The sequence below is a fragment of the Paramisgurnus dabryanus genome, chromosome 4, assembly GCF_030506205.2.
Source record: "Paramisgurnus dabryanus chromosome 4, PD_genome_1.1, whole genome shotgun sequence".
Taxonomy (NCBI): Eukaryota; Metazoa; Chordata; class Actinopteri; order Cypriniformes; family Cobitidae; genus Paramisgurnus; species Paramisgurnus dabryanus.
Window position 1 is genome coordinate 16,511,602 of NC_133340.1, and position 60,948 is coordinate 16,572,549.

General features: G+C 37.5%; 4 protein-coding genes across 9 annotated transcripts in view; 1 reads left to right on the plus strand and 3 right to left on the minus strand.

The window, feature by feature from the left end:
- ctnnd1 (catenin (cadherin-associated protein), delta 1) overlaps positions 1-19,001 on the minus strand; it is a 34,612-nt gene extending 15,611 nt beyond the window's left edge. The window contains exons 1-8 of one of the 6 annotated variants that reach the window (XM_073814275.1): positions 18,761-19,001; positions 6,369-6,520; positions 4,527-4,598; positions 3,013-3,135; positions 2,536-2,801; positions 2,157-2,444; positions 1,807-2,062; positions 1,468-1,690 (exon numbers count right to left, since the gene is read on the minus strand). In XM_073814275.1, the coding sequence (XP_073670376.1) occupies positions 1,468-1,690; positions 1,807-2,062; positions 2,157-2,444; positions 2,536-2,801; positions 3,013-3,135; positions 4,527-4,598; positions 6,369-6,515 (1,375 nt within the window). In that variant the 5' untranslated portion in view covers positions 6,516-6,520; positions 18,761-19,001. Of the gene's footprint in view, positions 1-1,467; positions 1,691-1,806; positions 2,063-2,156; positions 2,445-2,535; positions 2,802-3,012; positions 3,136-4,526; positions 4,599-6,368; positions 6,521-18,481 lie in introns of all 6 variants that reach the window. The other 5 variants (XM_065295562.2, XM_065295564.2, XM_073814276.1 and 2 more) reach the window with 5 other exon arrangements.
- A 3,082-nt stretch (positions 19,002-22,083) lies between these two features.
- Positions 22,084-34,093, plus strand: slc43a3a (solute carrier family 43 member 3a). The gene is made up of 12 exons (XM_065295558.2): positions 22,084-23,069; positions 23,168-23,297; positions 25,192-25,238; positions 25,624-25,700; positions 25,785-25,877; positions 25,993-26,132; positions 26,608-26,750; positions 26,820-26,960; positions 31,416-31,523; positions 31,595-31,781; positions 31,885-32,005; positions 32,246-34,093. The coding sequence occupies exons 1-12, from the start codon at positions 22,892-22,894 to the stop codon at positions 32,378-32,380; spliced, it is 1,500 nt and encodes a 499-aa protein (XP_065151630.2). The 5' UTR covers positions 22,084-22,891; the 3' UTR covers positions 32,381-34,093.
- A 1,658-nt stretch (positions 34,094-35,751) lies between these two features.
- cabp2a (calcium binding protein 2a) lies at positions 35,752-44,102 on the minus strand. Its single transcript, XM_065265301.2, has 7 exons — positions 43,637-44,102; positions 42,991-43,209; positions 38,963-38,993; positions 38,448-38,582; positions 38,209-38,318; positions 37,050-37,197; positions 35,752-35,853 (listed from the first exon to the last, which is right to left on the minus strand). The coding sequence occupies exons 1-7, from the start codon at positions 43,676-43,678 to the stop codon at positions 35,828-35,830; spliced, it is 711 nt and encodes a 236-aa protein (XP_065121373.1). The 5' UTR covers positions 43,679-44,102; the 3' UTR covers positions 35,752-35,827.
- Positions 44,103-56,033: 11,931 nt separating this feature from the next.
- On the minus strand, positions 56,034-60,733 carry LOC135746783 (prostaglandin D2 receptor 2). The gene is made up of 2 exons (XM_065265480.2): positions 60,603-60,733; positions 56,034-57,831 (listed from the first exon to the last, which is right to left on the minus strand). Exon 2 carries the CDS (start codon positions 57,827-57,829, stop codon positions 56,534-56,536), a length of 1,296 nt encoding a protein of 431 aa, XP_065121552.1. The 5' UTR covers positions 57,830-57,831; positions 60,603-60,733; the 3' UTR covers positions 56,034-56,533.
- Positions 60,734-60,948: the final 215 nt, after the last annotated feature.

Consider the following 60,948-nt stretch of genomic DNA (forward strand, 5'->3'; position numbering starts at 1 on the left):
TCAACAAAGCGGTCTAACAGAAAGCTCATTGTTAATAAACGTTTTATTTCTAATTTAATACAAGCTTGTTTGTTATTGTAGGACTGGTAGTACTGGTTTTAGGAAATTTTTATTGCATAATGCTGCCGCTTTTAGTTGTTCTATGACATGAGATGAAAAGCTTTACAGGATTCCCACACCTTAGTTAACTTCAAATTCAAGGACCTTTCAAGGACTTTCCAGGTCCAATACCCTCAAATTCAAGGACTAAATGTGGGGACACATTTCAAGTGAGAGTAAGGTTACATCGTGTTACCTTTGAAAATACATTGTAACAGTTCCCTTTTGAGTGACACTTTGGGGACGCTTCCAGGGGTAAGTGCGTCTGAATATGTATATCAAATTCAACCAATGGTGAGGCTTAACGACAAAGAGAGGGTGACACGGGAGCCAGGAAGTATATCGCTATCTGAAATATTGCCAAAGAGGGCATTACAGGGATGCAGGAAGTATGGCAAGGGAGACGCAGTGTTCCCTTCTCAGGGAACAACAGTTACATCCGTAACCAGAGGCGTTTTATGTGTCAAACACAAATATGCAAAAAAGCATTTTGGTTTGAATCAACATTCACATACAGAAGATAAAAGCATTTAAAGCGAACAGTTTAGCATGTGTGCTTAAAAGTCTAGAAATGTTATGATATTATCCTACACTACACAAGGAATATGTATTTTTTATTTTTTTTAAGAAACTACTGGCATAAATTAGATTCAAGCACTTTCAATGACCTGCATCTATGCATGTATATTTCAAAAACTTCCCAGGGCCTTGAATTATTTCCCCCAGATTCACAAATTTTCAAGGATTTTATGGACCCGTGGGAACCCTGAGCTAAAGTCTCTCGTTCTCTGTACAAGTGGGTTCAGCAGACAAATACCCAGGATTGCCACCATGTCTTCCTCATACGATGCAGGATGTCTTGATTTTAAATGATAAATGAAACTTGTACTGCTGTATGTTTTTGCATCTTCTTGACCACTTTAAAATGCTTTTAACAACGTGTTTGCTGCATTTGCCCGTCTTTCACTCCGATGACGCGATCAAATGTAACTAGTGCAAAATTTATTCTGGCTTTTCAACTTGTTCGGCCGAACACCGAAAATGTTTTATTTTGATATTTTCGGCCAAATAATTTTGATTGCCGAACATTCAGTGCATCCCTAGTACAAATGCAATCATACATGGAAATTTCCTCAAATAATTACTTCAATTTTACAGATACTTTCTTGTGTGCATTTATAGCAGCAGTTAATGTGAAACTACGAATAATACGAATAATGATGATGATGATGATTATGATTATTATTATTATATTATATATTCATGGGTAAACAAGTTTTACTATATTCTTGAAAGCCATCACTATCTGCAATATGTCTGACTGTGGTCGATAGACAATAGTACATAGTGGATGTAACAATAAGGTACCTGTTATAGAATCGGTAAGGTCCTGATCTCGCGTCTTCCTCAGTAGCCGCACCAGAGCTGGGATCCCGTCACAGTTCTTGATGGCTATCTTGTTATCTGGATCTCGGCCATATGAGATGTTCTTGAGAGCTCCACATGCTGCATAATGCACCTCCTTCTTTGGGTTATCAAGCATGGATACCAGTGCCGGGATTCCCTTTAGCCGTCTTACTTCTGACTTTACCTGCACAGATGAAGAGCAAAAAAGAAGAGTAAGTGACAAAATGTCAATACAGCCATTCAGAACGGATGCCTAACATGCAACATTTTACTATGGGTGGTGCTGCCATGCACACCAACCTTATCGTTTTTAAAAGTGAGATGCTGCAGGTAGGCCGCAGCATTGCTTTTGACAGGGTCCAGGCGGTAGTTGAGCATAGCAATGACTTCAGGAAGTTCAGGCTGTCTCCATGTGGTGGGGGCGGGGCCCTTGCGGAGAGTACTGTCCAGTGATGCCATGCTGCCTCTTTCGCCCTGAGCCAACGGGGCTCCTCTATCCCACAAATACATATCACCAGCTCCAGACATATCACCGTCAAGAATGCCCTCATATGACCTGAGCAGAAAATGGCTCATGTTCATCAGTGACATTAACTCAAAATATATATTGATACGTAATATGGTAAATGTATAACAAAAAACACACTAACCCTGTCCTGCGTGGGGGAGGCGGATGGTGTCCATGTGGTAACCGGGGCATTGTGCTGGATATGTAATGCATGGATGGCGGCCCCATGCCGTAATCAGGTTCGTCATATCCCAGGCTCCTCTGGTCATCCTCAAGGCCGTAGGAATCTGGGACAAAACGCTGAAGGGCTCCGGAGATCTCGAGAGCACTGCCCAAACGGCCTACCTGTGGCTGGGCCATGTATGGGTCCAACTGGGGTCGGCTGTGAGTACGGAAGCCGGAGTCCAGCGTGCGGTACCCATCTACGGGCCTATGGATAAAGAAACAATTCGAGGGCGGTGAGAGTTTTAGATTGAAAATCCAAAACTAAATCTTTGTCAAAACATGCAAAATAAACTCACCTGTAGCGGTCATCCATACGAGTCCCTCGGCTGAGACTGGCGTAGGCTTCAGAAGGTGGTCCGCTCCGGTAATCATCATAGCCGCCTTGTGGGCCATAGTGGTAGTTACGTGGGACAGTAGCGGTCGGGTACTCCGGTGGCCTGTACACACGCTCCATTGGTGTATTATAACTCATCCCGGTAACTGAGCCACCGTCCAAAGAGAGGTTGTCGGAGATTGAGGGAATGACTGTTCGTGTAGTGGTCGTCTTTGTGATCTTCTTAACCTGTTATGACAAAAGTATTGTTTCTTTTTGGTGCTTTACAACACTGTTTTGTAGCAGAAGGTTTTGTCAGCATATTAAGGGTACATTGCAGCGACTCCAAGAGTACTCTTGTGAACCATAAAAGGAGAAAATTGACATCTTACGGTCTTGTATAGTTTATGATTTGGACCGCAAGTGCCATTCAGGAAGTGGAATCCGTGCACACACTTACTGTAGTCTCAGTGCGACGTGTGGATCCATCTTCATTCATTTCGACAGAAATAATCGGCATTGACTCATGAGGGTCCTCCTCCACTGTGACCGACTCCATATGACCAGGGTCCAACATCCTGTACTGTAGTGTGGACACGCAAACAAAGAACAATAGTGAGCAGCAGCCAAGAACAGGAAGTGCGTCCACTCACACAAACAAGCCATCTGGTTGCGGAGCATTCGCAGGTGGATGATGACAACAGAGGAATGAAATAAGTGTACAAGTATGCGCAAGACATGTGGACACACATAGTTCAACAACGGAGATGGCCTGGGGTCAGCATGAGATCATTCAGAGCACTTTATTTGCACATGTGTTTATTGTCCCACGTGTTGGATAAAAAAATAAGTATATTTTGCTTCACAATGTGTAATTGTTTTAACTATCTGTGATAACAACAATATCTGCGATTGATTATCGATAATCGAGTCTTCCTACAAGTCTCCCACAAAGTTAAAGGGAAAGTCCAAATTTTTTGAAAATATGCTCATTTTCCAGCTCCCCTAGAGTTTTACACATTTTATTTTAACCGTTTTGGAATCCATTCAGCTGATCTCCGAGTCTGGCGGTACCACTTTTAGCATAGCTTAGCATTATCCATTTAATCTGATTAGACCATTAGCATCGCGCTAAAAATGACCAAAGAGTTTCAATATTTTTCCCATTTAAAACTAGACTCTTCTGTAGTTACATCGTGTACTAAGACCGACGGAAAATTCAAAGTTGCGATTTTCTAGGCCGATATGGCTAGGAACTATACTCTAATTCTGGCGTAATAGTCGGTGACTTTGATGCCGTAAAATGACTGCAAGAGGTGTAGTGATAATACACACCGAAAATAGTCTCCTGCTATTGAAAGTTACTAAAAAGTTATTTTCGGGCGGTGTGTAATAATATTGTGCCTCCTGCAGCAATGTTACGGAAACAAAGTCCTTGATTATTACGCCAGAATGAAAGTATAGTTCCGAGCCATATCTGCCTAGAAAATCACAACTTTTAATTTTCGGTCTGTCTTAATACACAATGTAACTACAGAAGAGTCAAATTTTAATTTGGAAAAATAATCGAAACTCTTTGGTCATTTTTGAGCGTGATGCTAATGGTCTAATCAGATTCAATGGATTGTGTTAAGCTATGCTAAAAGTGGTACCACCAGACCCGGAGGTCAGCTGAATGGATTCCAAAACGATAAAAATCTAATGTTTAACTCTAGGGGAGCTGAAAAATTAGCATATTTTCAAAAATAGTGGAGTGTCCCTTTAATAAATCCCCTCAGAGGGGATGCCAGCTACTGACCAATCTGTGGGAAGCTCTGTAAAAGCTTTTAACACAACCAAACATTTTTTTTTATATTTGTGATGTCACAATACCTTAGTTTGATATTTTCCTATATAAAGGTCATAAGCTGACCTTGGTACAAAGAGCACTGCTGTATCACTATTATAGCATTGAGAGAAGAAAAATATACTAACCTGTGTCCCGTTTATATATCCCTCACTTAATTTAAGTCGTTCTAACTCCGCATCACCAGTGACACGCCCGTTCTACAGCAAGAGAGAAAGAGAAAGAGAGATTATAACAAAACCATGCACAACACAGATAATGAGGAAGGCGTTAAAGTGGACAATGGCTTAACAATGCCAAACATTCACAGTAATCATTGTGTACAACATTGTGAAACACTCTATAACAAAATCCTGAATCGAATTAAACAATTCATCCATGCAAAGGGTGCACATAGGCAACCCTTACTGAACAACAAGGGTGAAAAAAACAAGAGAAGTTAATGACACCATCGCAAGGAACGTGAGTGTTGCAAAAATGAATGACGACAAAAATGGCAGGAATGAAAGAAGGGGGTTGACTGATGGATACCTAAAGAATTTAACGCATGCATTTACACGACACTGGCATGCAGCAGCACTTACAACCTATAACACAAATTCTCTTCACGCATAACTTAAAGAACAGGGACTGCTGTACTGTTCCTCATCCGCAGAGGGAGCCCCGTCGGTAGACGGTAATCTTATCTGACAGGCGGGCTTGTGGGAACCTGTCAGCAGGTAGGATCTGAGCCTGCTCTGCATGTTAATATGCACAAAACTATGTCAACAGAGAACAGATACGACTGATCGTGGCATTCCGAACAACGCTGATCAGCTTATCTAGGCGTCCGAGTGGGCTTGTGCAACAAAATGAGACCTGAAGGGAACAGCGAAGAGAGTAGTGAAGGAACAGTTATCCCAAAAATTATATTGTGTATCCTCATGTGTATAAAACGCAAAATCCTTTCTTACGTGAACAACAAAGATTTAATGCAACCCGTCCGATTATTTCTACCCTACACCACAGTTTCTAAACAACATCTGTTTGGTTTAATTTCAAATAGCGTACATTTAAGTTTATTCTTTTGTGCGCCACACATGTTTGGAGTGACCTATGGGTGAGTAACAAAAAAGATTAAGTATTCCTAATAGTTTGGGAGATGAGTGTTATTTGAATAGATCAAAAGAAGTTTGTGTAAGCGATAACTTATTACAAACGACGTCACATGCAGTCAATGTCGTTTAATGTATCGGATTTGACCATATAACCAATGAGATCCATTTCTATACTCCATGCGTTCAACTTGAGCAACTTCCACAAAAAGATAGAGCCATCCGAAATCCTCCTCCAAACACAAGGGAGACTCAACTTACTGAACCGGTTTGTTATCTCTATTCACGGATATCAGCGGAAGGAGGTTTCAGTGTTGAGTAAGTTTCTGTGATAAGTGAGACATTGACCATGAGGCCAGTAAGGGATCAAAAAGTAAACAAAATTCCTCTTCATTAAAGACATTCATTCCACTTAATCCAACAAACAGTGGGTTAATAACACGTACAATGAACAAACATGCACTTGTGAGGAATGACCAAGACAAATAAACTAAATCATTTAAGGAAGAACAAATAACAATAGTGCTTGTGTGATGGCAGCACAAACTGGGGGAACGAAGGACCATGCAGGGAAACTTAACGCGGCTTTGTAGCACGTTCAGCAATCAGCCACAGACAAATAATGCAGATGGTTGCATTTCATCACAGAAAAAGGAATGCAAATGAAAACATAATGGTGGTCGTGAGGATGACAATGAACGCAACAATGAAGGATGAGTTAATCGTCATGCTCCTTGGAATGCAGACTATAACGGATGCAAGAGCTCGCAATGACGCGGCTGGGAGATAAGGACAGGATGATGAACATGGGGGAGACATTGCAGGGTGATGATGCGGGGTACCCTGCTGCTTGGTAAATGGCTTGGAGAGGGTTACCTGCAGGGTAGGGAGGGGGCGGGGTAGGGTACCGGAGGGCCCCACACTCCTCCTCTCCTCCTCCAGAGCTCGAGTCAGACGCTCAAACTGCATCTCCTGCTCTCGCACGGAGGCCAGGAGAGATGCGGCATTCTCACACTGCTCCATACACACTGAGAGAAAGAGGACAGGGTTACACTCACACACACACAAACGAACGGTGAGATCTAGTGCCTGTGCACTCCACACGCACCCTGAAAACAGAAAGAAACATGTCTGTGTGTGCTTCAAACAGTCCAATAGACATTTAGACAGAATTACAAATCTAACAGGGCTCAACAAAAAGGATGTAATAGAATTTGGGGTCAGACGAATTGATCGCGCCAGTGCTGCCTTCTCAATACTTGTTTTATTTGCAATTTACATTTTATGAAAACATGCTATTTTTGTTTTCCGTGATATTGTGAAAAATGTCACCAAAAGAAAGTTATTTACCAGGCTAGCTAGGGATGCACCTAAATTTCGTACACCGACAATTTTCGGCTGAATATGGCATTATCTGTGTCTTGTCAATTAAAATTGTGTATCTTAATTAAACACAGTATTAACAAGGCTTTTTTTAAAAGTTTGATTATTTTATTGGTTTGTAGTTCTACTCAGATTTATTAAATTAATCAAACTAAAGCCTAATATTAATTAGGGGTATAAATCCGACAGTTCATTGCTCTGCGATACAGTATCGATTATCTCTGCCAGCGATGCAATATTTGCGGGTACATTGAGCCTTTTTTCAATGCAATTACGATTTGATTAGATTAATTTATACTTTTATATTGCGAGCCTAGTTAAGCAGTAAAATTTTTAATAACTCATGAATGTAATCAAAACGTATAACATTAATGTTTAATCATAGTGTTTAAAAAAAAGGGCACAATTTGCGTCTTTATTGGGACATTTACAACACAAAGAATTTTTTTTTTTTATATAAAAATAAATGAGGGAAATAAGTCTTTAGTGTATCAGCTGGTGCTGGCAAAGGTTTTTTGCCAATCTATTTTTCCAAATACAAAATGATTTGCATCCGATAGCGGTCACAACGTCTTCTGCCTCTTTCGCTGTGTTTTTGCTGCTACAATCGCTTTGTTGCTGCATCGCATTCACTTGATGATGCTAGCAGATGAAAATAAACGAAAATGCATGCTTTGCAGGAAATGCATTGATGGATGTTATGTCAAGGAATTAGGAGTGTGTCAAAAAAAGGTACATCATATCGATATTTAATGCATGAAATCGATATATCGTATCATTAGAAATTTGATCAATGTATTGTTACACCCCTAATATTAATACAATTAAACAAAAACTTGATTTCACAGGAATAGAGACATTTTACGAGTTGGCTAAATCGCATTAAATCGTAGAAAGTGAATTGTAGAAGAAGTCGAAATAAATAAATATATAAATAAATATAAATATTTATTTCGACTTTTTCTACAATTCACTTTCTATGATTTAATGCGATTAGGGGTGTAACAATACATTGATTAAATTTCTAATGATACGATATATCGAATCCATGCATTAAATATTTATAAATAAATATATATATACACATCCATTTTGGTGTTTACTTTAAAAAAAAAGTTATTATATTGGTTTGTAATTCTATTGAGATTTATTTAATTAATCAAATTTAATAAATCTGTCATATGAATTAATGCGATTAAGTCACTTCATAAAATACCTACGAATTGCCATGAGATTGCATTGGATGCCAAGCCGCTATATTACAGCTGCATAATTTACAGCAATTACTTTAAATAAGTGGTTACCAAACGTTTAATTTCACGACTCACCTAAATGGGTATAATCTTTGCTGGGACCCTCCAACATAAACAGAACACTTTTAAATGGAAATTAAAAAATTCTCTTTTAAAATTGACTCCCTTTTAAAACTCATTTTTTTAATTGTCCTTATTTTATTGTTGAAATGTGAGATTAATTGCAATATCAAAATACCTTATGGTATATAATTGTCATTAGATGGACTTAAGTGTATTTGTGTCGTTACCTGCTACAGCCAAGCGACTTTGCAAGACCCACAAGTGGGTCCTTACCCATAGTTTAAAATGTAAATTAAATACAAGGGTTCACTTTATGTAAAGAAGGTGTCTGTTAACAAAAAAACATACAAATGCTGTTACGAAGTCATAGCCCATGCAAAGGCTGTCAGCGTGGTAAAAATCAAACCAATTTAAAATATCTTCTTGTTGAGCCCTGTGTAAGACAGTGCAGCAAGTTAAATCAAGCATCAGTAACAGACAGAAATGAAAAAGAAATGTGAGAGAGACGGAGAGAACATGACAGACAGAAAATAAAACCAGAGCTCCTGAGCTGCGAAAAGAGAGCGGGACGGGTGCTAACAAAGCTCTTCAGACACAGGCGTGATCACGCTGTCACTGCTGAGTGGCAGCACACGGAGGAAACCAGACCGGTTTTAAGCTTACAGAGAGAAAAAAAGTGTGCGTTTGTGTGAAGAGATCGTGTAGAGGCAGGAATAACAAGTGCAGACACAACAAGGAATGAGCCATGGTCTATTCAACCCAAGAGTGGCTCCACACAATCATATCACAGCTTAAGAAAAACCACAATCTGTCCTGTTCTCTCTGCTGGACTCTTTGAAGGCCATTTTACAGGAGTAATGAAACGCTTGATGTTTTCATGCTTGAAACAGACACCAAGTTCTATAGTACGCATGATTGTATCGGGTAATCCTATAGTATTTTTCTATTTACACTACAGCACTAAATGATTGCTATGTTCATATTTCATGTTATGTAGATACTTAATGTCCAATATCAAAACAACATGGTACACATGACCTCTCACTACACTTTTGCTTCATTAAAACACATCCGTTTACTCCCTTTTAATGCAGTGAAAGCTTTTGTGAAGAAGCCAGAAAAGCTTTTCTACTGAAATCTCGGAGGACGTATTATAATTCATTCTTAAACAGAGCTCTATTGTGCACCATATCGACATTTTAACTTAGTGTATCAGCGGCATAGTGTAAAAATAACCACTTTTTCGACTTCGAGCAGCATTTGCTCATTAGCACCAGTTATCTGGGTGGGATGCAAACGGAGCGTGTGAACAGCAGGTGAAAAAAAACCTGGATGCCTCGGAGGGCTGATCAGAGTGCAGTGAAACAAGCCTGACGTCATGCACGGGAAACTGAGTCAATCGAAGATTCAGGTTGAGAGGTTTTTGGAAGATCTGCTTGGCAAGACAGGGCATGATGATGATGTTAAGGAGCTACAAGGACTTACGATAACAGTAACAATAATGGAAACTAATTGAGAAATATTTCTAGCCATTTCCGGACGTGACAATCAACTGAACTTTATCCTCGGAAGGTTACGGCGGTCAATCTAAAGTGAAAGAAAAACAATTCCTCAGAGTAATGATTCATCAATCATTACTATGATTTGTTGCGGAAAAGATAATAACTAAAAAAAGTTAAAAAATAACTAACGCAATGCACGAAAGATAAAAACAAAATTCCATAAGTGCAACCAACTGCGACTGTTTTGCTAACCAAATTCCTCCTATTATCACCTGCATGCCATATAACGGTTTAAAGAAACAGTTTAACACAAAAAGAAAAAGCTCTATTAGCACTTAACTCATCCATGGAAACTTGAGTCTTAAAACTTAAAAAACACTATTCTTTAAATTTTGCAATGTACGAGGTTTAAAACTCAAAAGACCCAAACACTGAGATCCGCATACAAACTCCAAAACATTATTTATTTTGACAACAAAAGGTCCTGTTTATACCTGGTAATAAGATGCGTTTTGGTCAATTGTATCACAAGTGGATGAAAAAGACGCATTCCTGTTCACACACAGCGTTTTCATTCATTTCTTCTCTCAACTTTTGTCCTAATTACTTTGAGGGGATGGTCACTTTGCTTTTATTACAACACGAGCGAGAAAAATTTCATTTAAGTTGATGGGTTAGATTAGGGTAAACGTGCTGCACAAAGTTTTGTACATGTAAAGGGCTATTTATAGTCGTGCGTAGGTCCTACGGCGTAGCAGCGACGGCGTAGGTTCCGCGTCGGTTTTCATTTATACTTGTGCGTCGCCGTCCGCGTCGACGTGCAAACACACGCGAAACCGCTGGTTGCCAGTAATCACGCATGTAACCACAGTAGCAGCAGAAGTCGTCACAGAACAAGAAGCTAAGCAAGTTAACCCACAAACGAAGACGAAATAGCAACTTGTTGTGTATAATTTGAGAAGACCAGCAATGATGGAAGTAAATAAACAGCGACTTATGTTGCAGTTTGAGTTAAATCACTCCTCAACTTGGCTCATCTTTGTTTTCACCGTCTCAAATGGAAATACCTATGACGCAGTTTTTTTTACCTGACGGGAGGGGTTCTGGTGGACCAATCACAGAGCTTGCGGTCCGCGTAGAGCCGACGCGCTGTTAGAAATTTTGTGAGGTGCGCGTCAGGCTACGCAGAGCTACGCACAGGCTACGGATAGCCTACGCCGTAGCTACGCCGTAGGACCTACGCACGACTATAAATCGCCCTTAAGGACTTTCTCAGATATTTCAGAGCAATTGATAAAATAAGCTCACGCAACTTTCACACGCTCACAAAATGAAACAAAAATGAAGACGTGGAGAGGAGCCACATTCATTTTAGCAATGATAGCCTAAAAACAGTGCCAAACACTGTGGGTTCGCACTTGGGAACAAATGGAAAAACATTGTGCTCAGTACATAACAAATAAAACCAATAGGCGGAGATAATGCTAGGCAATAATTCGATAACAATAATTTGACCAATATAATTTTCCCGATAAAACGAAAATGTCCGTTTGATAAGTGAACGATAAAGTTTACGCACTGTGCAAGCACTTCCAGATGCTGCACGCAGTCTTGGTTTACAATCACAGTGCGGATAACTTCGGAATCACAGAATCCAAATTTTCCTTTTGTGTAATGTTGGATGTGCAAACAGGTTTCATCAAGCCTGGAACACAGCAGACAAAATAGGTTCAGTATACTGCACTTTTCTTCAGCATCCACCTTGCGCGCTCACACATTCGCACAGCTTTAATGTGGCATTCAGATGCGGAAGGGTGGGCAAGCACGGGTGATTTACATGTTAAGTCAATGTAAAGACGCGAATTGGCATTTAGCGTTGCCGCGGGAAATGTGCGAGTTGAAAATTGATGAAACCTTGGCGGATATTCACGCCACGTTAACCACTCAGGAGCTTGCTCTAGTAGTGACGTGATTACAGGGAGCAAGTGGCAGAAGTTCCTCCCATGACGCGAATATCTGCGTGAATGTCTCAAATGACTAAAATTTCACGTGCGAATGAAGCTAGTAAACTCAAAATGATCAAGCATCAAAATACGCGCAAATAGCGCGTTTTGCTGCTTCTACCGTGTATGGTGTGAATGCACAGGAAAAGTATATTTACAGGACATTCACAAATTCAGGAAAGCTGTGGAAAAACAGCGGTTCCACCACTGCAGTGAATATACTGTTAAGTGTGCGACTGTGGGTTTCCACAGCAATGCGACACTCTTGACATCCATTTATCAGCACGTATAGCTTATATATGTATAACACACGCATGATCAGTGAACTAAGTTTTATTTCTTCTTTAAGTGAACATAAACAGCTGGATGTTTATCAGTATACTGAAACTTGAAAGCTACATGTGTTATGTAATGTTTATTGAACATGCAAGAATAATAATTTAAAAAAGAAACCTGAAAGCAGTCCGTCTTGGGTCTTAAAGTGACAGTAGCCTGCTGCTTTGTCATTTTCTGAATACAGAGTAGTTTAAAACCATAATTGACTGTCTGGTAAGTTGTAAAAACCAAGAGCAAAAATCTGCCTTTAAATTTGACAGGAATAAAGATTTGTCATTTATCATGATAATTATTGATATCGACTGATATATAAAACATTTTGTTTGTGATATCACCCAGCCCTTGGCGGAGAGTATTAGGCCCCATAAAATCAGTTTTATTTTTCCCAAACTCCATTTTATTTATTCTTAAACTCTGTATTTTCCGTTTTCATTTTTCTGGATTCTGGTTTTCATGGTTAAGTTAAATTATCTTATTAACTAAAAACATTAAACGAATACAATTTAACTACAATTTATTGAAAGTTTTTAAATTAAAATTACAAATAGGTCGCTGTTACAGTAACCGCAATGTAGTACAACCATAAGCGTTTTGGAGACATGCGTGCAAGGCGGACACGGGGAAAAAGTATACTGTGCCTTTAGTCTGCTATGTTTCGGCCTTTGACGAAAAAGCCTCTGATGAGGCAACCCTTATTGTTTGCAATGCATAACGAGAAACGGAAGTATCTTTCTTTATGTCCAACATTACAAGGAAAATGTTTCTGCGTATTTCTGTAATTTGCTGATTAATAACACAAAAAAAACTAGCATTTGAAAATGAGTTAGAAATGGATTTTAAAAATGACAATGCAAAATTTGCCAAATTCCATGACATTCCGCATTGTACAGTAAATTCCATTTGTATGCATGGATTACGTGACTCTGTCCGCGTTTCCCACATCGCGGAAATCATAGGGCCCTAGAGTATGCAGATACACATTCGACCACATAAGCTGTGAATACCTCTGAATGTGGTTGAAAGTGAATGAGCCCAAAACAGTTTATCCCCCATTTACACCTGTATTTAACATCATCTACTTCATCCAATCGACCAGAAAGCATCTTAATACCACGTGTAAACATGACCAAAATATCTTAATGGGTCGACCTTATCCAAACATCTGCAACAGAGCCACAGTCTCGATGGAGAATTTCTGGACCTTTCCGCTCCTAAAGTGCAAGCGCAGCAAAACTACAGTGCATGTCAAACTATTTTAAGGATCCAAAAGTGAAAATCTCCAAAACAAACAGTGGCTCCCTATCATGAACGCATGATTCAAATGAAAGCAGGCAGAAGCCAAGGCCAAATGTACAAAACAGCAGCATAGAAGCTTCTCCGCCCCTTTGTGAAAAGCCACTAATTCAACCCACAACTAGCACACATGACTGTGTATATGAGAGAGCGAGAGAGCAACAGAGAGAGAGGGAGAGAGAGAGAAAAGAATATTTGCAGCTGTCTGTCTGCCTAGTGGTTAACAGAACAATAGAAAGTGTGTCCACTACAGTGAATCGGCAAAGAGAGGGACAGTAGGGTGTGCACACGCAGTAGTGACTTTGGTCTGATGGGGGGTGCGGGTGGGTGTGATGATCGTATTGTCCTTGAAAACACAGACGCAGCAGTCAGTTTCATCTATGACTGAAACTGTTTGCCACCTCCCTTTGACTTCCCTCCCCATAAAGCAAACAGACTCTCGCAGATATTCAGGAATGAGCGAATACACACAAACACACACACACACACACACACACATTCCAGCTTGTATTGTGGCATGTCAGATCCTGTCTCAGCCCCTCCAGCAGCTTGAAAATAACTGGAAAACACTTCTCTTCCTTTTTCCTTATATGTCGCTCTTTCTTTGCATTACCTATGACATGCATATGTCCTCATTCCTTCCCTTTGGATCTGATTAAAGTGTGTATAACGGATGACTCACTGAGATTTCAGACTGTATATCACTGATACAAGTATCAACCAGACAACAAAGACCAGTGATACATTTTTCACAGTAATAATACGGAGCCAAACTATTGAACAAAGGAGGGAGGGTGCTATTCAGAAAGCTCGATTATGATTGGTCAATCAGTTTGAAAATATCTGGAAAACACTTCACTTCCTTTTTCCTTATATGTCCGTCTTTTTCTGCGTTACTTATGATATTTGTGTGTTCATTGCTTATCTTAACATCTGACTAAAGACTGTGACATATGATTCATTCAAATTTTACTGTAAGTTTACAGAGCAATCCTTTTAAAGCATGAATCACAGTATTCTGCAATCAAATACTTGCTTACAGTCAAGTGACAATAAAAATGTATAATTTATCATATAGATTTTTTAACATGGCTGTTCTGGATTCACCTCATATAACTCTGCGGTGTCTTCTTATGCTGTACAATAACTTCAATCAATCAATATTTTACTACCACTTGTTTAGTAAGTAGCCAAGTAATATACAAGCTAATGGATAGTCATTATTGCAAAACAAACCCCATTAAGGTTGATAGAAGAAACTAAACAAAATTATTTTATAACCGCAGAAATGTTTGAAGTGTAGGCAGAATATATTCTGGATAATTCGAATGTCAGAATCTCATGACACTCAAAACACAAAAGTTGTGTTGTGGTTAAGACATCAACACACAACATCTGAATGCAACTGCCTTGCTTTTCAGTTAAGCCCGGGGTAAAGTCTGTTTTTTATGTGTACGCAAATTATAATCGTACGTATACGCAGAAGTTTGATGCATGCGCACTGCGACAAATGTGACCTACGCGTACAATGTACGCAGGTTTTTAATAAATCTGGCGGTGCATGTACAGTACGCATGCACTCTTCAGATGACGGAAATTGCTTCACGCGCACTATACACAAACCCTCGCATAAACATAAAAAAGGACCATACAGTCAATGACTTCAACTCTAGGGCTGTCACAATGATTAAATAATCGGCTCGTCGCGATTGTTTGACCGCATCGTGATGATTTCAGATCACCGCAATGATTGCACATCTCTCTAAAAAACACAAGGGGGAGCTGCATAAACGAGACAGTATCAGATTACTTTTAAATATGTGCATTTGCAGGTAAACCTTGCAAAATATTTAATTTAAAAAAAATCACAACAATGTGAAAATTATTTTATAAACAAAGAAAAAAAAAATGTATGAGAATTAAATGTCAAACCAATAAAAAAGCCCTAAAACAGGCAATTAATCGTCACAATCGTCTCAATTTATTACACAATTAACCGTCAGCCAAATTTCATAACCGTGACAGCCCTATAAACTCCATGTTTTTGTATGAAGATATACCCTAAGGTTTTAGACTGATGTTATCAAATAATGATACAGAACTAATTTAAATGAGCTTTAGGAGCTAAGCAAATATTTAATGACTACTATGACAAGAGACACATAAATTGGCGGCGTCATCTTGCAGCTTTCGTAAAACAACCTATGCGTATCAAATGGGACTCCACAGGACACTACCAGCTGCAAAAGATATCCTCTCCAAAGGAGAAAACTATCATTGGATGACTCTCTAAATAGACCTGACCTAAAACTTTGGCAACAATAATCACATAAAACATGACTTAACACCACGGGTACACTATGTATGCAAAGTCCCAAAGGTTTGCTGAACTATGCGTCACACCAGACACAACTCTGCTTTCTTTAGCATCCCTTGCATAAAATAACATCCGATCAAATGCCAGTCTTTATTAAGAATCTGTGATTCACCCCACAGACACTGACTGCCCCGACCTCTAGCACGATAACAGAGAAATACCCTGCGTGACATCATCAATGCATCATCGAGGCCATTTAACTTCATTAATGCCAAAGACCTCCTTATGAAAGATAAATCAGAGATGGAGATCATATTATGCATAAGCCACACTAGACGCAAGTAATTCAATTCGTCAGGTGCTTAATCGTGTGTGTCCTCTAATGGGATAGCAGAGGTATTAGACAGCTTAGCACTAGTTGTTTAGAGTTTGCATGCTTAGTAGCTAACACTTACATTGAGATACTGACAAGATCACCAGACCTAAATGTGGCCAACACAGTTTAAACAAAACATTATTAAGGACAAGCAAATAAAGATCACCACATAACTTGAGTGCAGCTGGCAGCCGAATATCATATGATACGACCATCAAACGCATGTGGGAGGCGATTCAGACAACAGCTGCTGACTTCTGCTCCAAATATGTGGATTATGGGAAGAAAAACATTAAGGGGCCATAATGGGCCTTTATATGGACAGACCTAGAGACAAAGTCAATACAGGTGTCTGAGTTAGACATGCACCTTCTTTTTTTCCCAACAGTATGGCATTTGTAGATCTATATAATCACACATGATGCATGCATTTCTCTGTTACTGCTGACTCAGTCGACACTGAAAGTAAAGCACCTCACCATCAGCACTGGCTTGCCTCCAAACTAATGCTCTGTGAACTTTGGTACACGCACACAGCCAACTGATCTACAATCTTTTTTAGCCTAATATACAATGCTAGAGCTCTAATACACAGTGTGTGTGTGTGTGTGTGTGTGTGTGTGTGTGTGTGTGTGTGTGTGTGTGTGTGTGTGTGTGTGTGGTCGTTAAAGCCTTCAAGCTTTGAGAAAGCGTCTATTGACCTTTCTGCCTGTACGTATCACTCAGCCGCTCAACATTACAGCCATTATTGCTCATTCAGGCTGCATACCCGGAAGTGGGAGCGCAGGTGACGTAATCCATTTCAAACATCAACCTGTGGCCGTTACTCCAGGTAAAAGGTAACAAGGAGGGACCGATTCCTTGTCTTCTTCCTATAATCACCCTCCCTAGGATTTGAAAATCCAAAGTACAGCGACTTGACCGCTCATGAAAAAGACTCGGTCGTGGTTTTATTTTTTAAATAACAGCGCCGTGTCCTTCCGCGTTTGAAAGACACACCCTGCTGTTAAAACTAGAGCCGGTCATTACTGCGGTCAAGCGATTTGGTTACTTGCCACTGAGGAGTCAACTTCAAAGCACATTTAAACTTACAGTTCAGAGTAACTATTCAAAAATTCCAGTTATCAAATGGGAGAATAAAATACTTTTGCGTTTCAAAATCTGGGCGAGTGTACGCATGCCCCTTTATCTACCTTCTCAGGTTAGTGTAAATTCCCAAACATTCCTGCTTTGAGGCTTATTGTTCCTGATAAGCATCAGAGTCGGAGTGACACTGACTCACGCCGAGTGTCTCAATCGACTGGTGGGGTGAATCGTACAGTGTTTCACACAGGCTGTGTGTAAATGAGAGTTACCGTGACTGAACCGCGCCTTTCCCTTCCCCCACAACACACACCCTTGGACCAAAATACCCACTCAACAGGTTTCTAAACTTTTTTCGTAATGATTATTGCATATACCAAGAGAGTTATCTGACCAAATTTCGCCCTCTTCTGGAAAAAAACACCCGGTGGTTTGAGTCAAAGTCAGGCACACCGGAGACACAACGTGTCTCGCTGCACCTGTGAAGCGGATAGATTCAGGTAAACCCAATAACGGTAGTATAAAAGTAAAGATATACGTGACAGAAAAATTGAATTACCAACCATTATCCATTGAGAGACCAATATGAGAACAGTCCACAACATACGCAGATGTTACAAAGCTTATTTTTACGAAACAATTGACTTTTAATTGCTCGGTAACTTCCGCAAACTCAGGTGCGTTCGCGGGCCTTGACCTGCTTTACTTCACTGCAGTACAAATATCGCTCATTACAAATTACTTGCTAAAAGCCACCGTGACAACACTTACACCAAATATCAAATTACTATACAGACTTTAAAGTGCAAAATGCATAAAAAGATCCAATGAAAAAAATAAACTTACGTATGAACCAAGACAACTAATCCTAAAGTAAACGGAACGTTACTGTCTCCGAATTCAATAGCAGAAACGGTGACTTAACCAACAGGATGTATTTATCCAACAACTACCATACCGATATGCATATACAAAACAGGGAAACGCACTAAAGTAAATCAATAACTTTATCTTCCATATAACCTGAAAATCACAGGATTACAACCAGCCTGGAAAAAAACACCGACCGCAACGCTCCCAATGATTATTCACCACGCGTCTATCACAAGATAATAAAAAGACCGTGCTGTCCATCTGAGTACATTAACTTTGAGGAATCTGGAGAACACGAAGTCTCCCTCAGTTTCCACGATCCTTACCTCAAAATAAAACTCACGCCGTCTCGCTTAGCACGTCGGCTAACTCCACTAGCCTGCTAACATGGAGAGCTGGCTAACTTTGTTCCGCTCCCAAATAACGAGGCCAAACAGGGAAAACCGAAGGACAACAAAGAAAGTCAAGAGAGATCAGAACAAACAGAAGTGTTTCCGTAGAGTCTACCTTTGGTTTGGGCTTTGTTAAAGTCTTGATGTGAGGTCGTGGCCTATCGAAACGGGCTTCAGTTTCAGATTTTCCAAGCGGTAGGAAGTGATTGTAATTCCAAACGTTTGCTGCTCTATATTTGGGCGTTCCAGCCCCGCGCTACACCACACGCATTTGCCCTATTTTGTGAGCTCGTTTTCTATAGCGAGGCCTGTAACAAACGTGGCTCCTTGGATGAAATAAAACAAAGAATTGGCTTGAGATGAACAAATTTAAGCACTCTTTTCAAAAACCCACCAATCTATCGCGCTCCCCTTGTTCACTCCTCTAGCTCGTCGTCCCACCGTGAAGCGTCTGGCCCCTCCCCTGAGAAAGTAGAGTTTAGATTTCCAACTGGGCGGGGACAGGAGTGAGTTTTAATGTACGCGAAAATAAAAACACACGATATTACTTTGCAAAATTGGCTGTTTATATAGTAACGCGTGTTGAAAACGCGCTTTAAAATAAACGTTTCGTTTCGTGACCGTTTTGTGTTGTCGATTAGGTTCCTCACGTGACAGGATTCAACGCCCTTTGCTGCTACACCTGTGAACTTGTGATATTTCATGCTTGAATGCTATTGCGTAAATTGGCATGGATTTATGGAGTATTTGATCTAGCAGTGATAGTTAAAGGTGTTAAAGAAAAATTCCCCAAACACTTGTGCTTTTGTGTAGAGACAACACCTGGCTAAAAAGCTATGCATATTATTTGGTTGAGTTCAAAATAACTATTTTTTAATCGCAGTTGTGGATATAAAGCTTATATACACATTTCAAATATGAAATCACTAAATATGTATTTATATCTGCTTGCTTAGAGTTTTAATGGAAATATGTGAGCTAAATTTTCAGTCTTAAACAAATTCACCTTAAAGGCTGTTGCAAATGTGAGTTGAATGCAAATATGTTTATAATAGTTGTAACACGCTTTTGGTCAAACAAAGCTCTAGATTTTCACAAAACTCTTAAAGTTCTAAAAATTCAATTGAGAATCCTTATTAAATTCAATGTTTGAATTATTATTATTGTTGTTATGATACATTTAAATTCAAATCTGCATCCCATGCATATAATGACAATAAAGGCTTTTATTCATTCAGATTGAAATTTATTTAATAAATTTTTTATTTTTTAGAATGTCATTACATGTTACATTTCATTCAATTTTAAATAATTATTATTCAAATTCACATTTCAACCTTCTCAATTTTCAACCAATTCAATTTAAGTTCCTGTCATTAATGAAAATAGATCAAATTCTTAAATTTCCACCCACCATGTTTATATTTACTCTTTATTCCAGAATAGATGGTTTGCATTATGGTTTGCCAGTCATCATGTCCAATTCATAGAAAAGTCTAAATTGCAAAGTCAAGTCCTAAGGGTTATATCAATTAGCTTTCAACAGAGCCCAACACACAACAAGTTAAATCATTTACATAACCTTACACTTACAAATTACAGAACTATAATTAAAGATTATTTCAACAAATTCAACAAGTGCTTAAATAAATGCTAAACTGATAAATATTGATTCATTACTTGTTTTTGATACTCAGTGTTGACATCCCGAAGACAAAAGTTTAAATGGTATCTGTATAAGAGTAAAACACATAATTTCCATTTTCCAAATCCATCCACTTCTAAGTTAAACAGTTAACAGTTATTTAGCTACCTGTGATTTTTATAAGACTGCATTCATGAAAAGGCATATTTGGTGATAGTTATCTGAATCCTTCTGAATGTGTGACACACATGACTCCACCCAAAGAATTTAGCATGCTTTAATGTTGCTAACGAACTACCCCCAGGAAGGGAGTTTATGGACAAATGTGCTTAGCAGGTGACTCAGAGTAGTGCTCGACAAAAGTTACATGCCTTCTAGTGCCTAGGACCTTCATTGGAACTCCCTTTAGGATCAAAGGTCAGTCCTTTGGCTCCAGGGCACACAAAAGCATGCAGAAACTATAATGTCTCTCTGCGATTGTCCATGTGACATTGCATAATGGTTTGGTTAAAGGTCACATGGTGGATTGTTAGCCATCAGGCATTTTGTTGCCAAAACTAGCCTCAGCAAGTTTATAGGGTGCAGTTTCACCAGAGGTCAAAGAAGGATTATCATCATTGAAGTGACTTCCACCCCACCCAGCTCCTTATTATCATTTTATCAAAGATTTCAAGGTGTAGGACCATGTACAGTTAAGCTTCTTAACTGCTATCTTCTTGTATTTTTTTTTTTAGGATTATTTTGGTTGCCACATACAAATAAATGAATACTTCATGCATCCAAAATATATTTTTTTTAAAGTATCTTACTTGAGATGAAGATAAACACCTTCTCACCAAGCTGGCCTTTCCCATCAAAGGGCTGCAGGGAGATTAGGATACTTTAAAGCATTTATACAGTGTATGTAATCATACTTTGTCTCCCTGGGTTATTGCAGTAAAAAATAAAGAAATTGTTAAACTGTAGTATGCACTATGGCTCTATCCAAAATGTCAAGCAGAGCAGATGAGACATAATATGCTCATGGCGCCATCTACTGTCTTCAATAGGAAACTCCAGAAAATCTAGTGGGATTTTAGATTATTTCTGACCTTAAATGTAAAATGCAATAAAGCAAGTCTTGATTTAGTTGGTGCATTGCTTTCTAGTTTCTCATTATTGTACATTGTCTTACCTTCCCTCACAATCTCCTTCATATTTGCAGATATGATCAATGTTGTTAGCCATTCACCAAAATATTATAACAAAATATCTCTTTGCAATATGAAGACATAATTGCTCCCATACTGTGTGTAGCATATTTTCCTTTAAACAAATAATAGATTCATTTTTGTTATTACATTGTGGAGCTTTTAGCACACGTGCCTAACCACAAGAGGGAGCCAAAAGATGGTATTATAATACATGAAAGACAGATTCAAGTTCGGAACGTGCGTATTTGATCTTTTTCGTTGTATATCTATCACATACGTGCACATTAAAGAGGCGAGCTGTAGTGGTTAAATATCTAGAGAAACGCCTATATTCATATGATGTATTCATATTCATACGGAATAAAAATGCATTCCAATTTGTTTATACATTTTTATTTTTATGACATTTGTTTATTGCATCTTGGCTAAACAAAAAGTCGCGCTTTTCCTAAATTAAAATTAATTGTAAAAATATGAACTATGTTGAATGTGCGTTTAAATTATTCTAGTCATGTAAAAGTCAGCTTACCTGTCCATTGTCAGTTGAAGGCTGCAGTCTGCGGCGGTCACATATGCAAGGTGCATACGTCATCAAGCCTGGTTTATTTAAGTTAACGGAGCATTATATTCGCAAGTCATAAGCATATTACAACAATTTACTATTAAATAAGAATAACAGTCAACGTTATAATTGTTAATATTCTGAAATAAATCAGTCTTGATGACGTAGGCAGCCTAGAAATGCGACCTCCGGAGGCTGCAGCCTTCGATTTGAGAATTGCCAAGCTCGTTCGCGCATGCACGTGCACAATGACTAGACGTCATTCGTATGACCGTGTTTTACATCAAAACGGCTTGGCTGCCTGTGTGATTAGGCTACAAAAACCCAAACATAACTTTAAGGGAAAATCAAGCAATTTAACGATGGAATTTAGACAATATTTAACGTAAACGTTAGATTACTCGACTGACATTGCATTCAACTGTATTATCGCTGGGTATGTATTATTTAATTCATAAAGTAGCTTCATTTTAAATTTAAACTAGCGCTATTTTTTCTTAAATTGGATATTGTTTATATCTGTTTCTAATATATTACCTCATCTAGGTTATAAATAGATCTCATATATGGCTGGACGAGGAAAACTGTTGCTTGATGGAGATTAACGTGCAGAAGTCGTAATCCGGATTAGTTAACTGTCCACACTGTGCGCGCGCATCCACTTCAACACTGAACAAATTAAGTGTTGTCCAACAAACATTAGCCTACTTTTTAACAAAACTAAACCACAATTATATTTGTATGTGTATTGATAAAACGTATTGATAATTGTTTAATTCGACAATATTATTAAATTAAGGCATATTGTTACATTTTGACTATACATTTAGTTTGTCTCTTGTTACAGTTTTACACACACTAGTCGCACCATTTGAGAGTAAATACATTCTTACGACATGATGTTGTAGTTTAGGTCCCTCCCATAGGAGGAACATGCAAAACTATTGTTTACACTTGAAACAGAATTTTTTATCTCTTCCACATGGCCAGTAACATTTCGGAGCCAGCTTGGACTATTCTGGTCATATATGAGCAAAGAAAAAATGAGAGATTAGTTTACATTAAAGAGAAATATTGTGGAACAATATAGTTGCCAGTTCAAGAGTAGTTCCTGACTGTGGATATATGCGAACATCTGAAATGGGGTTGAGATACATTCTAACTCTGGCTACCGGACTGCTGGAGTGTTTGTGTTTTGCTGGAATTGTGTTTGGTTGGGCGTCTCTCATGTTTGTATTGAAGTCAGATGGATACTTCAGTGAACTGTGCGTTAATGTTACAGGCTCTAATGGAGAAAGCTTAGGTAAGACTTTTTACAATGTGGGTTATTCTTTTTTACATAGTTATGCTTTTCATTTTTTTACAATCTTGGTGTGTTTTTCACTGTGTGTTTGTCATTAGATTGCAGTCTGCAGGATGAGAATTTCTCACTGGTTTTCACTATTGCTTCCTTCATGAATAACTTTCTTACTCTTCCCAGTGGATTCTTTTACGACCACTTTGGCACAATGGCAACACGGCTTCTGGCTATGTGAGTTGGTCCGCCATACGATGTAAAATAGAGGTCAAACAAGAATTAACCGCACAACTGTATCTCTCTGCAATGGAGGCAATGAGTTTATCTGAATGTGAGGGGGTGTGCTTTAAGCAGATAGTAGAAACCATCAGTCAACCGTTTAACTTGACTCAGTGCTGTTCAAATAGAAAATGGACTCAGGGCTGTTCAAACAGAAATTGAACCGCCACAAAAATATTGCCGTTTGAATGATGAAACATGAATTGAATTTTGTACTATTCAAGTCCATACAGGCCCCCTACATGATTTTAGAGACTTCATGTTCCAAGTTGGCAGCATTTATACATTTGTCAGTTTGTATTTCACTGATTCTTGAAACTTTGGAAAAAACATGTCCCACTAAGAAAATTGCTAATTCTGTTGGAAATTAATAACATTTTCATGAAGAAAAAAAAATCAATGTTATAATCAGGGGGTCCTTTGCACATATGTAAGGTTCTTTTATAGGTTTATTTTAATTTTTTTATTAATTTAATGATTATATGCTGGCCCATTGCCTACAAAATCACCTGTCCTTGGTTAAGAGATAATAATTTCAATTTAATTAAAAAAGCCAAAAGTAATAACTGAATTGAATAATATATTTACCACATGAAAGAGTACATTGTAATATGTATTAAAAACTACAAACAGTGAGTTTTGAACAATATTTACTATTATTTTGTGATTGCTCAAAATGTGTCCCACATATTCGTCACCACCGTCAGATATTAATAAAAAAGCAATAAAATCAGACAACTAAAGGGTCAACTGCATTCCTGAGGACCCCATTTTCAAACCTTCAGCTCTACTGCATGCTTCAAGATCACTCAAGCTCCTGTATGTTTGCAATTTTCTCTTAAACTTCTTCATATTTTTGGACACTGCTACTGTGACAACCATAACATGTCAACACCGTCATCTTTGTATAAAAAATATTAGATTAGATTATGAAATAAATTTACAATTTTTAAGAAGAGGTCTGAAGTAGCTAGCAACAGAAGAGAAACAAGATGGCTAATGTGAACAACTCATCTATTTTTTTTTATCTATATTAGGTTTTTGTCACCACCGTCAGATGTCACCACCGTCAGGTTTTCTGTCTTTTCTGTCAGGTTTTATGTATTTTAGGAAGTTATGATTTGATATTTTTTCATCACAGTGCTCAGGATTATTATTTTATTCGACCAAATATTTACATAAAGTTTAAGCAAGAAGCCATTGACTTGAGTGGTATACATTTTGGAATAATGAGGCCAATGTCACCACCGTCAGATTAGTGTCACCACCGTCAGACGGAGTTTTATTTGTTTTAAATGAATACGTTTACAATATGTTTCTTCAGTGCTGTTGAGTTATTAAATTAATAGTCTCTATTAATACAAAAATATATTTGTTAAATAAAAAAATCATTACTTTTTCTATTTAGGCTTAAAGTAAAGGTTGTATGAATAATAACGAACAGGGGAGGTTGCACCAGTAATTGCTGAACAGCCAAGACCTTGGTCTATAATGATATACCTTCAGATTTTGTAATTTAACTACCTTTTTTTTAAAAAAAAACCTGTTTTATCCAAATTCCCAAGAATCACTGATTTGTTAACATTAGTAAATGCATTAGATAAAACGAACAATGAGCAATATAGTTTTCAGCCTTTATTCATCTTTGTTAATGTTAGTTAATGTCAATACAATGGTTCTTATAAGTTCACTGTGCACTAACTATTTTGATTTTAAAAATGTTAGTAAATGATAAAATTAACATAGACTAAAATCAACAAATTATTGTTCAGTTAGCTCTTGTTAGCTAAAGCATTATTAACAACCTCACCACTTAATAAACCAATCTCATGTATTCTTACCTTTTTAGATTTCTTTATACCACAGGAACCTTGCTAGTGGCATTATCCAATCAAGGTATGGGCAGAAAAAAAATATTTTTATTATATACTAATAATTCATATTAACAGCTATTACTTATTTTTAATATAAATTTTCTTCATGTTAATAAAACAATAATTAATAATATTTCTAATCAATATTTATTCACTGTCAGAAAAATATGTACAAAAATGGTCCTAGCTGTCACTGTGGCAGTAGATAACCTTTGCACCTAAAGAGTTATACTAGTACCTCAGAGGTACACATTGGTACCAAATGTGTACATATCTGTACCTTAATTTCAGGGGCTTTCTTAAAGGTACTCACTCAGCGACAGCCTGGGACTATTTTTGGAAAAACAAAACAAACGCATTGGAGAACTTGTTATGACTAATGGTTTATTTATGTTTCCTTTAACCAGCTCTTTCTATCCTGCTTTTCCCTGCTATGTCCTGTATTGCTGCGGGGGGTATTTTATTTTTAATGACGAATATGCAGGTATGTCCATGAACGATTACATAGGATTGATTTTATTGAGTGAGCATATGTAATCTAGCACTTACCGTGTCCATGATTGCACAGGTAGGAAACCTTTTCGGTTCTCACAGATCAACCATTATAACCATCTATAATGGAGCCTTTGACTCTTCATCAGTCATCTTTCTCATCATTAAGGTAAGAGGAACTGAGTGTAAAAGCTAAAAAAACCCATCTGAATTGTACCTGCAATGTGCTTTTAAAGCAATTTCAGTTTTAAAATCCACGCTAAATATAAACATCATTTCTGAAGGTGCTGTACGAGAGAGGAATCTCTCTTCGCTCCTCATTTCTTTTTCTCTCAGCCTGTAATATCATTCATCTTCTCCGGACTACCGTTCTCATGCCGAAGTCACACATTCCCTATCCAGTCCCAGATAACTACACATATGGGTCAGTGAATTTATTTATAGTCATGTGGTGTGTTGTCATATTATATTGTTAATATTGTATTGATTTATGCATCTGAAATATCAAATAAATTCAAAGATTTTAAACAACTCTAAAAAGAGTACCAAGTGCATGATCACTAACATGTCTTTGTTGTTGGCCATGGTATCATGGTACCCTGAACGTAACTTGGACCACTATGCATTCTACGAAAAAAGGTACAAAAGCTAAAGAGTGTACATAAAAGGTCAATATTTTTAAATGGTACTGTACCTTTATTTCTGACAGTATTTAAATATAATGGTACATTTTGGTACCATGGTATGTATTGGAGAGCCATTATATTACCATCTGAAGGTAATTAATATAGGTTTTTTTTGTTTAAAAAAATAAATTATTTTAGTAAATAAATATATACTTTAATACATGCATAAATCATACTCTCACAATACCCCAAAATTTTTGTTTCTTTATACAGAATGAGCTGTGCTAAATCAAATAGCTACAATGTTGAAGAATACGAAGCAGAACAAGTACAGGGTTTAGATAGAGACAGAGGTAAAGAAGATAAGACAATGGAGACTGCAGGCTCACTACAGCTTACAGACAACTCTGAAAAAGGTACTACTTGCCCAACATACTGAATAATCAACTACTGAAACTTGAAATAACATTTGTTTTCTTTTCTAGCCAGCTTAAAGAGCTGTGTTTTGTCTTGGTTCTTCTTGTGGCATCTGGTATGGCTGTCAGTCATGCAACTTCGTCACTATTTCTTTATTGGAGCTCTAAATCCAATGCTGAACAGACTGGCCAACCAAGACCCAGCTGTAGGTAAGCACAAGGGGGATTTGACCAAGAATAATTTGCTGATAGGACGATTTTATTTGCAGACTACAGCGATCTGGTATATGCTGGCATGCACAGCATTGCTCCTGCAAAATGTCTCTTATATTGCACTCATCCCCTGTTTTTGGTAGGCTGTTAAAATGTCACAGTGTAAAAAGTTGCATCAACATAAAAAGTAACGGAAGTAAAATTAGCAGGATTTTAATTGCTGTTAATATATGTATAGCCTACATGATCAGTGTAATCCCAAAAAAAAATATTTACAAATATGCAAGAAAAGGTTTTGTACTCTAAAAAGACTTTATTTGTAACAAACAGGAGATAAATAATTTACAAACGGCGCTGTAAGTGTTTTGAAAGGCATTCTTAAAAAATGTAGCAATAAAAAAACATTTAACAATAAATGCAATATTTGCATTTGTTTAAAGCAAAACATTTAATTACTTACCTGGCTATAGGTGAAGCAGCTCTTTACTCTTCATTTATATCCAAGAGACTCAATAATAATCTTTTACATTTTAATCCTTTCATTTTTCATATTTGAAAACGTTTATATGCTGCTGCGCATCCATGTGTGTGATAAGCAAACACGCGTTGTCGTCCAGTCCCATTTATAGTTGCATATTACTAATGTGCTCATTAAATAACAAAAACAATATTGCGACATTGACTTTAAACATTAGAGCAGGTTTTAGTTGGTCAAAATAGCAACGCGCCAACAATGCGCCTGAACACACCTCATTTTCAGACCAGAACGTCCATTGGATCAAAATTGGGCACAAATGGAGTTGTTATTTGAACAACGTGGTGCTAAACGTGAAATTGATCATTGCACCGGGTTGAAACTAGCAAGAGACACTTGCGTAACACATTGCACCGGGTGTATGATAGTGCCCTTAATTTGGACAATTTTAAAGGTCACCTATAAATCCACTACATTTCAAGTTGTTGGCATAAATGTGTGTTGGCAGTGTGTGAACACAACCACCATAAAAAAAATCCACCCGGTCCTTGTTTTTTAATTCCCATTAAGCCAAAGCAGTCTGATTAGACATGCCGTTTTGATTCTCTTATCAGTCACATTGATAAAGCCCCGCCCACTTACAGCCCTGCATTACCATAGTTTCAACCCTTAGCGAGTTGTTCTTTGTCCAATAGATAGTATTGTCTTCTATTGTTTAGCTGAACACAAAGAAGATATTTGTAATCATGCAGTAAACAGGAGCACCATTGACTTCTGTAGGAGCCATTTATATTCACCCTTAGTTTGGTTTATTTAGTTATTGCTTATTTTGGTCACTAGGGGGAGTATTGCACTGGGTGTATCACGTCACTGGCAAGTAGATATATCTACAGGTGTGGTAATTAGTGAGAAAGGTGTGGATGGTGGGGAACACACGGTTCTTACCGTAGCCGTGAGTCTGCCACAACAATTTATTTATCAGCACAACAGCACTTTATCAATCAACACTGGGCAAAGAATGATTTTATGGTATCTCTTTTGATATATTTATAATAAACGGGAACACCACCCAAAGAGAGCTAAAGAGTCTGGACTTCTTTCTGCTACGCGTTGAGAACACCATGCCATCCATGCTAAGGCTTAGAGGTTAGCCTTCACAACGTAAGAACCTTCCTCGTCTTGAGTTGACTGCTGCTGTCCTGGCTGTCCGAGTGGACAAGATGCTGAAGAGGGAGTTGCAGCTGGATCTACGCCCATCAGTGTTCTGGACAGATAGCACAACTGTCTTGAAGTATATTGGAAATGAGACCAGAAGATTTCATACGTTCGTGGCAAACAGGGTGGCTGTAATCAGAAATGAAACGCATGTTGCACAGTGGAGACACATTGGTACAAGACTGAATCCAGCAGATGAAGCATCTAGAGGTTTAAGTGTTGAAGAATTCCTTGCATGTCAGCGGTGGCTGAAGGGACCAGAATTTCTCTTGAGGAGGGAAGCTGAATGGCCTAAGACTATCATGGAACGACCTTTGATTCCTGTGGATGACCCTGAGGTGAAGAAAGACCTGCTGGTGAATGCCTTTGTCTCCCATAGTCCACTGAATCCAACAAAGGTGTTTTTAAATCACTTTTCAGATTTTAAGAAGCTGAGAATGTCTGTGGCATGGATGCTTAGACTTAGAAATGTGCTTTTAACATTGTCACAAAGGAGAAAGGTTCTTGAATCCTCTGAAAGAATTGGCCAGAACAATGGAGGCCGAAGAAACAATCACCCTTATGCCGAGATGCAACGGGAAAAATTGGCACTTCGTGGACAGTCACTGACAACAGGTGACCTCGAGAGGGCAGAAAGTGCCATTATCGGCTTTTTCCAGCAAGAGAGGTTTTCTGATGAGATTGCGGTTTTGAAAGATGGAGGAACTATTAAACGAAACAGCGACCTCTACAAGCTGGATCCAGTGTTGGAGGACGGATTGCTGCGGGTAGGAGGAAGGCTCAGTAGGGCTGCTATGCCTGAAGTGGAGAAACATCCTGTCATTCTTTCTAAAGAGCAACATGTGTCCAAACTCCTCTTAAAGCATATTCATCAACAGCTGGGTCATGCAGGTAGAAATCACATGCTGTCCTCTTTTAGGAAGCATTACTGGATTACCCATGCCAATTCTGCCTGCAGGAAGGTCATCTCTGAGTGTGTAGTGTGTCGCCGCCTTCAAGGAAAGATGGGGGAACAGAAAATGGCTGACTTACCAGTAGAGAGGATTGTGCCAGATTTACCTGCTTTCACAAATGTGGGCGTTGACTACTTTGGGCCAATAGAGGTAAAGAAAGGCCGGGGCAGAGTGAAGCGCTACGGCGTTCTCTTTACCTGTTTGGCAAGTAGGGCAGTTCATCTCGAAGTTGCTTATGCTTTAGACACTGACTCCTGTATAAATGCCATTCGTCGTTTTATGTGTCGCAGGGGTCAGGTGACACATCTGATATCAGACAATGGCACCAACTTTATAGGAGCTGAAAGGGAGTTAAGGAAAGCCATTGCTGAATTAAACCATCAGAAGATTCAGCATGCCTTACTGCAGAGTGGTCTAACATGGTCCTTTAACCCTCCAGCTGGGTCTCACCATGGGGGGGTTTGGGAACGGCTTATTCGTCTTGTGAGAAAGGTCCTCTCTTCCACACTAAGACTTCAAATATTGGATGATGAGGGATTTCATACTATTCTTTGCGAAGTTGAAGCCATTCTTAATAGTCGTCCCATCACAAAGGCCTCTGATGATGCGAATGACCTTGAAGCCCTTACACCCAATCACATCCTGCTTTTAAAGTCAAAGCCTTACTTATCTCCTGGGCTCTTTTGTAAGGATGACCTGTACATGAAGAGAAGATGGAGGCAGGTGCAGTTTTTATCAGACCTCTTTTGGAAGCGCTGGGTGAGGGAATACTTACCGCTACTCCAGGAGAGGCAGAAGTGGACGAGACCAAAAAGAAGCTTTTCCATTGGAGATATTGTGGTTGTAATGGATCCTGTTGCCCCACGAGGGTCTTGGTTGATGGGAAGAATTACACGGACTTATCCCGACAAGGAAGGCTTTGTCCGCTCAGTTCAGCTGAGGACAAAAACGGGTCAGCTGGACCGGCCTGTAACAAAGATCTGCCTATTGATGGAAGCCGAAGTGTCATAGATGAGGACCTGGCTAGATGACCTGAGTACAGATGTCCTAGGCTTAAGAGAAGATTTTTTTTTTTTTTCAAAATGGCTCCTTTAGTTTAAATTAGAGGATTTGGGTAATTGTGGTTAAAATAAATAGTCACAATTATGGGGCCGGGGTGTAGGAGCCATTTATATTCACCCTTAGTTTGGTTTATTTAGTTATTGCTTATTTTGGTCACTAGGGGGAGTATTGCACTGGGTGTATCACGTCACTGGCAAGTAGATATATCTACAGGTGTGGTAATTAGTGAGAAAGGTGTGGATGGTGGGGAACACACGGTTCTTACCGTAGCCGTGAGTCTGCCACAACAATTTATTTATCAGCACAACAGCACTTTATCAATCAACACTGGGCAAAGAATGATTTTATGGTATCTCTTTTGATATATTTATAATAAACGGGAACACCACCCAAAGAGAGCTAAAGAGTCTGGACTTCTTTCTGCTACGCGTTGAGAACACCATGCCATCCATGCTAAGGCTTAGAGGTTAGCCTTCACAACTTCCATAGAATGAAAGAAAAATACAATGGAAGCCAACGGTGCTCAAAAAACGATTTGGCTACAATCATCCTCAGAATATCTTCCTTTGTGTTCAGAAAAACAAAGAAATTTATACAGGTTTGTAACTACACGAGGGTGAATAAATGATGACATAATTTTCATTTTTGGGTGAACTATCCCTTTAAAGTCACAGGGTAAAGCATCAAACCTCTTTTTGATACAAACTAATAGCAAGCTGACCCCATCTCCAATTTTGTCTTTTTCAGTCAGTGAATACACCAATGCGTTTGCCTTTACCCAACTCTGTGGAGTTCTTTGTGCTCCCTGGAATGGTCTTCTAATGGACAGACACAGAAGAAAACCCCTGAGTCCAGGTCAGTTGCGTGCACATTATTTACAAGCTTATTTACCAGATCCTGGTTTCTTCATCTTCATCATTTTGCAGGCCTGTCACAACGAGAAGCAGACCTACGCTCCTCCATTCTGTCTCTCCTCCTCACCTCTCTCCAGTGTCTCCTGTTCTCCATCTGTGCGAGTGTTCCCCTTATCTCTCTCCAGTACCTCACCTTCATCCTTCAGGTCCTCAATCGCTCTTTTCTGTACGGAGGCAATGCTGCGTTCATCAGTATAGCGTAAGTTTACAGAAGATGAACGGAGGGAGTGCGTACCTTCATTGCCAATTTGTGTGAAATCCAATTCACCTAACCAGGTGCCATGAATCTGAATTTGTTACAGGTTTCCTGCTCATCATTTTGGAAAGCTGTATGGTCTAGTGATGGCTCTATCTGCGGTGGTATCTTTGCTACAGTATCCCTGCTTTGCCCTCAGCAAAGTTCTTGGAGGGGACCCCTTCTATGTAAGTCAATTATTCACACACCATTGACAAACAGAATAAAAGTTGAACACTGTATATAGCTATTTAATGTAACAAATTATCAAATCATATTTTTTAATTGGTTCTTATTCATAAATACCACCAGCTTTGGATTCTTGCAGTTGGGTTAAATGTTAAAATACATGTGCAATATTTTTAAAATCTCCAGATTAATTGCTTATCAGTGATTCAGAGTTTATCTGTGTCTTTTTTATCGTTTAGGTGAACATCATGTTGACTGGCCTGACTCTACTGGCCTTCATACATCCTCTTAATGTTTTCTTTTACTGCAGAAAGCTGGCAAAACAGAGAGAGAACATTTCAGAGTCATCAATAAGAGAAACATCAATGTATTAATATAAACGATTTTATTTGTCCGATATACTTATGGATATAAAGGACTATATGGTAAGAAGAAAATGCATAGACGAAATTCCTAAAGGGGAGGTTCAATAGTATTTCATGCATTCTGCATTACCACAGTTTAACTCTTTCCCCGCCAGCACTTTTCATGATTTTGACAAAAGTTTAATAAGTCCCAGAAAATGCTCTTCATTAAATATATAAACATACAATACATTAAAGGTGACATAGAAGGATTAAACTGGGTATTTATCCTTGTTCTGTGATGTGACATGTAGACAAAACATTTTTTGTTTGCTCTGTAATGCCTCAGAAGCTTCCTAAAAACCTCTCTCAGATAGCTCTATTAGGGTGGGGGATTTTAAACAAGTGGTTTTGCACCTATTTGGCTCCCCCTACTGGCTGAACTTGCAATCTCATTACTGATTGGCTGACTTTGCTGCCACTCAAAAAATGTAGCCAATTATTTTAAAGTGGAGGGGCAGGGAGATGCCTGTGATGTCATAAGCATCAGTTTTTCAGATTGGGCCGTTTTCTGGCTGACATTTCTAAAAGAGGAATTTCTATGAGACTGAGATGTTTAGCATGTCTAGCACTTTTTGTATGTTTGTGAATGCGGGTAGACTACCATTATTCAACAAAGACAAGGTAAAAATGGTTTTTCATTCTCTGTCCCCTTTAAATGAAAGAACAGACCCTTTGCTTTCAAAAAAAAAAAAAGTTTCATCCTACCTTCATTAGTTCTCTTTTTATCACCTCTCAAATATGGGTAGGTTTCTTTAAAAACACCAAAATTTGAGCAAAAAGCTGAGATAATTAAATTTTTGTAAAGGAATTTTGATCAAAACTTAGATGGACATACATCTGTTTGTCCTAGGGTGATACTTCTGAGTTTTATAAGTTGCGGCCACCTGGTGGATAATAGTGGTATTGCAGATTGACGAGATTACTTGTCAAGGCGGGGAAAGAGTTAAGAGTTGGTGTCCTCGTGTTAAACATAGGCAGTGTGTCAACAAAGCAGTTGGACATGTTACAGAGTATTTCTGTGCCGAATACACTTTGCCAGGGTTCATACAAGTTTTAGAAAGTTGTTTTCGATTACAGGCCCAGCTGACGTCTCAGGGGTTTCTATACATATCATTTATTTTTATGGCACTTCCCCCCGGAAAACCCTGCCCCGATCAGATTCTCAAGCACTTCATGATTAAGGCTGTTGAACTAAACATGAACGATGCTCATTTGATCGCAGAACGCATAAATATCACTTCACCATACCTTTTTCCTGAAACCTTGGCATTGGTGTATTCTGTCAGTAACTATTTACCATATACTTTTCAATATATTTTTTAAATGTTTATTTTAGTATCATTTAGTAGTACTATTAGTTAAAGGAACAGTATGTAGGATTGTGGCCAAAACTGGTATTGCAATCACAAAACTTGTGGCTAAAACTGGTACTGCAATCACACAACTGGTGGCCAATACACAAAATGACAACATAAACATCAGTTGAGGGCTGCAACTCCACTTTTTAAACGACAATATCCTGGCCAGACCACTGTTGTCAGTGATATAAATATTTGAAATGAAAAAGATTTCTTAATGTCTAGTGACACATCAGGGCCATTTTATGATTAATTGATATAAATTTCTTACATACTGTTCCTTTAATCTTGTTTTTATCTTTTGTTAATAAATTCCATTTTATTACCACTGTGTCTTCCTTGTGTTGATAAACCAGTTAAAGGTTTAACAAGTAAATTGCTCCTTCAGATAAATTAGAAGACAAACTCCCTCCCATTTACATATTTTTCTATTTGTTGTAAAGGAGGGAGGGGTCGTTGGACACACACACACAGACTCGAGGCTGAACTCATAGTCTCCTGTGTATGGCATACGACCCAATTGGTGCCTGTGTCAAAATCACTACAGCATTTTTTAGCACCACTGTATGTAATAAAAATGAAAGCAATTTACAGAAATAAGAGTTGATAGCCATATAGGCTAATACCATTTATTTCTCATAGTATTTACAAACTTTATCAATACAGAAATTACAATAAACAGTACTACTTTGCAGTAGTTGGCATGAACAGAGTAATTTTTGAAAATAAAAAACTTGTATACGAAATTTGAGAACATACTGGGACACTTTAGGGCAATGGGTCCTTACAAAAGATCTTCAAGCTATTGTGGTCAGACTTTTCTGAAGTTGGGCGATACATAGATAATATTCTATTGATTACACATTTACGCATTAACAGGAATTCTTATATGTCTGCTTCCATTGGGAAAGCATTAACAAAGCTTTAAAGCATTATTGAGTAACCTTAGTCCAATAAGCCAATGCTGACCAACAAACTGATTATTAATATGCATGCTATCCAGCAATGCATATCAGTTAAAAAAGTGCATGTGTTGTTTTTAAACATGCTGATTAAGACGTATTTATTCCCCTGTGAAGATTTGAGCGAAAATGTGTGCTGTTGGCTTCGGTGTGCAACCCTTACGACTTTGACCAGATGTAGAAAAATGGATTTTTCGTTTAGACAATCCATATTGATTTGTTTATCTTATTGTCATAAAAGATGAATTAATAATACATACATGGAGCAGTTTCTTTATACACTCTAAAAAGTGAAAAGTTTGATGAACCATTGCTATTACTTTAATTGATTACAATAAAAAAAACTTTGTTTTTTACTTCACCTAAAATGAAACTAAAGTGAAATTTTAAGTTGTTACCAATTGAAGTATTATTTTAAGTTGTTCCAACTTTTCACTTTGTACTGTGTAAGCATAAGAAAAATGGGTTTTGAATGGAGAAGCACTATGGTTTAAATAATTACACTTACAGTATAGTAATTACAAGGTGGTTGTTGAGAGGACCTGCATCACATTTCATTTCTCACTCTTCTTTTTTGCATAGAGACAGAGCGCAGTTATGCAAATTTGAAAACCATGCCCACCGGGGGGAAAACAATCCAACCGTCTCCATTGACTTTGTATAGCGAGAGTGACAATATGTACGGCTAACAAGCCAAAGAACCCAGAAATAAGTTTTTATAAGCTGTCGAGCAGTAAAACCCAACCTTTAAGGAAAAAAAGTGAATCGCCGACTACATTTCCCCCTAGTGGACGCAGTTCTACTAATAGGAGTACTATGAAAAGTTGCCTGTTTTCCACTTTTGTGTCTTTAAACGCTCGTTTTTTGAGGTCGACAGCTTATAAAAACTTATTTCTGGGTGTTTTGGCTTGTTAGCTGTACATATTGTCACACAGCAGCTTTTAGGCATTATTCTGTTTTTGTTATAAGCCAGAAATGACAAGGAGGCAGCCTCTCGCAATACAAAGTCAATGGAGACGGTTGGATTGTTTCCCCCCCGGTGGGCGTGGTTTTCAGGTTATGACGCGCTGCGCTCTGTCTCTATGTTCTGGAAGTTAGCGTGACATCATTCGTACAAACTCTGTGGAGAGAGAAATAAAAAATCGGTTAAGCTGTACATGCATAAAATGTTAAGAAAGTAAACACGTACAAAACTTTTTCCAAAAATTTTTACATTTGCATTTGGGCATTTAGCAGAGGCTTTTTTTTAAAGAGACTTACAAAGATAAGTAAACAAGGATCTGCATCCTTATAATAATAAAGGATCTGCATATTTGCATAAATTTCTATGCATTTGTCGATGGTGTCCCTTACTGATCATTCTTGATTAATAATAATAATAATTTGTTACATTTATATAGAGCTTTTCTGCAGACCTCAAAGCGCTTTACATATGAATGGGGGAATCTCCTCAATGTGCAGCATCCACCTGGATGATGCGATGGCAGACATATTGCGCCAGGACACACACCAGCTTATTAGTGGAGAGGAGACAGAGTGATATAACCAATTAGTATATATGGGGATAATTAGTAGGCCAATGGGCAAGTTTGGCCAGGATGCTGGGGAACACCCCTACTCTTTTTCGAATGACATCCTGGGATTTTTAACAGCCACAGAGAGTCAGGACATCTCATCCAAAGGACGGTGCTTTTTGACAGTATAGTGTCCCCGTCACAATACTGGGGTGTTAGGACCCCCTGCTGGTCTCACTAACACCTCTACCAGCAGCAACCTGGTTTTCCCAGATGGTCTCCCATCCAAGTACTGACCAGGCTAAGCCCTGATTAGCTTCAGTGGGCAAGCTGTCTTGGGCTACAGGGTGATATGGCTGCTGATTATCCATATTTATTTTAAATCTTTTTTGAAAACATTTAAAAATGACCATTGCAATTTGTAGGTTAATGTATGCATTTTTCATGACAATTTCCACCCTCTATTTGACCTTTAAAATGTAAAAGTCCATTTTATCACCTTTTTGTTTTAAAAAAAATAAGCACTTGCATGTGAAAAGAGTAGTGCTCTGCAGGGTTTACTTTCGGTGCCAAGATAGTTTAGAACGTTCTCATTCTGTGAAAACAACCTCAGGCAATGTTTACATCTCACTGTTACATGTTCACAAAACAAACGTAAACCAAACTGCTGAAATGTGCTGTGCAGATAGGATCAATCTGAACTATTTCATTGCATTTTGCTGCTAACCAAGAATGATCGTTAGCCTTCAGGTCTATAACAGGATAGACTTTTGTTTCATGCTCCACAGAGGACACTTCTCACCTTCAAAGTCAACCTGCCCATCTCCATTGAGGTCAACATCCCTGAGGATTTCATCAATCTCTCTGTGGTTAAGCTGCTCTCCCATTAGCTTTTTCATAGCTTCTCTCAGTTCAGCCAGACTGATCTGACCATCGCCATTAGAGTCAAACTGGGAGACAGATTGTGAGAGAGCGTGTGTAAATAAAAAGACAAAATAATAATTAATAATAATAAAATATTTTTTTTAATCTTCATTGCATATTTCTCATTATGTTATCCTCATATGACTTATAAAGCAATGGTAACTTTCACTCGTCTTAGCTTACAAATGTTAAGATTGAGCCATTTCCTTCGGACGTGCCGAACCTCACCATGATACGGTCACCTCAGGTCACATCTACCTGAGCAGACTTCCTTGTTCTTAGTGTCAACTTCCCTGTCCAGCTATATATATATATATATATATATATATATATATATATATATATATATATATCTCTGTCAATGAACCATTACAATGTACCAATAACCAGTCTTGTATATCCGAGTGATGATCACGAGTAGTCCAGACATTTTCCATCCTCTTGTCTGCAAGGAATTAATACTTCCTCTTTTCATCCCTTTAAATTGTGTACCTCTTCCAAAAAACCTCTGACTATAATTTGAACCATATAAGATGTCTGTGTCTTTCATAGCCCCTGATATCAGAACCAAAAAATCCATCAAAGACCAGCATAAACTGGCAGCTAGTTTTAGCTGGCTTAAGGTGGCAGTAGCGGGTCTAAGCTGGTCCTCCGAGCCTGGCAAAGCTGGTCAAATTGAACAAAACACAGCTAGACCAACTTGCTTCACCAGCAATACCAGCTAAAACCAAACTGGGAGACCAGCTAAAACCAGCTCACCAGCTTATACTGGTTCTAGCTGGATTTTTCAGTAAGGGGCTTAGACCTCCAGACTACGAAACATGTTCCTAGACCTGATTAGAATTTATTCTAACACATTTGTTACAAAAAATGCCATAAAAATCAAAAATAAATTTTAAATGTAGTTTTTTTCTATAAAATGATCACATTTGTGATGGTGTCATTATTAGGTCAAATTTCTCTGACTGAATGTTTAGTATTAATGTGCTAGACACAACATGTTGTAAACAATGTTGTTTACAGAAGCAAACACCAACCTCTCTAAAAGCATCTCTCAATTCTTTCACACCAATCATGTCTGCTGTTTCAGCCAACATCTTTGGCCCCATCAGGTCTACAAAGTCCTCAAAGTCGACTCTGCCGCCACCTAGTGGAAAATTTCAACTCAAGATTAATGGTTGCAATATCCTGGTTTATGATCTCTAGAGTTTGATCTTGAAACTGTGGTAATGATTCTGCCAGTGTTGAATAATGAAGTTTAATGATAAGATCTTACAGATCTGCTGGCTTAGTTCAATCAGCTCCATCTCCGTGGGCATGTATCCCATCGTCCTCATACACTCGCCCAGATCCTTACAGCTAATGAAGCCATCCTTATCTTTGTCAAACTCTCTGAAGGCTTCCTTAAGCTCTAGAGAGAGAGAGAGAGAGAGAGAGAGAGAGAGAGAGAGAGAGAGAGAGAGAGAGAGAGAGAGAGAGAGAGAGAGAGAGAGAGAGAGAGATCCACAGTTGATATTTATGTACAGTAATTCAGATAGTGAAAGATAAATGGACCACTCTTTAAGGAACAATTCACATAAAACATTTCCTTTTTAAGGTGAACTGTCCCTTTAAATGTAAAGGGAGTTGACTGTAGTAAGATAAATATGTTGACACATATATAGAGGAAGGTAATGGGGATGAGGAAAAGGAGTCAGTAAGGGAAATGCTATTTTGGGTGTGTGGGAAGGTTTTTCACTGGAAGCACTCAATGATGACAAAGCGCATGAGTGATGTTGAATATCTTTGTACCTTCAATTTCCTCTGGCCGTAGATCTCTGTCCTGTAATGGTTATGGATTTCAAAGAAACGTACAGAGACAAATTGTGAACACATATACAAAAAACATACATACGTCATACATGTGAAAGAATGAAAATATACAATAAAAAAGAATGTTGCGACAGTCACACAGTAATGGTGGTCAAGCTCGCTTTGTTAAAACAAATAAAAGTAGATGCAAAAGTTATGATTTTTACAGCTAATGTACTAAATAATGTAATGTTTGACAGTACCTAATGTGGGACATTTAGTACCTTTATATATGTACCATTTTGGTACAGATACACTGTAAAAAAACCTGTAATTTTACAGAATTTTACAGTTTTATTTTACAGATTTTTTAAAATATACACTGTAAAAAAATTCTGTAGAAATTGCAGCTGGGTTGCCGGTAATTTACCGTAGATTTACATTTATGTTATTTACTGGCAAGAGTTTGTTCAAAGTTAAATGAACATTAAACATTTACAAGTCTTTGTCTTTACAGAGTAAAACTAAAAAAACAGCATCAAGCAAAACATTCTGGGAAACAAAATCTGAAGCAAAAAACAGAAAAAGGTTGATGATGATTTCTGGTTCCCAGAATGCTTTGCATGAGGCTGTAATTGTATAGTTTTATTCTGTAAAGATAAAGACTTGTTAATATTTAAAATTTATTTAACTTTGAACAAACTCTTGCCAGTAAATAACATAAATGTAAATCTACGGTAAATTACCGGCAACCCAGCTGCAATAACATTGTAATTTCTACTGATTTTTTTTTTACAGTAAATTGTAAAATTACATAAATATTCTGCAAATTTACATATCCACTGTTAAATCACATGAAAAACACGTAATTGTGCATATCTTCGAGGTATCAATATGCTACTTTTAGTTACAAAAGTGTACTTTTTAAAAAGGTACCACCTGACCCCAGTGACAACTTACGTACCTTATAGTAAATTTTTTCTGATAGTGTACCCAATTTGTGTCTATTAATGTATTTATAAATAAATCATGCAAACAATCCCTTCATAACTATTATTACAATCTTTCCTGTATATGCTTTGCTTTGCATGTGTTTCCCCAGCTGTCACAAACCTGAAAAGCCAGGCTTATACTCACACACACCTGTCTGTGTTGCCCGGGGCAACCACCTGCATGCCATTACATGAACACCTGAGCGGATGAACAGTTCACACCACCAGGCTCTGATTGCAAATCATCACTGGTAAAACAGTCAGCCGCCGTGTAAAATTAGCCTTTAATGGGTGTATCTATCTTCTTTACAGGAAGTTATTAATCTGAGCCAAGACTCGAGGCATCCAGCTTGACATTTATATGAGACAGAGCACATGTGCTGTGCTATGTGTTTTTTTTTTCATTAAAGGGGACAGAGAATGAAAAAACATTTTTTACCTTGTCTTTGTTGAATAATGGTAGTCTACCCGCATTCACGAACATACAAAAAGTGCTAAACATGCTAAACATCTCAGTCTCATAGAAATTCCTCTTTTAGAAATGTCAGCCAGAAAACGGCCCAATCTGAAAAACTGATGCTTATGACATCACAGGCATCTAACTGCCCCTCCACTTTAAAATAATTGGCTACATTTTTTGAGTGGCAGCAAAGTCAGCCAATCAGAAATGAGATTGCAAGTTAAGCCAGTAGGGGGAGCCAAATAGGTGCAAAACCACTTGTTTAAAATCCCCCACCCTAATAGAGCTATCTGAGAGAGGTTTTTAGGAAGCTTCTTAAGCATTACAGACCCAAACAAAATTTTTTTGTCTACATGTCACATCACAGAACAAGGATAAATACTCCGTTCAATCATTCTGTGTCACCTTTAAATTATTAGCAACCGAGACCCTAAAACCATTGAAATTCAAGACATATCTATCAAAAATAAAATCGATAGAAGATATTTTTCACACTATCTGCTATAAGTCGATAGTTTATAAAGCAACATGATCTCACAGAAAGTCGTGTTATAGTCACACAATTTTTTATTAATATATTTGTGTCCATGGCACGAAATTGAGCATGAATGTCTTTTTTGTGTCACCCGCACAAATTTCTATAAATATTTTTTAGTGTCCGTTGCACAACTTTCTTTTTCGTGTCATTTTATGTATAGTTCCCCCCATTTTTAAATCATTGTCGCTTGGGGTTAGATTTGGGGTTTGGGTTAGGATGTACTTTTATGTATTGGTTTCTACATGTTTTTCTTCCCCTTTTTAAAACTATTCTTGCCTGGAGTTGGGGTTAGAGTTGGGGTTTGGGTTAGGATGTCTAAAAATGTAACAGAAAGTGAAAAGCAACAGACAAGAAAAACTATTTATAGACATTTGTGCGAGTGACACGAACAAGAAAAAAAGCAGAATTTCATGCCACGGACACAAATAAATTAATCAAAGTTTGCGTGACTATAACACGACTTTCTGTGATATCATTCTGTTAAAAACAACTGATAGTGATGGGTGATGTTAATTAAAAGAGAACAGAAAAAAGCAATGAATTTGAGCTCTGTGTATAAAAAACACACTAGAACATCACTTAATGTTCAATAATAATGGTCAATATATGAATGAATAACATTTACAAAAAATCTTCAGAATGAAGTTAATTCAAGTTAATAAAACAACCAAACGATCGCTATTGGCAGATATCAGTCTGAATAATTGGTTAGCGTTATTATCGGTGGAAAAATATCGGATGGTGCAGTTTCTCAAAAATAAGAAAAAAGAAAAAATGTGAGCATTTACATTCATGCTTTTGGCAGACACTTTTATCTAAAGTGACTTGTGATGCATTCAATCTATGCATTTATTTTATCAGTACAGTAGGTTTGTTTCCTGGGATCAGACACATGACCTTCGAGTTGCTAATGCAATGCCATACCTATACTGAGCTACAGGAACACCTTTTATGTGAACAAATCATAATAAATAACACTTCTATGTTTAATGCATTTACAAAATTTCAATGTTTAAGACATTTTTCTATACATTTTTATAATATGGTGGGTTGCTGCTTGAGGGCAAATGCACAATCTGCTTATTAAAGCTAAACATGTTGGATATCACTGTATTGTGATATTATAACTTTTTGTTGTTATTGGTGGTGACAACAGTATTCAGTCAATAAAACTTCATGATCACAACAGAGCATGGTTCCATATATGAACAAGTAAACAGCCTGAAAAATGAAATTTTACAAATGACATAAGAACAAATGGCAGACGTTTGATCTGATTCCCTGAGCCTGTGTTTTGGCAGTGGCCTGCCAGTCATATTCACACAGCTGGCAAGCTGATTACCATGAATTGGCAAGCATGATGCCAACAGCATTAGGGTGGGGTCACTACGGTTAACAGATTAGAAGGATTCAGGTTGCCAGGCAACAAATGGAGTTGAATGAATCTCAACCAGTTATGTACTCAGGCATTAAAACATGCAACATATACATCTTTATTATCCTGTACTATTATCCTGCACTTCTCTTAAAGCTCACGGTCTTTATGTGATCCTGCAAAAGTGCTTTTAACAAAACTACCATGAGTCAGGCAGAACATTAAACTAAGGCACAGGAGAAAGATATTACACTCATATGTCCCTGTCACTATTAGCCTACTTTGCTCCAAAGCCATGGCTTTAACTTATCAATCCCCTACAGAACTTAACTCTTTAAAACCTCTCTACTTATTTCCCAATTCATCCATACACACTTGTAATGTTCAATAGATTAAACCAACATTCAATGAGTGCTTATTCAAACTAAACATTTTGTTACACGGCTTTTCAAAAGTTTAATTGATAATGGCGACTCACACTGAAAAAGATGATTGGTGGACCATGACACAGCATCCTCCAATAACAAACAGTGTGGCAGGGAAGAAGTGATGGAGGAGACTAAGGGAATGGACTCAGGATAGGACATGACTGGAGATGCACAAAAAAAAGACAATTAATGGAGGTAAATCTGATTTTGAGGTACTGTATGTGCTTGTACATACTAGTTGAGCCTGAGCGAAGCTCTGTCGGAGAAAGATGCAGGCAGGGCCCACGATGTTATGCAAAACGGTACAGTTCTGAACCAAAGCACATATCGGCTCATCAAACGGACGCTTTTCCCCCAACTCTTCGTCATCATCATCCTCAGCTGCTGCGTCACCACTGCCCCCTAACATGGCAGTGCCCAGTGGCGCACCGCTGCCCTCCATGGGTGGGACTCCCTTTGCGTGGAACCATTGTATTATGCATTAGACAAAACGATCTAAGTGGTTGTTACCCATCTATTTACACCAAATCTGACTTTCATTGGCCAATTAACTAGTTAATTTACATCACATGAATCACATAAAGCCTCTATTTAAGTTACTTTACTAAATGTTTTCACAGTATATGAATTACATTTTGTTCAACTTGTGACTACAGCATGCACAGGTAAACAAAGTTTAGCAAAAGTGATTCACGGCAAAAAAATGTATCCAAGTTATTGACAATACAAAATCTAGGGAGCATAAGTAGCTTAACATATCCTCGCAAAAGCCAAGCAAGGAGAAAGAGTACAGCTATATTTACGTAAATCAGTCTAAAACGTCTATAAAATAAGACTCACTCTTATCATTTGCACTTTTTCCATATAAACAGACATCTTACCTTCTTCATACTCCTCCTTTTAGATGGCTTTGCTCCCATCATTTGTATTCCTCTGCTTCTTTCTGATTCAACTGTTTCGTCTCTTTTCGGTCCCTCCCCCTAGCCCCCCCTTCACTCACTCACAGTCCCTGCGCTCAGATATTACATAAACTTTACAACACACAAACCTCATTCTCGTCCCAAGAGAGGGCAGAGCTGTTTAAAGCATATAGGTGAGGGGGTGTGATGGTAATACCACAAAAACAGTCTCGCGCACAGGATGTTTTTGGAGCAGTGAGACCTCTTCCTTCAGCCAAATGTTTATTCAGTACTCACTAATCCTCATTCTCTCATCTTGCATCTGTTGTACATTTTCTCTCTCTCTCTCTCCCTCCACATGTTACTTTACATCCTCATTGTAATCACTCCTTGTTTTATTGGATTGCGAAAGACTGCTTTAACATGGCAGAGCCTCATAGAGGAGTAATAGAGAAAAATGGAGAGAGAGAGAGAGAGAGTGTGTGTGAGGGAAAGTTGGGACAGTTGGGACAGTCAGACAGGGATGGGAAAGGCCTTCATAATCCTCAACATTCCAGATTACTTGGTGAGTGCAAAACAGCTGGCGGTACTGATGAGAAAATGTAGGATAAAAGATAGAGAGCAGGTGGAAAGTCATCAGATGGGTTTTAGGAGGGCGATGAGTGATGGGGTGTCATTTTGTCATGGTGGAAAGCTGTCATTGATAGTATTAATGAACTGAATTAAAAACGTAATTGGAAAAAAATGCAAGAAATATATGCAAAAATAATAATAATAATGCAAGAAAAAAATCACTAAGACTATGATTTGTTTAATTGTGTAGGCATATTATCTACGTGTGCATTATCCCAAATGTATTAAACAGTGTTTAAATTCATAAAAAATTGCAATTTCTAACCTCTGTAACGTCCTACATTCATCGCCTGCAAACCACTGTCAAAGTATCATGAGAGCGATTACAAAAAGTGTTGCATCGCTCTCACAATACTTTGATGTCACAGGCTAATCGGTCTGCTTAGTCCCCATCTGGAATAACCATAATATCTGTTATAAAAAGAAATCAGTATTTTTTCTTGATTGGTTTAAAAATAATATTGTTTGGTTTCTCAGCTTTTAAATAGTAATGGTGATTTATTTTCTTATTCTGAGTTCCTAACAAAATACTGCATTCCTGTCACTCCTCATGACTTTGCCATAGTTATGAATGCCATTCAGTGGAGTTATTGCACTTTGAAAAAATTCTGTTGATTCTATACCTTAGTTCCATGACTAATCCCTGTGAAAAAGCGACAGGGAACATTTGTTTTGCATTCAATCCTTCTTTTAGGAACAGGAAAATTCGACATCTTTTTCGGTGTTACCTACTATTCCTTCTGTTCTGTTGGGAATTATTTTTTATGATATTCCTTGGAAGAGAGTGTGGTCTTTACCTAATATATATTTGATCACAAACAAGGTATCCTTTAAATTGCTACATCATGTTTACCCTGTGAATATTTATTTTAAAAATGTTTCTGGAGAAGGATCCTCTGTCTCTCATTTTTGGGAATGTGCCCAACTGCCCATGTAGCAACTTTTTGGGAAAAACATCTGTTTATTTATACTTACTTCTCTGTTGGATCATTTTTCTTTGTTATACAAGGATGTTTTGTTTGGGTTTTATTGGGCTGAAAAGTACGGAGCCCCTAAGGGGACCTGGAGCAAAAATTAAATAAAGTGTAGTTTCATGTGCTCACGTGAAACTTTCATGTGCTTACGCGAAACCTTCATGTGCATAATTTTTAATAAGTTTTTTAAGTTCATAATTTATAAGTTTAGTTTCACATGCTCACGTGAAACTATCGCGTGCTCACATGAAACTATCGCGCGCGCACACGAAACTATTAAAGAGAAAGTTTCACGTGTGCGCGCGATGGTTTCATGTGAGCACGCAATAGTTTCACGTGAGCACGCGAAACTAAACTTAAAAAAAATTCTGCACATGAAGGTTTCGCGTGAGCACATGAAACTAAACTTTTATTAAGATTTTTTTACTCCAATGTCACCTTAGGGGCTCGGTAGTACGGAACTTAAATGACAAATATTTCTTACCAAACCTAGCAAAAGTTTTTATACATAAGTGCAAATTTTTGTCTGTAAAGCCCCCATTTCCTATATTTTGTATAAGATTTAAAGTGTTATTTGGATACAATATCTATCTCCAGCTGTTAAAGCCTTAAAATTCTGTGCATCTTATAATATTTGTTCCTACCTATAGTGTACAGTTAACAGTGTGCCTAGTTGTTTAATGATGTAATTTACCCTGGCCATGTATTTTATTTATTTATTTCTTGTCTGTGTGTTCATTTTTTTTTTGTCTTGTGATTTTATTGTTAATATGTTTGTATACTTTTGTAAACCTGTTAATATTTCCATTAAAAAAAGGCTAATTGGTCTGCGCAACGCCGTACGCTCAAGTAGTTATAGCAGTTGTAGCTGGTTTGTCACTCTCTGCGCTGTCTGTGGTCCTGAATAGCTCGTCTTGGGGGGACACATCCCCCTTTGCCCCACCGTGGTTTATTGGAAACAGTGTAGTAACCATGTTTTTTTGGTTTTAACTGTAGTAACACCATGGTTCATTTTCGTAAGAAATAATAAACATCACAACCAGCAAATAGGCTACTAGAAATGAAAGAATTGAGGTCTATGAGATTAAAGGGATTTACATGTTCAGGTATTTACAAAACAGACATCTGAGATCTATTGCCCTTTCCCCTCTCTACTCAGCAGTAAAATTAGATTTTGGTTCAGATAAACTAAAGGTATTACAGTATTCAATCCCACATTCATGGTGTATTACCATTAATCTCTTCAGATTCCACAATAAACTTTTTACTTTATCTTATGATAAGACAAAATTGCAAACTATCCCCAAAGTAGTTGATACAAAACAGTAAGATATACTATGCTGCTTGATTCATCTTTTCTCTTTATGTGCCCTTAGCAAACTGCATTGTGTGAATGTAACCACGAGGGGGCGGCACATAAAAATAATTGATATTCTGACGTCAAATTGATAGATGGGAATGTGGGGCAAATATGCAGATGTGCAGGGTGGATTATGCTCATATGCATTTATTTTTTTACAGTCTTACTTATAGCTAAAAGCGTGATGAAGTTATATATGGTGTCTGTCAAATGCTTAATTTTGATGCTTATATGCTTGACATTAGATATATATAATTCATGGTTTCCGACAAGTGGGCAGAGATGTCATTTTGTGAAATGAATGTTTGAGGTTTGAGTCCATTTCTGTTAAATTAATGTGAATTTGACAACAATGTAAACAATTTGAAAAACAAAAAGAACATAATAAAAGCATAGTGTAAAAGTTTAATGGCTGCTGTGAGAGTACAATTCATCTCAAATGTTATTCTGGTGTGATGCATGCAAATTTGTTTTGATTCCTAGAATCTTTTTAATTCATACACTCAGTTTTTTATGCAAAGAGGGCCATAAAACAATAAACATGTATGCATTGAATTGCATACGTGCATGAATGCATGTAATCCTGCACTGACTCATCAAAGTGTCTGTCTGACCATCTGATAAATTTTGATCATCTGTGTCTTATACATTAATGGTAGATCGGTAAGGGTTAATTTCCACAGCACATAATTTGACCATAACACATCTATGAACGTACAGTCACATATAGACAAACAAACTATAAATCCGATTTACTCACATAGGTGTACCTAAGCTGTTTTCTGCCACAGTACCACAAGTTTAACTAATGTCATATATCATGTATATGGGCTACATTTGCATACAATGTATGGAACCAAACAAATACTTGTTTGAAAAGAGTAACACACATTGCATGTTAACAAGAGATTTGTACATATGTGCCTTTGCTATTTTACGTCTAGATAATTTCTTACTGATGCGTGCCATTGTTTTAATTAATCATCATTATCATATAATATGAATGGTGGATGAAAATATTGTTTTGTCAGACAGCCAGACATCGGACTTACAGAGAGAAAAATGTAGAGCATCTCATTTCTGTTGGTTCAAATAGCTTTGGTGCACGCGCGTGTGTCTGTATGTGTGCGCTATAGAGGAGATTTGGGTTGTCTGTTGTATATTTGTGGGCTGTCAATGGATTAAGGCCAAAGCCCAAGAGAAGAGAGAAAGCAACAGAGAGACAGAAATGCAAAGAGGAAAATTATGTCACCTGACATGTTTGTGTAGCTGCATGTTTACATGCATTAGTTTTTTTATCATATACAGAAAAAGTAGCATTTATTTATTTATTTAGATAAATTGTTTGTAATTTTGATTAAAGCATTATTTACTGCTGATCTAATATATATATATATATATATATATATATATATATATATATATATATATATATATATATATATATATATATATATATATATATATATATATATATATTTATAGCAATGCATTCAGTTTGGCACTTAAAAGTTAAAGTACTAACAGTTTTGTCATAATTTGCTCAACTTCTTTACCTCCATGTGCTTTCTTACCTTGAGTTATATTTCAATGTTAGGGATTGTAACCTTTAGTCATTCTTTACTTTCATTCAGTCACAAACATTGTGCCTAACATCTGTATTTGTGTCCAATATAAGAAAGCACCTACAATGACAAAGCAAAGTAATATGGGTTGGAAACAACATAGAGTGAATAAATTGACACTATTATTTTTTAGTTAAACTTTACCTTTAACATTATTCAGGTATAGGGTTTATCTGTTTGTTTGATGTACAGTATGATCATAAAGCTATTCTAATGTCTGATCTTGTGGCCAAATACTATTATGTGGGCAAATCTGTAGTGTTGAGTGAATCCGTTTTTAAAAGGATCTGTGTTTTTGAGTTGTTAATCTCACCCGTATAATCCTCTTCTTCTCAATCAATCTCTCTCTTATTTTTTTTCTTTCATCCCTTGCAGCTATTTACTCTTTTTCCTTTCCTCCATCGCAGTTACTCTGGCACAGGAAGATTTTTTGAGTAATGTTTGTGACCAAACCATTCATGAGCCCCAATAGTATTCTTTTTACCTACTATGGAAGTGAATGGGGCTCATGAATGGTTTGGTTACAAACATTACTCAAAATCTATTTATTTGTGTTCATCAGTCAAATAAATGTGTACAGACAGGTTTGTATGAGAGTGAGAAAATTATAAATTGTTATTTTTGGGAGAACTATAACAACTTTTTCCTGATGTTATTGATTTTCAATTTTATTTTTAATTATCAACTCCCCAGAGATTTAAAGTTTAACTAGTATCTCTGCTGGGTCTTGACTAGGTCAGAGGAACAATAAAATCATTTAAGGGGGACTCAAGTCATCAGTTTAAAAACAATAATTTACCAGAAATACAAATACTAGAATCTTAACCCTTAAGCTTACCGAATGAAATTCACATTATTATCGAAACTTCAAATTAATCTCATAGGGGTGAAGGTGAAGCACTCTGCCTAAGTAGCAGTGCTTCGCCTTTTGAGAATATAGTTTCCAGTATGGCTGTGTCTCATATGACCTTGTTATTTGTACACGCTGTGACTATACAAATCACAACATATAAATAGGAAAATTTTGGCATTATTTTTCACTTATTGGGAGCAGGATGCTAGCTGGAGCCATTTACTTTCAGTCTTTGTGCTAAGCAAGGCTAGTGGTAGGTGCGTGCGTCAGACAGAGTTAGGAAGATGAAAAGGTATGCATGGACTTACACAGTTCTGTAGCTAACTCTGGGGGACACGAAAAAAGTCAGCGTGTTCCTTTAAACAAGCAACTGTTGTCTGTCTGAAACCATCACTATAATGACAACAAATAAATGCCTTTGGTATTTTTAGAGATTTGTCAGCATATTAAAATTCATAGTTATACGGTCACTTATGCAAACTGTCACACTTCACTCGACTTTATGTTATCTGGTAAAACACAAGAAGACAATTTAAAGCAATGGACAGCTTTTTTACAGTCTGCCAGTTACTCAAATTATGTCTAACATCTTTTGTAAATATCCCTTTATGTAGATTATTACCTCATTGTTTAGCTTACACAGAACAGCCTACACTGTAAAAAATTATATCAACATAAGTTTTTGTTTTACTTTTAGCTTAAACAAATTAAGATAAAACTTATTTATAAGTCATATCAACTAAATACAGTCAAAATATGTTCAATTGACTTTTTTATATTTTTTTATAATAGTGTACACTGTAATAAAAATTATATTATAAAACGGCCCATTCTGGTGCTTCATTCTGATTGGTTGAAACGCGTTCTAAGCCATGATAAAATACTCCGGTCACACCATGGTTCAGACCGCATTACATAAGTATCACTGCGCCACTGTTGCTACGTACTGATTTACTTATAACGTCTTTAATCATAATTTTCTACAATTATGACATCCGTCAATAAATGTTGAGTCATCTCGTCAATGAAGAGAAAACGTTCTCTGGGGAGTTTCTACCTTAAATCCATATTTCCGCTATCATCCACTAGGTGGCATTCTTACCCAACTTAAACACTGACGCATTCACTCAACACTAAAAAAAAACCGTGTAAATTTTGATTATGGCTCTTAATCTGATCTCTTACAAAAGTTCTTCCCCAAAATGGAATTATCTCCGCTTTTAGCTGAAAATTTGAGAGGTGATAAGAGAACAAATGAAGGTAGGATGAGACATTTTTTGTTCGTTTCATTTGATATATTTTGTTTATTTAAAGAAGAATATTTTTCTGTAAGGCATTCAACTAAAACTGGGTGGCAACTTAAAAAAATACATTGAATGTGAAAGAGTTATGCATGCTTTCAAGCATATTTGATCCACACTTCAGCAGTTGCATGATATAAATGTTAATGTATAAATTAGATGAATGTTGATTTATGAAAATAAACACCACAGTCTTATTTTCATTGTGTCTTTGCTGCGTCTGTGTTGCTTGAGAACTGCGCTCTGTTTCAGCCACACTTGGCGGAAGAGTTATATTTGTACTAATATAATTACAACTTTTTATGTTTTATTTTATGAAATCCTGCTATGCATATGTAGTAAACGTTTTATAAAAGCAATAAGCCCCGCGAATCAGTGGTGTTACAGTGCATTTTATAACAGCTAAGGAGGTTTTAGGCACCCTGCTTCGCGTCATACCTAACAACGCCCCTTAGCTGTTATAAAATGCACTGGTAACCCACTGCTTCTTGGGACTTTTTGCTTTATCAAGATACGTTTTTGTTTTATTTTAACGTAACAAATTAAGTACATTTTTGTAGGTCCAGATTTCAGATTTTTTTGTACAAAACTCATCGATTTGAAAAGGGCTGTGTCCCTGATTGGCCAGCTAATCTGTACGTTACGATTGGTGTGCATATCCTTTTCAAACATGAACAGCCAGCATTAAATAATAAATATCTTAAATTCATAAACGAAATAATTTTCTTGTAAAGAATAAATTTAATACACTTTAAATATGTTTTTCTTTAAAACAATCACTGAAAAAGTAACACTGAATCACTGAAAAGTACCAGATCATACAAGCAGATTATCCAGTACAGTTCACATAAGCCCAACCAAACAAAATCATCTGCTCCAGTGACAGCAACAACATACCTGACCAAAGACAGATGCCACAATGGGTCTGAGTTTTCTACGCTCTGTCTCGCCTCTGAGGGGCTCTTCATCAGGTTCATGAGACAAGTTTAGGCTGAGGGTCTTGGTTTTTGGTGGCCTTTTAAAGCTGCCACCTGATGAGGTGCTCCATCTCCTCAGCTTGTCAATCTTCTTCTTAAAAGACCCCTACATTGAAAGTATAGAGAAAAAACATTTGCTGTACAATATAGCGTGAGATAAAACCAAATTGAAATAAAACAAGAGGAAGGAATGCCTTTATAGACATATACCTTAAAGTTTTAAATACACAAAGACTTTTATGGGGTCAGTTGTCACAAATGGAATCGACAAATTAATAGCATATTAGCCACACATTTTAAACAATGACAAAAAAAGATTTGACCACATACAACCAATAAATTTGTCAATTTGCCCACACTTGCTATTCATGAAAAAATACCCATATCATGATACTACAATATAAAATCTCAATAAAAAACTTAATCCTGTTTTCTAATAAATCTTTTGAACTATACATTTTCAACATGTGTTTAAATACGTTGGTCCCATACCTTTTTGACAATCTTGTCTTGGGGAATCTCCATGCTGCCTGCTTCCATTGACATTTTTTTCTGAGATTTTTCGGAGCATTAATGGTTTTCTCTGACTCGGTTTACTCAGGTCAAATTTTGTTGCAGAAATGCGTTGAGTATCTCTGTCTCATGGACATCACTTGCCCCTCCTCTCTCTTTTTCACTCTCTCATCTCTTTCATTCACTCTGTCTCAATCTGTTTCTTTTTAATACTGCCTCTTCATCTCTCTCACTCTCATTCATACGTATATGCTCTCTTGACTCCTCCCTCTTCTGCTTTAGAGATGCTCTGGTCAAATGTACATTGCCAGATTCCTACAATAGGCTTTTATTGTAAATTCATAAAAATGAATGAATGCAAGAAAACTTGCTTAAAGAAAACTCACACTTTTACTAATGTCTGGATGGGTTAGTTTAGGGACAACGATAGTTTTTGATTTCTTTAGTTTTACATTAACTGTATTTGTCCCACATTATACATGCTGACAGTGTGTGATCTGACTGTAGATCAAGAAAAAGGTTTCATCTCTCATTTTTTCCTCTGGTTTGCATCTGATTTAGTATAATCTTTTATCATGTCTCCTGCTCTCTCGTTCTCTCTGTCTCTCTTTCAAAATCCTCTTACATCTGCATCTTCTGTTCCCACCCACATTGTTTATTGACATGTATACACATTTATTGCAAGGTACTCTGCAATGCTTGATTCTGATTGGTCAGGTGCGACATTTTGAGATTTGTTATTCCCTCTGGTTATTCCCAGATAACAACTGCCTGCAGCGTCATCCGGATATTGTGAGTCATCTTGATTGGTGCAGCTTCATTTCCACAAAAATTAAATATAAATAATTAAACAATACTTAAAGGTTCAATATTATGCTCACTTATTTGTGTTCACACACTGGCAACACACATTAATGTTCAAACACCTAATATATGCCCTTTAACTCTTTTCCCGCCATTGACGAGTTTTCTAGTCAATTAGGGGAAAATATTTCCCAGCCAATGACGCTTTCCTGATGAGTTTTTACAGTAATCTGTAATTTCTCTATTATCCACTACATGGTGCTCTTTCTCCATTTATAAAAAACTGAAGCAAAAACTAATTTAATTAATTTTAAACGCTGTGTGTGTTTTGATAATCATTCTGAATCTGATCTCTAACAAAAGTCCTTTACAAAAATTCAATTTTTTTCAGCTTTTTGCTCAATTTTTTTTCTTTTTTAAGAAACCTACCCATATTTAAGAGGTTATGAAAAGAGAACAAATGAAGATAGGATGAAACTTTTTCCTGTTTTGTTTGTTTGTTTGTTTGAAGGCTCTGAGGTATGTTATTTTATTTGATATATTTATATGTTTGTATAAAGAAGAACATTTTCCTGGAAGGCATTTTGTGAAAATCACAAAAAATGCTGGCGGGCAAAAAAAAAAGGCTGGCGGGGAATGAGTTAAACCAAACTTCCCGTTCAATTATTACGGCGCATCTTTCATGTCGTTTTATGTACTGGTTTATTTTTTTCTGTTTCTTAAAACCATTTTCGCTTGAGTTTGGGGTTAGATTGTGCAATGATATTACGCCATGCCTAAAAATAGTCCCATTGGTTATTGACCGAAGAGTCAAGTTTTAAATAGGAAAAATATCAAAACTTGTTATTTTTAGCACAATGCTAATGGTCTAATCAGATTCAATGGATAATGCTAAGCTATGCTAAAAGTGGTACCGCCAGACCCAAAGATCGGCTGGATGGATTTCCAAATGGTAAAAATCAGATGTTTAACTCTAGGGGAGCTGGAAAATGTGCATATTAAAAAAAAAAGTGGAGTGTCCCTTTAATGGTCAAAACGAATGTTAACTAACTGCACAAATTATGCATTTTTTTGGATTTCCTAATAAACATTAGTCAAAACAGCACACTTGTGTCCCTCGCAATACCACAACCATTAGCTTTAGTGGCTCACCGGAAGTCTTACACAAAGGAGCTCAAAGATGGCGGCACCCGCATTTACTCCAAAAATAAGCTGGATATGTTTATCCCTTATGTGTTTTTGGGGATATTTTCATCCACTAGAGGGTTTTTACTCTTAACTCTTTCGCCGCCAGCATTTTAAAAAAAGTTGCCAGCCAGTGCCAGTGTTTTCTTGATTTTCACAAAAGTTTAATGCCTTCCAGAAAATGTTCTTCTTTAAATATATAAACATACAATATACCAAATGAAAGAAGTTGAACAGACCCTCTGCTTTCAAACAACAAAAAAAGTTTCATCCTACCTTCAGTGGTTCTTTTGTAATCAGCCCTTGAATTTGAGTAGGTTTCTGCAAAAACACCACATTTTGAGCAAAAAGCAGAGATAATTCCATTTTTGTGACGGACTTTTCATAGAGATCCCATTCAGAGCGATCTTTAAAACAGACACGGACATGCAGCCGCTTGCCATAGGGCAATACTTCCGGGTTTAAAAAGTTGCTGGAGGGCGCCACCTGGTAGATAATAGCGGTATTGTGGAAAGCCGGAAATACTCGTCATTGGCAGGGAAGCGTTTTCTCTTGATTGACGAGATATCTCGTCAATGGCGGCGAAAGAGTTAATTTGGCCACAACTTTCTCTCTGTTTTAGCAAATTGAATGATTTTTGGTGACAATCTTATATTTACATATATTTTAAGAAAATGCTTTGACATTTTCCAAAAACTCGACAATATACCCTGGGCAAATTTACTACTTATGTTTTCATCCACTAACAACACGAAAGGTAGTAAATTTGAACAATGCACACGGGTTATTTGAAACCAATAGTTGGGTTTATTCATGTTTTTTCCAACCATCTGCAGAAATAACCCAGCATTTAGAGTGAAGGTAAGACCTATATTTCACATCTGAGCTTCTGTACAGTGATTTTGTTTTGTTCTGACTGAGACAGACAACATTGCGCACATGAACACAATAATGTTAGGCAAGACCAGGAGTGAAACATGTAGAAAGAATCCAGAAAAACAACTGATCCCAATCTTAAAATTTATTGTAATCTTATGTCACTCCCAGTCGATATGCATATGCAAGTTTTTTCACCTTCATTCTTTTACTTAATATGAAAACATTTATGTTGACAAAACTCACATTTTTTAAGTGTTACCAACTGAAGTTATTTTTTTTTACTAGATTCACTTTTTACAATGTTTTACTTTTATGATATTTTAGTAATGGATTGCCTATCAAACATGTTTCTTCACCATTTGGTTTCTATTTACAGTATGTTGATACAATCTAGTGACGCATACACACGGTTTTAATACCACGAAAGCATCTGTTTTGTACAACTACAGCACAGAGATAAATTTTTATAGCTTTAAACACAAACTGCTCCGTCTGTTCACCAATTTCTGCTGTATTCTCTCACATGAACTCATTCTAGCTCCAGACAAAAAACTGGGACAACTTTCACATTAAGCGTACAATTATATTTTTATATTAAACAATATATATTTACAATCCTGAGACAATGGTTAAAATCTGGAATGTCTGGGTTTACCAAAGTATGAGGATATGAAACGCATGATATGAAGCTTTGAAATTCACATAAATTGTTAATCTGATAATATAATTTTAAATAATACTGTTTATTAAATGCAAATTGTTCTTGCTTATATTAACATTGAAAGATTGAAATCATCTTATCACAATCAGCTCTGCCCGCTTTCTGATACTGTAAAAAGTCAATGTAGGCTTAACTTAAAAAATGACTTCAATTGGTAATATATATATATTTTTATTTAATGTTGAAGTGTTACCAATTGAAGTAATTTGTTTAAGTAGATCAAACTTTCACTTTTTACAATATACTTTCTCTTTAAATATTTAAAGCTAAGGTGAAACAAGGTTTTACGGCTGTATTATATGTATTTTGCAGAATTACAAAAATACTAGTGCTGGGCAAAGATTAATCGCGATTAATCACATACAAAATATTTATTTATTTATTTATATTTTTATATATTCTATGTGATATATAAATAAATAAAAAATAAATATAAAATTAATATATATCTGTGTGGTTAAATATACATAATAATTACACACAGTACACACATATATTGTGAAACAAAACTTTTATTTTGTATGCGATTAATCGCGATTAATCTTTGCCCAACACTAAAACATAAAAAAATAAATTTAAGACTAATTGAATGAGTTCAGTGGTAAAGGCCTAGACAAATACCATTGACTGATTTTTTTTACACCTTTTAAGATACAAATGTTTTTAATAATGTTATATCTGTACGTGTGGTCAGGATTAGATTAATCTGAGCAGTAATGTTGTATATATGTATGTGTGGTCGAGGGTTAATCTGAGCACCGTGAGAGAGCCGAGACAGGAATATGGGCCATGTCGTTTTTTGTCTGTGATTGAGGGATTTTTGTTTTTTAGTACATTGTTTTTTCACCAGTTGTAAGGACGCGCTCCCTTTAATATTCTCAAAATCACATCAACCTCAGAGGTAATCCAGCATCACTGTGGCTTTTTACCGAGCAGACGAAAGCAAAGGAGAGAGAAAGAAACGGCTTATATAACCATCCAGTGATGGGGACTTTCCTTTCAGTAATGTTCATCTTATGTACAACAGAGTAAAAAATATTTCTACATCTCAAAGTTAAATTTTTTCCTCCTCCTCTCCATCTTTTAAGGAAGACCTTTTAAAGCCGAGGAGGTTGGTGGAATCCTTGGAGTCTTGCTGGATTCGTAAGGCGCTGGGGCTAGTGGGTGTGCTGGGAGAAGTGGGAGACAATGTCATTTTTCTCCTGATCCTCCCTGAGGCCGACATTATTGGTCCTGTTTCCTCTACCAGTCCCTCAAACAGAGCCCCCAGACTCTGTCGGATTCGCATACAGAAGCTTGGACAGCTAAAAGCGTAAATGATCGGGTTCAACACAGAGTTCAAAAAAGCAAATGTTGTTGCCAAAGGCAAATACACCTCCACCAACTCAACCGTGTGTGGTCTGTACTGAGCAACAACCTCAAGCAAACAGAAAACATGGTATGGTACCCAGCAGATAAAGAATGTCAAGACCACAGACACAACCATTTTTGTGAAACCTGGCGAGAGTTGAGCGGCATTTCTGCCCGACGAGGAAGCCGTGGACAGGCTGCCGAAAATACTTGATTTACTCTCTTTGCGTTTGGTCATATCTAGGCGTCTCTTCTCCAGCCTCTTTCTGCGAGCTCGCAGTTGAACGGCCAAAGATGTGTAACTGATGGCGATGACCACTAGGGGCACGACGAATGCCAACAACGCCTTGGACACCGCAGTTGCCGCCTGCCGCACCTTACAGTCATGATGCAGTGAGCTCGGAGAAGAGTACAGTGCGAAATTATGATAGCAGAGTTTTCGGCCATCTTGTTTCTCCACAACAGAACGAAACATGAAATACGGAAACGCGTTTAGTGCTGCCCATGCCCATCCCAGTCCGCAAACCTTCCATGCTGCCGACACAGTGCGCCGGTTCTGAGTCCACACCGGTTTGGCCACTAACAAGCAGCGATCCAACGATATCACAGCCAGTAGAAAAGCAGATACAAACATGTTGATGAAAAATATGGAGGACTGGGCAGAACATAGTAGGCCTCCCAGCTCCCAGCTGTGGCCCATTAGTAAGTAATAAGTGAAAAGTGGCAGAGTTAGTGTAGTAAGGAAGTCTGAGAGTGCCAAATTCAAAACCCACACAGCTGCAACGGTCTTGCGACGGAGACGGCAGCCAATTGCCCACAGCACCAGTCCGTTTTCGAGGATCCCCAAACAGGACACCACACCGTGCACGGAAACCACCGCCAGGTTCACACGAGTGTCGTTGTTCAGGGTGTGAGAGACCATTGTCTGTAGAAGAGGACAGTGGAGGTCAGAGGACGAGGAGGGACTTAAGGAGGTGTTCAGAGGAAATGGGGAAGCCATTGCTGTAAGAGAAAAAGAAAGAAAAAAATTTAACGTAAACAACCAAAATTATGTCAATGTCTCAATTCAATTTTGAAAGTTAAATATTCTTTGATTCTTGTTTTTTTGTCATTTTCTTTATTTTTGTTCACTAGGGAGACAATGACACGGATCCTCAACAATTACTGGCTACGTAAATTAGTGTTTTATAAAAAAAATGTATGTAATGCATATATATGCAACCCAATCTCAAGACAAGTCGTGTTATAGTCACAAAATATTTGATTAATTTATTCGTGATTCGACATGATTTTCTGCTTTTTTGTGCCATTGAGCACGAACGTCTTTTTCATGTCACTCAGCACAGATTTCTTTAAATAGTTTTTCATGTTCATGGTACGCCTTTCTTTTTTGTGTAATTTTATGTATTGTTTTCTCAGTGTTTTTTCCTACACTGTCAGAAATAAAGGTACAAAACTGTACCTTTTCTGTCACTGGCTGTACCCTAAGTTTCCGTTTGGTACCTTTACATGAATAAAAAACAGATTACAATTTTGGGGACCTACTAATATGTATTTTTGAGGTACTAATAAGCTCTCTTTGGTCCCAGCATGTACCTCTGAGGTACTAAAATGAAATCCTTAGGTGCAAAGCTGTACTTTTTGAAAGGGTACAGCCCCAGTGACAGAAAAGGTACAGTTTTGTACCTTTATTTCTGAGAGTGTATTATTTTACCATTGTCGCTTAGGGTTGGGGTTAGAACGACTTTCTGTTATGCTGCGTTCACACAGGCCGCGGTAGAGGCGTCAAGCGCTAGTGATTTCAATGTAAAGATGCGTTTACGCACATCTGGAGGTCTTGCGGCACGAATGAGGCGTTTAGTGCGGCAGAGGCGAATTGAGCGTTGCCACGAGGAAACACGCAAGTTGAAAAATCTGAACTTTGGCAGAAAATCAAGGCGGGTTAACCAATCAGGAGCTTCTCTAGTAGTGACGCGATTACAGGAATCGAGTGGAATCACAGAAGCCCCTCCATGACGTCTTTTACGCGCGAATGAAGTGGAAAAATGTTCCAGTGTCCACTACATGCGAATAGCGTGTTTTTGCCGCCTCTACTGCGTTTGGTGTAAATCCAGCATTACATTTCAGACATCCACACGTATTGAAAGGAGGGCTGAACTGTGGACTGAGCACGATTTCTGTGATCGTGGCTCCTTATTGGTGGTTGTACAGTGAGAGAGGTTCAAAGACGGCCGTTTTCCCGGTTTTGCTTCCGAAGATAACCTACGAATATTTTCTGACAATGTCAGAAATTTAGCATGATCAACGCACAGTGTGTTTGCTGCTACAACCTGTGTACCAGTATTTGTTTACCACTAGCGCATCCTGGTGCCTTTGCGCTAACATGTGCTGTCAAAGTCAAAGTTTTGAATGTCTACATGCTTGTTGATAGTCAATGATAGTCTTATTGTGTTAGTCTGTCTGTGAAAATCATCTGTCACTATGATGTCTTGGTTTAGTTTTGTGCAAACGCATCACAACAGATTTACCCAAGAATCCCATAATACCATCTGGAGGCATGTTGAAATGTTGTCTCCGTTTAGACATGCATATGACTGATCATTAGGATTTAGTTAAGTCGGAGAAACAGTTATTATTGTCTGCGGAGTCCGTTTTTGTTTAATTCTGAGCAGAGAGACATTCAGTGGATCAGAAATTAGACTTTTGTAAAGTTTTGCTTGTCGCTGCTCTTTGCACAATATAATCAAACCTAATATTTCTCCGAATATTGTGTTTATGCTGGTTACGCATAACCATGGTATTAATGGTTCAGAACTTATGAGGGTTTCCATTTATCCATTTTGAAAAATGTTGTCATGGGGTCACTTGAGCATGTCAGTTCTTGCCTCAACAAAAACATTACTTCTTAGGAAACAATGACAGAGGGGTGGGAAGTGTTGTAGAAAGAGAGCAAAAAGTCTAGAAATCACTCTCATAGATAGTCAATTTTGGTAACAATGCTTACTTTTAAAAAGTAAGGGCAATACAAAAAACATTTGTGACCGCATGAATGAATTATGTAGGGGAAATCTATGCAAGCGCATCAGTCAAAAAGGAAAGTTTTACAAGAAATTTTACTGTGAATTATCAGCATCCTCTTCTTTTTAATACTTTCTGTAAAGAAAGTTGTAGATTTTAAACAAACACCTTACTAGGAAATAATTTTATTTAAAAAACTCAGTCAGAAATGGTCAACACATGATTTTAAGCTGTCACTGGAATGGTATCCTTTAAAAAGGTCCTAATGTGTAACATTTAGGTACATGTATGTAAGCATTTGGTACCAATATGTACCTATGAGGTATTAATATGATCTATTTAGGTGTAAAGGTATACTTTTTAGAAGGATACCGCCCCAGTGACAGGACAATTTTTTCACCATTTCTGACAGTTATTGTTCTAATCTTAAATGAACGTTTCAGACATCAGTCTTAAACAGCCAAAGGCAATGATTATAATAATTAAATGTATGCTTTCAATAGAAATAAATATTTTATATATAGCACAAGCAACAACTAATCTGGATTCAATTACCACCTGTGTGCTTTCAAATCTCTTTAGTCTTTATTCTTTCAACCGTATAAGCTATGACTGTAACAAAGTAACACGTTTTTCCAGTTGAGTTTGCTGGTTCACATACTGTCAGTATTGTTTAATGTCCTCCTGTTTGTATTTAACACTCACATTAAAGTTTTACTGTAGTGAAACTTGGACAAATTTTAAATGCATCATACCTTTTGTGAAGTTTGTTTATTGCGATTCCTTCTCGGCAGCAAAGCATCGTCTGCATCTGCTCCTTTGAAAAGCCTCACTTACTTTGCTGAATTCTTCTTCGCCTCCTTCCTCATTCTCTCTCTGATGCTTGTCAGTCGTGTTTGTACTGTAGCCAACTGTAGTTTTCTTGAGGTGGGCTAAGACAGACACAGACGTAGTAGAAAAGGTGTGTGATCTTTTTCTGTCACATGACAGCATTTGCCCTTTGTAATTATTGTATTATCCTTTCACATACACCATGACAATATACAGATGACAGCTGCTGAGCATGTCGACACATGTCCACACAGACATGAACTTTAAAAT

Coding starts and splice junctions, on each gene's coding strand:
- slc43a3a (XM_065295558.2), top strand. CDS start 22,892: ATGCGAACATCTGAAATGGGGTTGAGATACATTCTAACTCTGGCTACC. Junction 25,701..25,784: donor TTTTAATGACGAATATGCAG/GTATGTCCATGA, acceptor ATGATTGCACAG/GTAGGAAACCTTTTCGGTTC. Junction 31,524..31,594: donor AAGAAAACCCCTGAGTCCAG/GTCAGTTGCGTG, acceptor ATCATTTTGCAG/GCCTGTCACAACGAGAAGCA.
- cabp2a (XM_065265301.2), bottom strand. CDS start 43,678: ATGATGGGAGCAAAGCCATCTAAAAGGAGGAGTATGAAGAAG. Junction 43,210..43,636: donor AAAGGAGGAGTATGAAGAAG/GTAAGATGTCTG, acceptor TTCCACGCAAAG/GGAGTCCCACCCATGGAGGG. Junction 38,583..38,962: donor ACGGCCAGAGGAAATTGAAG/GTACAAAGATAT, acceptor CTCTCTCTCTAG/AGCTTAAGGAAGCCTTCAGA.
- LOC135746783 (XM_065265480.2), bottom strand. CDS start 57,829: ATGGCTTCCCCATTTCCTCTGAACACCTCCTTAAGTCCCTCCTCGTCC.